The sequence below is a fragment of the Carcharodon carcharias genome, chromosome 1, assembly GCF_017639515.1.
Source record: "Carcharodon carcharias isolate sCarCar2 chromosome 1, sCarCar2.pri, whole genome shotgun sequence".
In the NCBI taxonomy this organism is placed as follows: Eukaryota; Metazoa; Chordata; class Chondrichthyes; order Lamniformes; family Lamnidae; genus Carcharodon; species Carcharodon carcharias.
The window spans coordinates 177,030,078-177,102,166 of NC_054467.1; positions in this window are offsets into that span (position 1 = coordinate 177,030,078).

Below are 72,089 nucleotides of genomic sequence, written 5' to 3' on the forward strand. Positions count from 1 at the left end.
GTGCTTAACCTTGTGTGATCAGCAGTGAACATCCCCACTTCTGACCTTATGATGGAAGGAAGGTCATTGATGAAGCAGCTGAAGATGATTGGGCCTAGGGCACTGCCCTGAGCAACTCTTACACCGCAGTCCTGGGACTAAGATGATCGACCTCCAACAACCACAACTAGGTATGACTCCAACCAGTGAAGGATTTTCCTCCTGATTCCCATTGGGGTGTGGCTAATTCTGGAGCACAAGTCCTCAGTACTACTGCTGGGATGTTGTCAGGCCCCATAGCCTTTTCAATATCCAATGCCTTCACGTGGAGTGAATCGAATTGGCTGAAAACTGGCATCTGTGATACTGGGGACCTCAGGAGGAGGAGGCTGTGATGGATTATCCACTGGGTACTTCTGGCTGAAGAAGATTACAAATGCTTCTTCCTTGCCTTTTGCACTGATGTGCTGGACACTCTCATCATTGAGGATGGGGGTACTTGTGGAGCCTCCTCCTCCAGTGAATTGTTTAACTGTCCACCACTATTCATGACTGGATGGGGCATGTATGCAGAGCTTTGACCTGATCCATTGTTTTTGGGATCGCTAAATTCTTCCTATCGCATGCTGTTTTCGTTTGTTTGGCATGCAAATAGTCCTGTGTTGTAGCTTCACCAGATTGACACCTCATTTTTAAGTATGCCTGGTGCTGTCCCTGGTCTCCTGCACTCTACATTGAACCAGGGTTGATCCCCTGGCTTGGTGGTAATGGTAGAGTGGGGGATATGCTGGGCCATGTGGTTACAGAATATGTTCGAGTACAATTCTGCTGCTACTGATGTCCCACAGTGCCTCATGGATGCCCAGTTTTGAGTTTCTAGATCTATTCTGAAGCTACACCATTGAACACAGTGATAGTGCCACACAACACGATGGAGGGTATCCTCAATGTGAAGACAGGGCTTCATCTTACAAGGACTATGCAGCAACTACTTCTACCAATATTGTCATACACAGGTACATCTCCAGTAGGTAGAGTGGTGAGGACAAGGTTGGGTAGGTTTTCCTCTCTTTTTGGTTCTCTCACCACCTTGTGCAGATCCACTCTAGCAGCTATGGCCTTTAGGACTCAGTCAGCTCAGTCAGGAGTGTTGCTATTGAGCTACTCTTGGTGAAGGATATTGAAGTCCCCCACCCAGAGTGCATTCTGTGCCCTTGCTATCCTCAGTCCTTCTTCCAAGTGGCATTCAACATGGGGGAGTAATGATTCACTAGCTGAGGCCCAGTTAGACACATTTAAACTTGTTATGAGCCCAGTTGACCACAATTTTATGGGGCCTGCTCCATCCTACAGAGGATGAGTAAAACATGGAGAGAGATTCCCAACTGCATTGGTATGCAGCCCCGGTAAAGATAAAAAGGCCTCAAGAAGTTTGACAAGTAAGAGGTTTGATGTACTAGGTGATTGTGCTACTGAAAGTGAGAGTGTTGAGCTGTGATTTTTTTTTCACAACTTTAAGCTATTCAAAAAGTAGAAGAACCAAAAACAGGAGAGTGAGAGGCCAGGAGGCCTAGAAACAAAAATTTCCTTAAGGCTGACCACTCAAACAGGAGTCCAGTGGTGACTGTCCCCATGGGGGTTATACAGACTGGAGAAGGCTCTTCCAGTGAGGAGAAGGTCCGTGTTATGACACAGTAGTTGGTAAAGGCTGAGTTATTTAAAATCCCAGAGGGAAACTTTAAACAGCTGTCATAACTTATATTTTCAGTTGGTATGTTTGAGATGCATCTCTGAATACAGACATAAAAACCACCAATCCTCAATATGTTTTTTATATAAATTAAATTAAACATTTATTAACTTAACAACAAATTTAAATACACACACATGTCTACAAATTACTACCATAATAACTTTTATTAAAATTCCTCAAATTAATCACTCCCAGGTAATCTTCCCCAAGGCAACAGTAATTCATAGACTTAAACAAACACCAGGCAAAGCACATTTTATCTTACGAATACAAAATGAGCTTCCTTTCAATTTGTTCCTTCGCAGACACAATGGTAGGCTTACAGACTGCTTAGATATTACATGCCTCTGACTTACACACACAAACTCTTTTTCTGTATATACCTATCTTTCCCTTTGAATACAAATTCTCATTGTATCACCAGCCCCTTTGAACGCCACCTCTTCGAACAATAAAGCCTCTTTCATAGTACCAATTTTATCAAGCCCAATTTAAATTAATTTGCAATAACATTAAATACATTAATATCTTCATGACAGTCAGGAAAAGGAAGCTGAGGAGGGCAGATTGCTAGGGCCAGGTGGGCTCTGTGGAACAGCTGTGTGATGGACTTGGCCCTACCCAAGGAGCAGAAGGTCACTGAGAATAAAAGCAGCCATTTCCTCGAAGGGGAAGGCAAGATTCAGTGTGTAGAGTCTACAAGCAGAGGATGAACTACCTGCAGCTTTCGGAGTCCAGTGTGCGCGGACTGCATCTCTCCAGGGAAACAGTGACCTTCCCTTTCTGATCTGCTGGCTGGTGAGATCAGCTCTAATGCCTGTAGCTCCGAAGGTCACCATGACTTTAAACTTTTATGCCTAATGATCTTTCCAGGCATCAGCTGGAAATCTTTGTGGCATTTCACAAACTTCTGCACACTATTGCAAAAAGTGGTGATGGACGCCATGTTTAGGCATGCTAAAGACTCCACCACTTTCACTGCAGATGAGCTTTGGCAGTAAGAGATACCCAGAGGGGACGGGATCATTGGTGGATTCCCAAAAGTGCAAGATGCCATAGATTGCATGTGTGTTGCTATTAACATCTAGCTGGTCAGTCAGGCCAACAGTGAAATGTTTCACTTCTTAAATGTCCTACTGGTGTGTGATCAACAACAAAGGATTATTCAGGTCTGCTGCCATTATCCAGGGACTAATCATGATGCGTACATCCTTTGGCACCCCCGGGTGCCACAGCTGTTTGCTTCATCCAGATATTGGAGGGATGGATTCTTGGTGACCAGGGCTATCTGTTGAAGAGATGGCTCATGTCTCCAGTGACCTTGGTGTGCATCCTCTGGTAGTAGTCAGATGCCGAGCTGCGTTACAATGAGAGCCATGCATCCACCAGGGCTATCATTAAGTAGACCACTGGTCTGGTGAAAATGTGATTCAGATGCCTGGACCATTCAAGTGGCATTCTGAAATATAGCCTGGCTCAGGTTTTACTAATGGTTATGGTATGCTACACCCTACATAATCTGATGCTGCAGAGAGGAGAGGCTCAAGCAGAGGAGCATTTACTGGGCCATATCCTTTGACAATGAGTCAGAGGTGCATTCCGCAGTCAAGCAGCAGAATCTGAGGAGCAATAGGCATCGTGTGGCAGAGAGATGTGAGAGTCTCTCATTCTGTGCGCTTCACCTGAGAATGTGGAAGATGTCTGCCAAAAAAAATCATGAATCGCAGACCTCCACGATGTCAGTGCAAGCCATCACCACAACCAGTGCCATTGTGCATATGTCAAATGTGAGACAAACATTGAGGATGGTTACTGGGACGCATATGACTTTTGGTTAACAGTCCCTCAAACCAACATGCGTCCATGAGACCACTCACATTAATGAAAGCAAGAGTACACATCCATACTAACATACAAATATTTGATGAAGGATATCAGCAATACCTCTCACATAGGAACAAAGTAAATTATCAACTGTGTTCTCTCATGTGTGTCTGCTGTGACATCTTAATTCTTTTCTGGGTGCTGTGCCGTGGTGCTCCCCCCTCACTGCCAGCTGTGCTGGAGAAAGACCGTTGACCCAGATGCCTCTTTTATTGGGATGATCTTGGTGTACTCTCTGATCACCTGAGGCCATGAGGGCCCCAGCGTGGTAGGAGTCTAAAGCACAGTGGCAGGAGTCTGCTCTGTTGCCAAAGCACTCTGATGTATTGGTGTCAATGGCAGAGGGATGGAGGAGAGGCTGTCCCCATTAGGAGTGCCCTGAGAGGTGGCTGCTGAAGGTGAACACTCCTGCATTTTTGCCACCCTGAGATCCAATTGGCCCTCCATGATTTCCTGAGAGGTAGAAGGGCCTGGCAGCCGTACCAGGTGCCTCGCACCCCATTCTACCCCCCACCCCACCCCAACTCTGGCAGCTTGTGCTTAGGGACAAGGCGATGGAATGCAGCTCAGAACATGTGTCCTGAAGCTCCTGAATGAGCGGCAATGTCTAGCCTTTCATGAGAGTCACCAGTCTCTTGATGGAGGATGCCACGCATCCCAGTGAGAGAGTAATCACAGCATTCATGGTCTGGTGGACCCTTCCAATGTCTGTGCCTGAGCCTACCCTCTGGAAGCTCTGTCAGTTTTCCACCCACCTCCCGCTGCACACCTTGCAATTGCCATCTAACGGAAGACTCCAGAGTCTACCATCATCTGCCTGCATGGGCCTCAGCATCTAGTCACCGACCAAAAGTCCTCAGTGTCAGAAGCCTCGACTGTCTCAGCATCTGACAGCAAGTCTGGAGGTTGTAATCTGCTTGCACCAGTGTACGCTTCTCTTTTGGCAGATGTGCACAAACCCACTAAGGTGTGGGTACCTGAACTGGTTCTTCATGTGGCAGTAGGATAGGATGTTGCCTCCTCTGAGGTTCCTTCCTTTTCCTCAGAACTCAATGCAGTTGCTCAGAGCTGGTGGCTGCAGGTGCTGATGGTTGACAGTCACTTAAGAGAATGCCACTTCTTGGATGCATACCCTCGCCACAGATATTGTTGAACAGGGTCACAACTTCCCTCCTTCAGAGGAGACACCAACATTTCTCCCCCTGCCAATGCTGCCAGCTCCAAGGACAACACCCGGGTCCTTCTCTCTACCTGCATGCCGCCAAAGGTCCTCTGTATCTCCTTCCTGCTGGGAGCTTGTGCCCCTCTGAATCTCAACCTATGTCCCCCCACTCCACCCCACCCCCACCCCCGGCACCGTGCCACTCACCCCTTCTGCTTGGGCCAAACTCCAGCCTCTATGTGGTCTTCAGTGGCCTCGTTCACCTCCGGGCATTATGGTTCCTCTTCTTCTGCAAAAATAAGGGCAAATTGTTTGGCCTCAACTGTGGAAAATTCAAGCCCCTATGTACAAAGCATGTATGCTACATCATTGCACTGCTTGGCATTGCCCTTCGCAACCTACCAGTCCTTTGCATTCAGACAGCCCACTTTTTCCCCTGGAGCCATGCAGGGTAGCATGGTTGCTTGATGCCACCATCTAGCCATGGCCCAAATCTAACCCAGTTCCCACATTACACCCTCTCACCCTCCCATACGTGTGCACTCACATTGGAGGGAATGTTTGCCCCTTGTGGATCTCAGAAGGTCATTCAGCCTCAGGTGGCACTGCAACCACGTCTCCAGATGACCACACAGCTCCTGACCTCCACTGCCAACTCCAGCCAGGCTTGCTTGGTCTGGTGGGCAGATCACCTCTTGCCATCCTAAAGCAGTAGAGCCTCCTGGTACAGCCTGGAGGTGGACTCACACAGACTTATCATCAAAGTGTGGGGCTGTTCAGACTTTAGGATCCATCATTGTGTCTGGCAGCCGCAGCACAGGGGATGGATCACTTTTCTTGACTATGGGAATGTCCTGTAAGGGAGGCTGATGTCTCATCCTTGGTAATGGGGCTGGCAAAAGACACAGGTGTCACAAGGTTCACCTGCATTGAAATTAATGGTCTGACCTGCTGTTCCAGAAAAAAACACTCTGCCTTCTCAATCCCGTCTTCACTTAACTTAAGGATACTTACACAATCCGATTTCCCCTCAGGCTGCCCACCACCCTCCCAATGACCACAGCTCTTTCAATAGACAACCAGAACCAACTTCTGGACAACAGCTTGACCCTTCTGCAAGATAGCATCTCACCCTGACTGTACAATTCACTGAGGTGCCCGCCAGCTGCATGCTAATTGGCCAGTATTCCCATCAGCCAGCCACTCATTGGCCAGTCAGCATATGATTGCACCTTGATGATCAGCTGCGGCGGGAGCAAGCGGACCATACACTTCCCCTTTTGCCTCGCTGACTCCATTGACCAACATGAAACCCAGCCCATCATCACCATTGCTGATACTAGCTTTCAATTCCAGACTTTTTTATCTATTGAAGTTAAACTCTACCAGCTGCGGTGGCATGATTTGAATGCACGTCCGTAAGACCATAAGACCATAAGACATCGGAGCAGAAGTAGGCCACTCAGCCCATTGAGTCTGCTCCACCATTCAATGAGATCATGGCTGATCTGATAATCCTCAATTCCACTTTCCTGCCTTTTCCCCATAACCCTTGGTTCCATTACTGATTAAACATCTGTCTATCTCAGCCTTGAATATACTTAACAATGTGACCTCGACAGCCCTCTGAGGTAAAGAATTCCACGGATTCACTGCCCTCTGAGAGGAAAAGTTCCTCCTCACCTCTGTCTTAAATGGGTGACCCCTTACTCTGAGATTATGCCCTCTAATCCTCAACTCTCCCACAAGGGGAAGCAACATCTCAGCATCTACCCTGTCAAGCCCATAGAATCTTATATGTTTCAATATGGTCGACTCTCATTCTACTAAAGTCCAACGAGTACAGGTCCAACCTACTCAACCTTTCCTCATAAGAAAATCCCTCCATCACAGGATCAACCTTGTAAACCTTCTCTGGACTGCCTCCCATGCCAGTATGTCATTCCTTAGATAAGGGGTCCAAAACTGTTCATAGTATTCTAGATGTGGACTAACTAGTACCTTGTATAGTTTTAGCAAGACTTCCCTATTCTTATTCCCCATTCCCTTTGAAATAAAGACCAAATAAAGGCCAGTGTCCTCGGCCCAACCATCTTCAGCTGCTTTATCAATGAACTTCCATCCATCATAAGGTCAGAAGTGGGGATGTTTGCTGATGATTGCATGATGTTCAGCACCATTCATGATTCTTCAGATATTGAAGCAGTCCATGTCCAAATGCAGCAAGACCTGGACAATATCTAGGCTTGGGCTGACAAATGGCAAGTAACATTCGCACCACACAAGTGCCAGACAATGACCATCTCCAACAAGAGAGAATCAAACCATTGGCCCTTGATGATCAATGGTATTACCATCAGTGAATCCCCCACTATCAACATCCTGGGGGTTACCTTTGACCAGAAACTGAACTGGTCTAGCCATATCAATACTGTGGCTACAAGAGCAGGTCAAAGGCTAGGAATCGAACGATGAGTAACTTACCTCCTGACTCCCCAAAGCCTGTCCACCATCTACAAGGCACAAGTCAGGAGTGTGATGGAGTATTCCCCACTTGTCTGGATCAGTGCAGCTCCAACAACACTCAGGAAGCTTGACACCATCCAGGACAAAGCAGCCCGCTTGATTGTCACAACATGCACAAACATTCACTCCCTCCACCACTGATGCATAGTAGCAGCAGTGTGTGCCATCTACAAGATGCATTGCAGGAATTCACCAAGGCTCCTTCGACAGCACCTTCTAAACCCATAACCTCGACCACCTAGAAGGACAAGGGCAGCAGATAGATGGAAACACCACCACCTGGAAGTTCCCTTCTAAACCACTCACCATCCTGACTTGGAAATGTATCACCGTTCCTGTACTGTTGTTGAGTCAACATCCTGGAACTCCATTCCTAATAGCACTGTGGGTGTGCCTACACCACATGGACTGCAGTGGTTCAAGAAGGCAACTCACCACCATCTTCTCAAGGGCAACTAGGGAAGGGCAATAAATGCTGACCCAGCCAGCGAAGCCCAAATCCCACAAATAAATGAATAAATAAAAATCCATTTGCCTTCCCTATTACCTGCTGATCTTATATGCTAGCTTTTTGTGATTCATGCACGAGGACCTCCAAATCCCTCTATGCTGCAGCTGTATGCAAGCTTTCTCCATTAAAGTAATATTCAGCTCTATTCTTCCTGCCAAATTGCAAAACCTCACATTTTCCCATATTATATTCCATCTGCCAAGTTTTTTGCCCCCTCACTTAACCTGTCTATATCCTCTGTCGACTCTTTGTGTCTCCTCATCGCTTGCTTTCCCAACTATTTTGTGCCATCCGCAAACTTTGTCATAGTACATTCACTTCCCTCATTCAAGTCATTAATATATATTGTAAATAATTGTGCCCCCAGAACTGATCCCTGTGGCACTCCACTAGTTACAGGTTGCCATCCTGAAAATGCCCCCCTTATCCCAAATCTCTGTCTTCTATTAGTTAGGCAATCCTCTATCCATGCTAATATACTACCCCCAACACCTCTTATCTTATTAAGTAGCCTTATGTGTGGTACCTTATCGAACCCCTTTGGAAAATCTAAATATGTTACACCAACTGGTTCCCCTTTATCTATCCTGCTTGTTACCTCCTCAAAGAATTCTAATAAATTTGTCAGGCATGATTTCCCCTTCATGAAGCATTGCTGACTCTGCTTGATTATATTATGCATTTTGAAATGCTCTGCTAATACATCCTTTATAATCGACTCTAACATTTTCCCAATGACGGATGTTGAGCTAACTGGCCTACAGTTATCTGTTTTTGTCTCCCTCACTTTTTGAAAAGGGTGTTACAGTGGCAGTTTCCAATCCCCTGAGACTTTTCCAGAATCTAAGGATTCTTGGAAGATTATTACCAGTGAATCCATTATCTCTGTAGCTACTTCCATTAATATCCGAGGGTGCAACCCATCAGGTCCAGTGGACTTATCGGGCTTTAGCCCTATTAGTTTTCCTAGTACATTTTCTCTAGTGATAGTTTTTGTATTTATTTCCTCCCCCACACCCCGCCCCCCACACCTGCTTTTGCCCCTTGATTATTTAGTATTTTTAAAATGCTATCAATGACTTCTACTGTGAAGACTGATGCAAAGTATTTTTTCAACTCCTCTGCCATTTCCTTGTTCCCCATTATTATCTCCTCAGCCTCATTCTCTAAGGGGCCTATGTTCACTTTGGCCTCTCTCTTCCTTTTTATATATTTAATGAAGCTCTTACTGTCCATTTTTACATTGCTAGTTTACCCTCAAAGTTTATTTTCTCCCTTTTAATTTTTTTTGGTCATCTTTTGTTGGTTTTTAAAACTTTCCCAAGCCTCAGGTTTACCACTAATCTTTGCCATATTATATGTTTTTTTCTTTCAATTTAGTACTACTCTTAACTTCCTTGGTTAACCATGGTTGTTTTAGTTCCTTCCTAGAATTCTTCTTCCTTACTGGGATATATCTTGTTTGTGAGTCATGAACTATTTTCTTAAACACCTGCCATTGTTGATCAACCGTCTTTTCTGCTAAACTCCTTTCCTAGTCCACTCCAGCCAACTCTGCCCTCATTCCTACATAATTACCTTTATTTAAGTTTAGCACCATTGTTTCTGACCCAAATTTCTCACTTTCAAACTGAATGCTAAATTCTACCATGTTATGGTCACTGTTTCCCAGGGGACATTTTACTCTGAGATCATTTATTAAACCTGACTCATACCACATCACCAGATCCGAAATAGCCTGATCCCTGGTTTGATCCACAACATATTGTTCTAGGAAACTGTCCCGAATACACTCTGTGAATTCTTGCTCGTGGCTACCTCTGCAAATTTGATTTTCCCAATCTACATGAAGATTAATGTCACCCATGATTAATGTACTGCCTTTTTTACATGCCCTCATTATCTCCTGATTTATTCTCTGTCCTTCTCTAGCTCTTGTTAGGGGGCCTATAGACTACTCTCACCAGTGTCTTCATCCCCTTTTTATTTCTTTCTTCTGTCCTTATGGATTCTATATCTTCCGATCCAAGATCATTTCTTGCTATCGGACTTATTCCACCTTGTACTAAAGCTACCCCACCACCTTTTCCTTCCTACCTGTCCTTTCGAAAAGTCACATACCCTGAAAATTTAGTTCCCAGCATTGATCTCCTTGTAACGATATCTCTGTAAAGGCTGTAAGATCATACCTATTAACCTCTTTTTGTGCAGTTAATTCATTTATTTTGTTCTGAATGCTATGTGCATTTAAGTAAAGGGCCATTAATTTTGCTTTTTCACCATTTTTCCCCCTTTGACCCTATTTTTTTTATGTTTGTACACTCTGTTCCTTCCTGTCGTATTCTCGGTATCTCTCTTTAAATATCTGCCCTGCAATGCTGCCATATCCTTTTGCTTTGTAAGCCTGTGTATCCCGTCTCCAGAACCCTCCCCCCTCTATTTAGTTTAAAGCCTTCTCTAGAGCCCTACTTATTCAATTCGCCACATACTGGTCCCAGCACAGTTCAAGTGAAGCCTGTCCCACTGGAACTGCTCCCTTCTACCCCAGAACTGGTGCCAGTGCCCAATGAACTGAAACCCATTCCTCCCACACCAATCTTTGAGCCATGCATTTAACTCCTTGACTTTATTTACCCTATGCTAGTTTGCCCATGGCTCAGGGAGTAATCCTGAGATTATTACCTTGGAGGTTCTGCTTTTAATTTAGCTCCTAACTGTTCAAGTTCTTTCAGCAGAACTTCCTTTCTAGTCCTATCAATGTCATTGGTACCAATGTAGATGATGACAACTGGATCTGTCCCACCCCACTCCAGGTGCCTCAGCCCTGGGATGTCCTTAATCCTGCCAACACAGCCTTCAGGACTCAAGTTCATGGCTGCAGAGAACAGTATTTATCCCCCTAATTATACTGTCCTTTACCACGACAACATTCCTATTGCCTCCCCCCACTTGAATGGCTCCCTGTACCATGGTGCCGTGGTCAGTTTGCTCATCCTCTCTGCAGTCCCTGCTCTTGGCCAGACACCTTGCAAGAACCTCATAACTTTTGGACAATTGCAAGGGCCAAGGCTTGTCTAACACTGTCTCCTGGGCCCCCATACCTGCCTCACCTGCAGTCACACCCTCCTGTCCCTGATCACAGACCAAATTGGAATTACCTAATCTGAGGGGTGTGACCGCCTCCTGGAGCAAAGTGCCCAGGTATCTTTCCCTCTCCCTGATGTGGTGTAATGTCTGCAGCGCAAACTCCAGCTCCTCAACTTGGATCTGAGGTTCCTTGAGCTGCCAACACTTACTACAGGTGTGTTCGCTCTGGATCACCTTGGTTTCCAACAATCCCACGTGCTGCAGCAGCAACACATCACCCGTTCTGCCATTACTATCGTGTTTTAATTAATTAATTACTCTAGTGTCCTTGCTCTTTAAACTCTAAGAATCCCCCCTCTTTACACTTCATTGCAATTAATTAATTTTTTACACCAGTATCGATCTTATGTTTAACAAGCTATTTCCAAGAAAAAGAGAGAAAAAAAGACGAGAGACCTAAACAAAAACTAAAGACATTACTCTTACTTTAAAGACTAGAAATACTCACCAATCCTACTCACCAGTCAATTGCTTTCCCTGCACTCGCGTCACGTTGTGGTTCATGATATCTCTCCGCCGCTGGTCTCACTGAACTCTTCCTGCTCTTTTTAAATGAAGCCTCCCTGCTCTCTGCACTCTTTTTAAAATGAAGTCTCCCCGCTGTCCGTGCTCTTTTTAAAATAAAGTCTCCCTGCTCTTTTTAAAATGAAGTCTCCTCGCTCTTTTTGAATGAAGTCTTCCCCTCTCTGTGCTCTTTTTAAAATGAAGCCTCCCTGCTTTCCACGATCTTTTTAAAATGAAGCCTCTTCACTTATTTTTAGATGAAGTCTCCCCATTCTCTGCGCTCTTTTTAAAATGAAGTTTCCCCGCTCTTTTTAAAATGAAGCTTCCCTGCTTGTTCTTAACTGAAGTCTCCCTGCTCTCTGCGCTCTTTTTAAAACGAATCTCCCTGCTCTCTCCGCTCTTTTTTAAATGAAGCCTCCCCGCTCTTTTTAAAATGAAGTCTCTCTGCTCTTTTTAAAATGAAGTCTCTCTGCTCTTTTTCTAAATGAAGTCTCCTCGCTCTCTGCGCTCTTTTTAAAATGAATCACCCAGCTCTTTTTAAAATGAAGTCTCCTCGCTTGTTCTTAAATGAAGTCTCCTTGCTCTCCACAATCTTCTTAAAATGAATGCTCCTTGCTCTCCGGGCTCTTTTTTAAATGTCCCATGAGTATTAGCCTGGGCTTCTGCATTACTTGTCCAGTGACATTATCACCCTGCCTCCACCTCTCCTTATTATCACAACGCTGTTTGTGGAAGTATTTTGTGCACATATTGGCTGTCATGTTTCCTACATTACAACAGTGACTACACTTCAGAAATGCCTCATTGGCTGTAAAGCATTATGAGACATCTGGTGGTTGTGAAAGGCGCTATATAAATGCATGTCTTTTGTTTTATAACAGCAATAGCTTATATTTTGTTCAATTCACTTAATGATAAGTAAACGAAGAAATGGGACAGGTCCATTTGGTCCATTTTGTCATTTAAGCCAATGTTTATCATTTTTATCTCACTCCAGGTCAGGCAACAAACAACACATCAGGTGGAATTTTAGGGCCCCGTCATGGCAGGGACAGGGCCGTAAAATGCGGCAAGCTGTTCAGAAGTCCATTGATTTCTGCGGGACCCTAAAATCCCACCGGTGTAAAATTCTGCCCATGGTCCTTGTACTTGGAGAAAATGCTTAATTATTGTCTCATACATTCTTTCCAAGGAGAAGTTACCTCGTCAATGACACTGATATGCATTTGGGTGTGTCCATCCCCTCAGCTAATATATCTTAGAGTCAAATGTGTTGCAACTGGCAAAAAAACTGTGTGGTGTAACACAAGATAGGTGTGTTCCAATAAATTACAGAAAGTTGGATTTGACAAAACAAGTATAAACAATTGGACTAAATCATAGTCTGTGGTTTAAAGTTACAGAATTGAATCTGTGTTCAATCTTATGATATAAGAACCAGTTTTTCAAGTTTACATGCCAGGCTTTGTCAGTTTATAACCACATTTTTGAATCGGTGTTAAAGCCTGAATAACAGTATGAGTAGTTGCCCCCGGTTCTACTAGGTAGATAGATATGTTTGATGTTTGAACTCCTTCTTCAATTCCATTACCCATTTTAAATCCCGCTCCTTTGGCACAACCAACTCTGCACCAGTTAACATGAGAAGCTTGGTAAGTTCTGCTGCCTCTGCTTTCTCTGACCCTTCCTCCCCCTAGGCCTCTTCCCAATCAAGCTCCATGTCCTTATTCCTATGTTTTTCCTCCATCACCCCTCTCACAGACATCATTGACTTGAATTAATCCATTAAGACAACCATCTTTCCCCACCATTAACCTCACCTATCCCAATGTCCAGCTACCTAATACCCACTTCTCAGCTCCATTTTGGGAATATCCTTACCTTCTGGGATCGATCAAAGTACTGTCATTAACCCATCTCAAAAATTCTGTTCTCAGCCCTACTATTTTCTACAATAACCGCCCTATTTGCGACATCCCTGTTGTTGCTAAAGTCCTGGAATGATGCATTTCCTGGTATTTGGACTCTCATATCTCTCTGGACATGGCCCTTCAACAAGGTTTTCACCCATCCGGACCACAGAGACTGTCCTAATCAAAGACAAATTATATCCTGTGAGACTGTGAATTTTGGTTATCCTCCTTGACCTTTCTATTGTCTGAAACCATTAACCATACCATCCTCTTCAAATGTCTTTCTCTCCACAACCCACCTCCATGACTGTGCTGTTCCACTCCAACATCATGTTGCCTCCAATGGCTTCCTCCTCCTCCTCCATATAGTCATCTCCAAGGTACCCCAGGGCTCTGTACTTGGGGCCCTCCTCTCCATTACTTATGTGCTACTCCTCAGTGGCAACATTTAGAAGTTCCCACGTACACCAATGGCTTAACCTTTATCCTCCATTGACCCCAAGTCTAGATCATTTTTTGTAATTGGCTGTCAACGTTAAAATCTGAATAATGTGACACTCCCTCCATCGAAGTGTAGGCAAAGCCAGAGCAATCATGTTGACTCTTATACATGCCTACTTGCTATTGGCTTATAACTTGGTCAAGGTTTTTAAAAATTTATTCTTTCATGGAATGTGGGCGTACTGGCTAGGCCAGCATTTGTTGCCCATCCCTAATTGCCCTTGAACTGGGTGCCTTGCTAGGCCATTCCAGAGGGAAGTTAAGAGTAAATCACATTGCTGATCTCTGACTGACACCTGCTTGGTGAAGAACCTTGACATACTGTGGAACCAGAGTTCAGATTTCTCTACCACATCTGATTCAATACTTGTTTTTTTGCCTGCCTCACTTCTAACTCTCCCCTCCTGGTGCCAAGTCCTAACCTACAGCCTTTATCATTTGGATTTCTCCAAATCTCTAAATGCTGGATTGTCTATTACCAGGCCTCCTAAATCATCCTGACTTTTACAACCTATATTCTTATTTACATAAATGCACTCACCCCTGTCCTGCCAAGCTCCACTGCTTTTATGTGTTCTAGAAAACTGTCTTTAAATTCCTTATCTTCAACTTCCAATTATTCCATGGCTTCGCCCTATCATGCGTCAGCACTTCCCTGTAGCCATTTGTCACTTTGCATGACCTTCACTTCATTGACACCATGTTACTCCTCCTTCCCTGCTCTGTTATTGCAATGCTTTATCAGTCACCATGGCCCAAATTTTCAACCTCGAGACAGTATCAGGAGTTGGGAAAATGCACTCTGCCCGTCTGCCTTTGGAAAAAGTGCCCACAAAGGCAGGATCTTTATTGCCAGGAGGCCCTCCAGCCCTCACCCCTCACATCCCCTCACCCTCAACACTCCCCATACCCATTGATGCAACCTCATGTCCACCACCCACTCCCTATGGCACCTCATGGCGCCTATGCCAAACTCTGCCCTTCCACCCACACCTCATGGCCCCTCAGAGGAAGGTCCTGATTCTGGGATGCCCGACCCTATTCTTTGTCAAGCTCTGCCCTTCCACTTCAGCGGTTCAAGAAGGCAGCTCACCACCACCTTCTCAAGGGAAATTAGGGGATGGACAATAAATGCTGGCCAAGCCAGCGATGCCCACATCCCATGAACAAATAAAAAAAACCCCACCCCAATGGCCATTCATGCCCCCATGCCAAGCTCTGACCTTCCACCCACCCCTTATGGCCCCTCATTCCCCCCCATGCCAAGCTATGGCACTTCCATGCCCATTGACTCACATTGGTTCCTGAGTGGAACCACTGAACTTCACCCTATTGTCGTGACAGTAGGATGTGCAAAAAAAACTTTGAAAAAACAATTCATTCATAAATTTCTCCTATGTTGAAAAAATGGTCATTATGTATGCTTGGCTGAGAGCCAAGACAACATTTATTCTTGTGGAATCAGCTGCACCCCAGAAAAAATTGTTTGATTGACAGACAGCTCAGGCTCTGATCACTGCGGTCAATTTCACAATGTTTGTTCACACAACTTAAGTGGGTTCAAATGTTTGTGATTTTTATTATTGATACTTTAAAGGGTCTGGATGATTGAAACTTTTATTAGCTTGTGGTGAAATGAATTTTTTCAACACAGGAGAAAGTTATGAAAGAATGACTTCTTTTCAAAGCTTTTTTTACACATCCTACTGTCACAACAGGGTTCATTGGATCTTGTCAATATATAGTGGGTCAATGGGCATGGAAGTGCCATTGCTTGGCATAAGGAGAATGAGGGGCTATAGGGGGTGGGTGGAAAGGCAGAGCTTGGCATAGGAGGCATAAGGAGGACCTTTTGAACTTACCTTTTAAAAAGACCCTCATGCAGACTAGGATTCACAATTCCTCTGAGGGGCCGTGAATCATGACTCTTTAAAAACCTGGCCTAACTCCATGAAAATTGTGGAGGAGTAGGATATGCCTATCTCTCAACAGAGCCAGCCAGGAGTGCTGGATGTGGGCTTTTAGCAGGAACCAGCCCGCATGCTTTAAAGGGACTTCCAAAAATCAGTCACCCAGGAATAGGGTTGGGCATCCCAGAATCAGGACCCTCCTACCCAGTCATCCCGACTCAGTGAAAATCCAGACCGGTGCCCCTGCCCCAGAATCACAGAATCAGAATTAGAATCACAGTGCAGAAGAGGCCCTTCGGCCCATCGAGTCTGCACCGAAACGTGAGAAACACTTGACCAACCTACCTAATCCCATTTACCAGCACTTGGCCCATAGCCTTGAATGTTATGCCAAGTGCTCATCCAGGTAATTTTTAAAGGATGTGAGGCAACCCCCTCCACCACCTGCCCAGGCAGTACATTCCAGACCATCACCACCCTCTGGGTAAAAAAGTTTTCCTCACATCCCCCCTAAACTTCCTGCCCCTCACATTGAACTTATGTCCCCTTGTGACTGACCCTTCAACTAAGGGGAACAGCTGCTCCCTATCCACCCTGGCCATGCCTCTCATAATCTTGTACACCTCAATCAGGTCGCCCCTCAGCGTTGTCTGCTCCAATGAAAACAACCTAAGTCTATCCAAACTCTCTTCATATCTTGAATGTTTCATCCCAGGCAACATCCTGGTGAATCTCCTCTGCATCCCCTCCAATGTAATCACATCCTTCCTATAATGTGGCAACCAGAACTGCACACAGTACTCCAGCTGTGGCCTCACTCAGGTTCTATACAACTCCAACATGACCTCCCTAGTTTTGTAATCTATGCCTCGATTGATAAAGGCAAATGTCCCATATGCCTTTTTCACCACCCCACTAACATGCTCCTCCGCCTTCAGAGATCTATGGACACACACGCCAAGGTCCCTTTGTTCCTCAGAACTTCCTAGTGTCATGTCTTTCATTGAGTACTTCCTTGTCAAGTTACTCCTTCCAACGTGTATCACCTCACACTTTTCAGGGTTAACTTCCATCTGCTACTTATCTGCCCATTTGACCATCCTGTCTATATTTTCCTGTAGCCCAAGACACTCAACCTCACTGTTAACCACATGGCAATCTTTGTGTCATCCGCAAACTTACTAATGCTAGCCCCCACATAGTCATCAATGTCGTTTATATAAATGACAAATAATAGGGGACCCAGCACAGATCCCTGGACACTGGCTTCCAGTCACTCAAGCATCCTTCTGTCATCACCCTCTGTCTCCTACAAGTAAGCCAATTTTGAATCCACCTTATCAAATTACCCTGTATCCCATGTGCATTTGCCTTCTTTATAAATCTCCCATGTGGGACTTTGTCAAAGGCTTTGCTGAAATCCATATAAACTACATCAACTGCACTACCCTAATCTACACACCTAAGTCACACCCTCAAAAAATTCAATCAAATTTGTTAGGTATGACCTCCCTCAACAAAGCCATGCTGACTATCCCTGATCAAACCTTGCTTCTCCAAATGGAGATAGATACTCTCCTTCAGAACTTTCTCCAATAATTTCCCTGCCACTGACATGAGACTCACTGGCCTGTAGTTCCCTGGCTTATCTCTACAACCCTTCTTAAATAGCGGAACCACATTAGCTGTTCTCCAGTCCTCTGGCACCTCCCCCGTGGCCAGAGAGGAATTAAAAATTTGGGTCAGAACCCCTGCGATCTCCTCCCTTGCCTCCCTCAGCAGTCTGGGACACAAATCATTCGGGCCTGGAGATTTGTCCACTTTTAAGCCTGCCAACACTTCCAATACCTTGTCACTCCCTATATCAATTTGCTTAAGAACCTCGCAGTCTTTCTCCCCGAATTCGATACCTTCATCCTCATTCTCTTGGGTGAAGACGGACGTGAAGTATTCATTCAACACTCTAGTGATGTCCTTTGGCTCCACCCATAGATTGCCCCCTTGGTCCCTTATGGGCCTTACTCTTTCCCTGGTTATCCTCTTCCCATTGATATACTTATAGAATATCTTGGGATTTTCCCTACTTTTACCAGCCAGAGCTTTCTCATATCCCCTCTTTGCTCTCCTAATTGCTTTCTTAAGCTCCACCCTGCACTTTCTGTACCCCACTAATGCCTCTGCTGATTCGCATCCCTTGTACCTGCTAAAAGCCTCTCTTTTCCTTCTCATCGTAACCTGAATATCTCTGGTCATCCAAGGTTCTCTGGGCTTGTTACTCCTTCCTATCGCCCTAGATGGAACATATTGAGCCCGTACCCTCCCCATTTCCTTTTTGAACACCCCCCCACTGCTCCTCTGTAGATTTCCCCACAAGTAGCTGTTCCCAGTCTACTTTGGCCAGATCCTGCCTTATTTTACTAAAATCCACTCTCCCCCAATCCAAAACAGTTTTTTGCAACTTGTTGATTTCTTTGTCCATAACAAGCTTAAATTGTACCATGTTGTGGCCACTATTGCTAAAATGCTCCCCCACCATCACCTCAGCCATCTGTCTGGCTCTATTCCCCAGAATTAGGTCCAGCACTGCGCCCTCCTTTGTTGGGTCCTCTACATATTGACCTAAAAGGTTCTCCTGTACACATTTCAAGAAATCCACTCCAACCAATCCCTTAACACTATGTCTATCCCAATTAATGTGGGGAAAGTTGAAATCACCTAATATAATTACCCTATTGTTATTGTTTTTACACACCTCCAAAAATTGTGCACATATTTGCTCCTCAATTTCCTGCTGACTATCTGCGGGTCTATAATAAACACCCAACAATGTAGCTGCCTCTTTTTTATTCCTAAAGCTCTATACACAAAGCTTCATTCGATGCCCTGTCCAAGATATCATCTCTCATTAATGCAGTAACTGACTCCTTAACTAATATTTCAATGCCTCCTCCTCTTTTACCCCCTCCCCTATCTTGCCTGAAGATTCTATATCCCAGAATATTGAGCTGCCAATCCTCCTAGAACTCCATCACTCAATACCTCTGCCTTGTCACCTCCCACCCTCATTTGTATCCCAAATCCCCCCACGCAACCCCACTATCCCCAACCACTTTTCACTTTCTTTCCTCTGCTAGATGTCTCAAGCCTCTCTCTATACATCAGCAATGCTTTTGAAGCAAAAGTTATTGTTTCAAGATTTACTGCTATTATAACTGTTACTCAGCTTTCAATTGTCCTTCAAGTCTACAGTGATCTTTTAACTGATAACCAATACAAACATTAATGACTATTAATTGTTATGAAAGCTATACTTACCTCGTTGAGAGTGGAGTTCAGGAACTTCAACTCCCAAAGGACCTCAGGGCTTTTGTGCATGTGCAGACCAGGATGGGACTGCAGATGCACATTTGTGCAATTTGCTTGTTACTTTTAGCTGAGGAAGGGCCTGGGGCAGAGAAGAAAAATGGTGCAAAAACCGGGACAAGTGACTGGAAGCGGAGTGCCAGTACTGGCATGTGTCCCAAGCAGTGGACAGGGAGAGGGAACAGAGTGAGTCCCATAAGAAGAGCCCCAGAGATGGGAAACGGACAAGAAAAAGTCCCAGTTCAGTTAAAAAAAAAAGAGGAGCAGAGAAACAGGCTCCAAACAGGAAAAGGGCTGCAGGGAACAGACTTTAAGTGAAGAAGACAGATGAAGGTTGGTGACCCCTTGCTGCTCTGTGCTCCGTTGGGGAAAAGGTATCCTTTTGGAGCAGTAGTATTCTGCTTGGCACTGCTGAAGAGCTGAAGTTGTGCCTGTGAGTTGGTCCTTGAGTACATATTTGGGAATCCAGGAGAACTGAATCTCAGGAGATGAGAATAAAACCCTGTGAGATGGGCTGTTGCTGATGCTGACTGAGTTGGGGTGCCCTTTGGGGTGAATTCCCAGGTTAGATCTTCAAAGGTGAAGACTAGAATCCCTCGTGAGAGAGACAGAGTTTCAGTGAGATTGGTTGACTCAGAGTGTTTACTGACATTTGGGTGGGTTGTTGAGAAATCCATGGATTCTGTTTTGGTCGCATTTATCATTTATTATGCACTGTGGCGCATTTGACCACTGTTTGCCTATTAATTTACATTTACCTTATATTAACCCTGAATGTTTGAATATAAGGAAGATATTGTAAATTGTTTTATCTTTCTGAACTTGTATAGTAAAGTTTATTTTTTGTTTGTTCAAAACCCATGGAATCTTGTCGCTTTATTCACTGAGCAACTGTTTTAAATTACAAGCTTTGTCTGCTTTAAACAAAACGCTATTGACCCCTGACCGAATCTTACCAGAAAACTTGGGGTCTGGTCAGGAATCACAACATAAGTTGGGAGCTCACCTGGGATTTCTAATCCACAGACAATACGAGTTCTGGCATTTGCTGAGGTTAAAGTTGATAAGATATTTATGGTGAATTTTAATATACTGATTAAAAAGCTGAATGGTTTTGTCCCTGAGTGACTTGCAACAATTAACCAAGGCTAGGTTAATTACATTAGCAGAAAAGTTGAATTTAGAGTTAAATGCATGGGCTAAGAAGCCAAACATAATTGAAGTAAGAGCATGGTATTTTGGATTGGAAGAAGGAAAAGTTAACCCAGGTAGCAATTCAATTGAGTTCACTAGAATTTAGTTGCAGATGAAGCAGCTTGAGATAGAAAGAGATTGAGAAATGAAGAAGATTGACATGGAAAAAGAAAAAGAAAGAGCAAAAGAAATGGAAAGGCGAAAGCTTGAGCTTGAACTCCAGAGGGAAGAAGAAATTAAACAGTATAAAATGGCAATAGAAAAGCTTAGGTTACATGGTTTAAGAGAAACTGTTCCAGTCAATGAAAATGATAGTGTAGAGAAGAAAAGGGATGTAAAGAAACTAATATGTTTCATTGCCACAAGACGGGGCACGTTAAAGCAAATTGTTGGAAGCTGAATGGTAAATTGGTGTCAGTAATAAGGAGTATTCAGAAAAGACTGCACCAGAAAAGGAAATGGCTGTTAAGCCAGTGTCAATAGTACAAGTGAAATGTGTTCCCTCGGAACCTGCTAGAATGGGGAATGCAGCTAAGGATAGTCAAGATGATTCTTCCTTAATTACTGCTAATGTGAGGTGTTGATAAAAGGTATAGAGGCTTTGTTTCACAGGGCGTTGTGTTCCCCTACTCCTTTAACAAAACAATTAAACAAATTAATATCTTGAGAGCTACTGGGACATATCAGTCATTGATGTAGCTGATGATACGATTTGTGTTCCAGATGGTTTGATGAAAGAGGAATTATTAATAGGGGGTCTTTATGGAACTTATGAATCTGTTCACTTGTGTAAAGTTAATTTATGAAGTGACTTAGCAAATGGCATTGTTACTGTGGCAATTGTTCCTAGTTTATCTATAGAAGAGGATAGATTTTATCCTGGGTAATGATTTGGCAGGTTTAAAATTCTTACCATCTCTGAGAGTTTCGGGAGAGCCAGTTGAGGTGAGGGAAACAGAGATTTTGCAGGAGGAATATCCTGGACTGTTTCCTGATTACAGAGTGGCTAAAGCTCGAGTTCCTAAGGCTAGACAGGATGCAGTGAAAAAAAAATTAACCTAGGAAAACAGATAAGGAAAATTTGAAGAATCCGATTGAGGATCTAATGAGTGAATTGGAAAAGCCTAAGGAAGAGTCAGTGACCATGGAAGAAAGATTCCGAAATGAACTCATTGCCCAGGTTAAGTTGTTAACCTTGTATAATGGTTCTACAGATAACTCTGAAACAAAGGCAACCAAACTCACTAGAGTAGCTGCTAAGCTAAATGAAAAGGTTAATAAGCTTGAAGAAGAATTAGAAAATAAGCGAACAAATAAATATTTGGATAAAATTGTAAGAAGTGGAAATGAAGGTTCCATTTTTAAAGCGTCAACGGGAAGAATACAAACATGTGCAGAAAACTGTAGCATACCTCTTGGATAAACCAGAAAATGACTTGAGTGGAGAAAAACTCCCTCAGTGCAAGTTTATTCATTTGCTGTTGATCAATACAATGAAAAGAGAAAGTCTGTTATGGAGGAAGCGATTGAGGAATATAATTTTGAATCTGGTTGTCAATCAGACATATACGGTTTCCGTAGCAAACTTAAAAGACCCATTGATGGCATATTTCCATTAATAGGAGAGATGAATAAGAAAAAAACCCATGCTTTTCTATATTAAAGTTGAGAAACCTATGCAAAAGTAGTAATTATGATTTTATTTAGTTTGTAATGTACCTTTAAGAATAATACGTGTTAGGCAAGATCACATGATCTGTAGTAACCAATAGGAGAGTAGCACGGGCTACCTCAGCAGTCAGTGTAGAGGTAGAGTTGGAGTTGAAAGCACACATGTAGTTGCTGCTGAGCATATTGTAAATAAACTTAATGTTTCCACCCAAGAAGCATCTGCTGATCAACTCTGTCACTAATAGGACAACTCGGCCACCTTACAACAAAAAGTAATTGTATCACTTAATATGACTAATATTTGAAGAAGGGAAGACAACCAGAGTGTTGGTTTGCAGTCATACCATCAAGGTTGAAAAACCTAGTACAAAATAGAGATACAAGCTGGTTAAGATGCTTCTAAGGAAAACTTTAGTGTATCTGCACTACCTTTAGTTGACCATGAATCGGGTGGTGGAAATTGGGATTCAGGCTGTGAGCAGCGAGTGTGAGGTGGCGGTGATTTTTCTGATCCTGTCTCCGCCACCGCGATTTACGAAACGTTTTAAGCGAGTGAACCATGACTTCGAAGAACAAGGCTGGCAAAAGATTATGGCCAAAAACCATGTAATTTTTGGTGTCCTATTCAGAGTTTAAAGAAAGGAGAAAACACAGATTCTGAATTATGATAATTATGTGATGAATAAATCCTGCTACCACTACTTTTTACACGTACTGGCTTTTGCTTTGGTTAAATACTTATTACTGTATACTATGAGATACATAATTGTGGAACAAAATGAAAAGCTTATCTGTACAGTGTGCAGTCTAGTATGGATGGCTCTTAAATGCCCTCTGGACAAGGGCAACTAGGGATGGGCAATAAATGCTGGCCTAGCCAGCCATGCCCACATCCCATGGATGAATAATAAAAAAATAAGCTATACGTTAGAGGGTAATGTGATTAAGTACTTGTAAAGAAGTTGTAAAGCCATTGAAGTGGAGCTTTCTTTATTCTGGGAAAAGATGTTATGAAAGCTATACTTACCTCGTTGAGAAAGGAATTCAGGAACTTCAATTTCTGTTGGACCTCAGAGCTTTTGCACATGCGCAGACAGGGAGCAGGCTGCACATGTGCAGTTTTGCATTTTGTACATTCTTTGGTCTGAGGACGATCCCACCGCACTGATGCAGAAAAGAAAAATGGTGCAAAACACCAGGTCAGGTGACCGGGAGCAGAGCGCCATTGCTGGCAAGTGTCCCATGCAGAAGACAGGGAGAGGGGACAGGAAGGGGCGTCAAAGGGAGGGGGGAAAGGGAGAGGGGACAGGGAGACGTCCCAAAAGAAGAGTTCCATGGAGGGGACAGGGACAGGAAAAGGTTCCAGTTAGTTTAAAAAAGAGAGGAGCAGAGAAACAGACTCCAAACAGTAAGGGGGATGCGGGGAGCATACTTTAAATGAAGAACACAGCTGAAAGTTGGTGACTCCATGCTGTGGGCCATTGGGACAAAGATATCCCTTTGGGACAGTAGTGTTCAGCTCAGTGCAGCTGAAGATCTGAACTTGTGCCTGTGAGTTGATGCTTGAGTGAGTATTTGGGAATCCAGGAGAACGGAATCTCAGGAGTCAAGATTGAAACCTGGCGAAGTGGGCAGTCATTGATGCTGTTGGAGTCTGGTAGTTGAAGGGGACTCAGGAGAAGCCCTGAAAATTCAAGAAGGCAGCCAAATGTTGATGACTCCATGCTGGGCCGTTGGGGGCAAAGGTACCCCCTGGAGCAGTAGCATTCTGCTCAGCACAGCCAAAGAGCTGAAGTTGTGCTCGTGAGTTGGTGTTGAGGGTATGCTCAGGAATCCAGGGGAAAGGAGTCTTGGGAGAGAAGACTGAAACCCTGTGAGGTGATGGGTGGTTGATGCTGTCTGAGTTGAAGTGACTTTTTGGAGAGAATTCCCAGGCTAGATCTTTGAAGGTGAAGGATAAAATCCCTCGTGAGAGAGACAGAGGGTGGAATTGTCCCAGATTTGCACTAAGTGCAATAGTGGGTGTGAAAAAGTACGCTTTACCTGCCGGCCGCAATGGCGGCTGTTCACGCCGTTTCATCTCGATCCCACCTCATTGATCATGCATTCCATTTTGCTGGCAGGGTGGCTTCTCATTCACCTGCCACACTGTCACTTTGCCACTTCCTCATGTTGGGCACCATATCTTGGTCATATCTTGCTGGAGTTGCAAAGACAAGCTCAGGAACATCAGGAAAAGATGTCAGCTGCAATCCTCAAATTGCAAGGCATGATGGAGGAGTCCATCCACCTTCAGTCTGAGGTGATAGCACCGGCATGCTAACACACTGAGGTCCACGCTGGTAGAAAGGTGGCCTCCATGGAGACCTTGGCCCAGGACATCGGTCCTACACTGATGACCCCATAGTTGGCCTCTGACAGTGTCAACACAAGAGGGGTGCGGGGTAGCTCGATCTTACTCCAGCTAACTCTTATCTTCAAGAAGTCATCCATGGACACTTGGGCACCCATACAGAGGAGGATCAGCAGGTCCACACCCTGGGGCCATCTACCCAGGTGCCTCTGGGAGTTTCCAGCCTACCCAAATCCCCTCTTCCTGTGACCCCAGCAGCTCCAGCTCCACAGGCTGAGGAGGGTGCTGCTGCCCACACAGCAGGACCCTGAAGCAGGCCGGGGCCCTCCAAGTCTCGGCCCTCCAGAGGACACCTGTCAAGGTCATCACAGACAGGGCGTAGCAGTCAGCAGGCTGCCTCCACCTCCACTGTGGATGCCAGGGCAGCACCAAGGTATAGCAGCAGGGTTAGGAAGGTTAAGAAGATGTAACTCTTTTGAGTCAAACCAAATAAACTAAATTAACAAAATCAGAGACAAATTAAAAAGAAACTGCAAAAACAAAGACTAAATTTAAAGGAAACTTACGAACATCAAAACAAAATGCGATTAAGAGGGCCAATAAAACACCCCAATCCCCTTGGTGCCCACTGAATATGGGGGACCTCGACAGTGCTGGTAGACACCGCGTGCTCCATCCCCAGGGATAGCTGGCCACGAACATAACCGTGGAAGAGGGGCAGATAGTCGGGTCAGAATTAAGAAGATGTAGTTGTGCAGCCTGGGCACAGGTGTTAATCACCTATACATAATGTTCACTTTGTTAATAAGCTCCCAAGAATGCACCCCTGCCTATGTCTCCTTGTTCTGGCGAACAGTGTTCCTGTAGCTCAGATGTGAAACCTTGGTCCCTGCACAAGATAAAGGCAGGCGTCTCAGCCCAGGGCCTCTTCCCTGTACCTTGTACAACCTTTCCAGCAAACTGATGGTGCGCCCTCACTGTCACTGGTCACATCAGTCATCAGCCATGTCTGCACCTCAAAGGGGCTTATCATTGTTACCAGAATGTCCTGGGCCGGCAGCACAGAGTTCCCACATTCTGTCTGTGTGCTCCCAGCACCTTTGAGGTGTGGCTGGACCCCCATCCCATCAGCATCTGTCCTTGGTGACAGTGTGGTCCTGAAAGCTTCAGCTTACGAAAAATGCAATAGGGTCAGGACAAATTAAAGTTTCCCCACTGCATCTCCATGATATGACCCTCTTCACAGAGTGCACACGAGGAGTCAGACATTAACATAGGCTTTGTGAGGACCTCTGGAGTGTCCCCGTTGCATGTTGTCATCATCATTCTCCACAAATATCAGATATGAGGGTCTCCCGAACATACCTGCCTCATCTGACCAATGCGATGGCCTCATTGCCATCATCCTTATCTTCGCTCTGTTGCAGTCTGAGGCCACCAAACCGGTGTCATCAGCCATGTCCTCTGCAAGTAGGCCTTGTCCCCAAGGAGCCAACCCTTCAGCCTCTGTGGACCCTGGAAGATGTCAGGGATCTGAGACCTACTGACAATGTAGGAGTTTGGACGCTCCCTGGGAACCGTGCACAGACCTGTGGGATGCATTTTTGGTGGTTGCACATTCAGCGAGTGGTTGACCTTGCCCTTGCCCTTGTAGTTGACATCTTGTTGCCACAGAGACCTGAGATCCACCTGAGTGCAGCCGATGACACCCTGCACCTTGGAAAACCTGAAATTTGGGCAAATCCCAGTGCTCTTGCTTCCTAGCTTTCCTGATCCTGGACAAAATGCACAAAGTTGTGTGCCTTTGCAAAGATGGCATCCATGACTTCATGGATGCATTTGTGCATGCAGGCTTGCAATAACCCATGGAGGTCAGCTATGGAGCCCTGAAAGGAGCCACTGGCATAAACATTGAGCATCGTGGTCACTTTCATGGCCACTGGCAGTGGATGCCCTGCATGTCCCCATGGTGCCAAATCCTGTAGCAGATAGCAGATGTGAACGACCAGTTCCCTGGATATGCACAGTCTTCAGTGACACTGGTTCTTGGTCATCTGCAGGAATGACATGTGCCGTCTATAGACCCTGTGTGTTGCTAGGTGCAGACCAGTGACAGCTCACTGTAACTCTTCAGCGGCATGCACGGGTTCCCCAGCTGCCCCTTCTTCCAGAGGGTGCTGCTCTTCCCTCTGCCCAGCCAGGCTCCTCCGTCACTCTCTTCTCCTTCGCCTCTGCTATCCCTAAGCCACGAGACATACAGCTAGGCCACCAGGCTCCATGATCCTGATGTACCCCTTCTGCAGGATGGAACAGAGAGATGCATGAGTTAGCATGGGTATAATAAGAACCTCTCTTGGTTAAGTCTGAAGGCCCCTTAATGCATCCCAGAGTGTGCTGGCCACCACTTGGATGGCCAGAGTTTAGTGCGCTGCATGGCTGCCCGAAACCCCACCCCACTCCACCCGACCGATTGGTGGCAGCTTTGTCCGCTATACTCTCAGCTCAGGTGCAGGCATTCTCCTAACCCACATTGCAAGGCTGCACTGTTAGCTTGAACCATGGGGGAGACTGGTCCAAACCGAGATGATGACATTGCAAGGAGCTGTGAGTTCCTCCACCAGTGACTGCTCCATGGCCAGCTTCTGCAAGGAGATTGTACAATGTGCCCAACTGCCCAATTGTTCTCGAGTCCACTAAAAAGCTCATTAGTTTGCTGTCTGAGCCCGAGGGGTGAAATGCTCTGGAGAATTTGATGCCACTTTCAAGCCTCTGCATTGCTTGAGTGGGCAGAAAAGCTAGAGAACCGACTCCAAGCATGTCAATGTGGCCTGAACTGTCTCAGCTGTGGAGAAATGGTCACTTTATACAAGGTTTTACTAATATATGGCTGCTTCGCTAACCCCCCCCATCTCCCACATGTGCGTGTGTAGTACCATCAACCACTATGCAGCCTTTCCCCCCCCAACTCACCTCAACCACAGTGCCACCCTTGGCCTGGCACTGAACTGTCAGCCAGCTGGGAAAATGCAACTTGCCTGTGCCCTCACCTGGATGTTCGGTGCCTCAATCTTGAGGCCCAATAGATGACGCTCACAAGTGCTGCGCAACTTGCTGTGCATCACCTCCGAGTTCCCCTCAAAGTGCTTCTCACCATTGACAGGAAGAGCAGATAATTGCAAACTGGTTTCATGACATCATGAAACTGATTTTTGGCCTTCCCGCCATATTGTCCGCTCCCGCCTGCGATGAGGCCCAACACTAGCGGGCAGGAAAAATTCCGCCCAGAGTTTCAGTGAGATTGGTTGACTCACAGTGTTTACTGATGTCTGGATTGTTGAGAAATCCATGTTTTGGTCACTTCTGGCGTTTATTATGCAGCGTTGTGTGTTCGACCACAGTTTGCCTGTTAATTCATATGTACCTATCAATAAGCTAGATATTGTAAACTGTTTTATCTTTCTGACCCCATATAATAAAGTTTATTTTTTGTTTGTTCAAAACCTGTGGAACCTAGTGGCTTTGCTCACTGAGCAAGTGTCTTACCCCCAAGCTTTGTCTACTTTAAACAAAACATTGTTGGTCCCTGGCTGAATCTTACCAAAAACTTGGGGGTGCTGGTCAAGGATCATAAAATAATGTCAACCAATGCTATTCATCAGTACTTTTATTATTACCCCTTTTCGGTTACATTTTCTCACCTCCTTTCCTGTAGCTAGAGTCTCATGCTGAGATATTATTTCACTGAGATATTAGTCTTCTGGTCTCTCACCCAAGTACTTCTTGGTAGAGAGGCTCGCAAGCTGTTGTAGTCCAATCTGTCCTCAATTGTCAGTCACATCAGCATACTTTCCACTGGATAGCTTTCGTGAGTGGCAATTTTGCTTTCTCTCCTCGGCCTGTTTTAGTTCATTGTGGTTAATTACAATGTTCACAGTGTTTCAACCCCTCCCCCCCATCCCACTCTGTCATCAATATATTCAGCTGATCCTACTCTGTATGGCACAGTTCAGATAGGTATAGTTGACTAAATTCTGTGAAAATCATTTATACAGAAAGGATGAAAACCTAAATATGGTTTACAAAGTAGCTTTTGTTTTTATGGTCCCATCAGCTATACCCACCTTGATTCTTGGAGGTGCAAGCCTGAAACTCAATGGAACAATATAATTTAAAGCAAAGTAAATGCAAAATACAGTGAATGCTAGAAATCTGAAATCAAAACAGCAAGTGCTGGAAGTAATGAGCAGACCTGGAATCATTAATGGAGAGAGAAACAGAGTTAATATTTTGAGTCAAATATGACTTCTTCAGACGTTTCTGGAAAACTCACTTTAGACAGGATTCTTCTTTATCCCAGAATAAGCACAATGACCCTCACAGAATTCAATACCTTTAATTAATGGATGGCAGATAAAAGTGATTTTGTTTTATTAGAACAAAAGCATTTATCGGAATGTTCTATTTTCTACATATTTGTTTTTTATTCCCTTATAACAAACAGAGCTGCCTTATTATTATTGGACAGTCATGAACAGCAATGGAACAAACCTAGTTGCTCTAAGTACCGGGAAACATATACACCAGCTGGGAGAGGCTAAGGGAAGGTTTAATGAACTTTCAAATACCCAGTGATTCAATTGTTAAAACCGAGCAATATTTAAAGTGCCAAGCCATTGCTGTGTTTATATTTTAATGTTGTGTACCCTTCTTTTGTGCAGTTAATTGCTGGTGCAGCAAGTTAAATAAAGAGGGTCTGGTGCACGGTCCGATTAAAAACGTCAGTTCACTTTCGGAACATACCCATCTGAGTACAATAACAGCATTAAAAATGCTTACAGATTTAATCTGAGGAGCCAGGATCAGGCTTTTCCTTTTATTGAGTGAAAACAATAAAATCTTTCCTCAAAGCTGTTTCCTGCCCAAATAAAATGTAGAATCTCAAGTCTCACCGGCCCTTTATCAAAATGGACTTAAAAGACAACATTTTAGTATTTTATGCTATGACACAAATGAGAAACATATTTCTGTATGTTTAATGTACCCTTTCCTCCCCTATGGTTACGGTAGTTAATGATATAGGAGGGGCCTCACAAAGGGAAACATTGCCAATAATAAAGATGAATTTTGGAAGCTGCCTTACCTTTTGGAACATAGAGCAAGCATTTGTGCTCCCAAGGATCTTAGTTTAGCAATGACAGTGTCTTTTTGATAACTAAAAATACAGTTAACGTCAAACTTTTTTATTTCATAATTCATAATTGCAATAAAAAAATTAACAGATAAAAATGCATTTTCTGATTTTCACTATGCAAAAGTCTATTTTGACAAGGCATTTAACAGGACGCCCCAGTAGCTTTGTTTCTACAGGAAACAGCCAGTTCAGTTCAAAGGGTGGGGTCCTTTTGGGTTCTATAAACAGTTTTTGGGAAAAAAAATTCCAGATGCTAAGGGACCATATTAACCCTGTGAATTCATAAATCATAAATTCTGTACTAGGTAGCTATAGTGATAGGGTGAGGATTTACCCATACAGATACAAGCACAATGCTCATACCCACAATTTGTCACACAAGCATATGCCAAATGCTGATTTGTACCACACACACAGGCAAGTAAACAGTCCACATTTGCACCCTTGTCACACTCAGATGTACACATTCCACATGCTCAAGCATACAGACCTTATACACATTCACCATGCACATCAAATGTTACAAGCACAAACCACAAACTAGTATATGCCACACACAAACATGTACACACGCCACTCATGAAAACTTGCACACATTACATATGTTATGGGGAAGTTACTGGAATCTATTATTAATGTCAGAGTGACTGAGGACTTACAGAAATTTGAGCTAACTAGAAAGAGCCAACATGGATTTTAAAGGACACCAAAAACAGAAAATGCTGGAAAAACTCAGCAGGTCTGACAACATTTGTGGAGAGAAAAACAGAGGTAACATTTCGAGTCTGTATGACTCTTCTTCAGAGCTAAAGAGAAGTAAAAATGTGATTAAATATAAACTGTTTAAGGAGGGATGAGCAGGTGAAGCTGGATAGAAGGCCAGCGATAGGTGGGGGCAAAGGAGATATTGACAAAAATGCCACAAACAAAAGGACAAAGGGGCTGTTAATGGTAATGGTAAGGGCTAGAGGTGGTGCTGATAGTGCATTAAGGTAAGAAAGCAGAATGTGATAATAGCAGGACAAGGGTAAGCACTCTTACAAAGGTAAGACAGAATTTACGGTTGTCTCTTTTGCCCTGTTCACCTTCATTGCTTTCTATTTCTCTCCTGGTGTTTGACAAAGTGTTTACCAAAACTGACTCTCACAGCCATATTTCCTTCCTCAGTGATTGTCTCCATCTCCAACTTACCCCACATGGATTCCAACTGAAATTCCATCCCTCATGTTTTAAATCCACCCAGGATTACAGGCATCTCCGGGACATACATCCTCAGACTGCTGTTCTTGTCACATCATGAGATCCATGCACCGCCATATGAACACACTGGAACTCTCCCTCCAGCAGCATCCACTCACCCTATCTCAAAGCTGTCCTTGTCCCCAGTTTCACTTTATTCTTCGTCTCATCCAACGCCTTAATAAGAAACTTTGTCTCTTCCTTTCAGGTGCTAAAGAACGCAAGCTCCAACAACTCATTGATACCAATGACCATCCACAACCCTCCACTCCTTCCTGTCCCTCTAACCCCATCCCGTCTTCTAATCCCAGCCCCTGCCATGTATTCGTCATACCCCCTGACTTTCCCCTCTTTGATGCTGAACGCTCAGTGCTCAGCAAAGGACACAGTTTCATACCCTTCCACCCTCACCTCAATGAGTTCTGGGCTCAGCACGATGCTGAACTCTTCTTCCGCCGCCTTCGTCTCCATGCTCACTTCTTTGGGCAGGAGTCCTCCCCACTGTTCAATGGATCCTTTCACCCGCCTCCAGTATTCTCCCTCCACCTGGACCCCTCCCTCTGGCCTCTTACCTGCGTTTGATCTTTTCATTCAGAACTGTCGGCATGACATCAGCCATATCAATTTCTCTGCTCCTCTCACCCACTCTAACCTGTCTCCTTCTGAACTTGCCGCACTCCGTTCTCTCAGGTCCAACCCTGACTTTGTTATCAAACCTGCTGACATGGGTAGTGCTGTTGTTGCCTGGCGTACTGACCTCTACCTCGCAGAAGCTGTCTGCCAACTCCCAGACACTTCCTTCTTCCTCCCCCTGGACCATGAACTCACCACCGAACATTATGCCATTATTTCCAGGACTGTCACTGACCTAATCTCCTCTGGAGATCTTCCCTCCATAGCTTCCAACCTCTTAGTCACCCAGCCTCAGACAGCCCACTTCTACCTCCTCCCCAAAATGCACAAAAAGGATTGTCTTGGTAGACTGATCGTGTCAGCCCGTAACTGCCCCACTGAGTTCATTTCTTCCTATCTTGACTCCGTTCTCTCTCCCCTTGTCCAGTCTCTTCCCACTTACATTTGTGATTCCTCTGATGCCCAAATCATATCAACAATTTCCAGTTTCCTGGCCCTAAACGCCTCCTCTTCACCATGGATGTCCAATCCCTCTACACCCCCATCCCCCAGCAGGATGGTCTGAGGTCTCTCCACTTCTTCCTTCAACAGAGGCCCGAAAATCCCCATCCACCACTACTCACCGCCATCTGGCTGAAATTGTTCTCTCACTGAATAATTTCTCCTTAAACGTCTCACTTCCTCCAAATAAAAGGTGTGGCTATGGGTACCCGCATGGGCCCCAGTTATGCTTGTCTTTTTTGGGGTATGTGGAACATTCTTTGTTCCAGTCCTACTCAGGGCCCCTCCCACAACTCTTTTTCCGATACATCGATGACTATTTTGGCGCCGCTTCATACTCTCGTCTGGACCTGGAAAAATTGATCAATTTTGCTTTCAATTTCCACCCCTCCAGCACCTTCACACGGTCCATCTCCGACACTTCCCTTCCCTTCCTTGACCTCTCTGTCTCAATTTCTTGTGATAGACTAACCACCAATATGCATTACAAACTCATCAATTCCCACAGCTACCTCAACTACAACTCCTCACACCCTGGCCCCTGTAAGGACTCCATCCTATTCTCTCAGTTCCTTCATCTCTGTCGCATCTGTTCCGATGATGCCACTTTCCAAAACGGCGCTTCTGACATGTCTTCCTTCTCCCTTAACCAAGGTTTCCCACCCACTGTTGTTGACAGGGCCCTCAACCATGTCTGACCCATCTCCCGCGCCTCTGTCCTCACACCTGCCTCTCCCTCCCAATACCACGATAGGGTCACCCTTGTCCTCACTTTTCACCCCACCAGTCTCCACGTTCAAAGGATCATCCTCCGCTATTTCTGCCAACTCCAGCATGATGCCACCGCCAAATACATCTCCCCCTCACCCCCTCTGTCGGCATTCCGTCAGGACCGTTCCTTCCACTCCTCTATCACCCCCAACAACTTATCCCCCTCCCACTGCACCACAGTGCAGTCACAGAAGGTGCAACACCTGCCCCTTTACCTCCTCTCTCCTCACCATCTGAGGGCCCAAACTCTCCTTTCAAATGAAGCAGCACTTCACTTGCACCTCCTTCAATTTGATCTACTGCATTCACTGCTCCCAATGTGGTTTCCTCTACATTGGAGAGACAAAACGCAGACTGGATGACCGCTTTGTGGAACACCTTTGGTCTGTTCACAAGCTGGATCCTTCCTGTCACTTGCCATTTCAACACACCACCCTGCTCTCATGCCCACATGTCCATCCTTGGCCTGCTGCAATGTTCCAGTGAAGTTCAATGCAAACTGGAGGAACAGCACCTCATCTTCTGATTAGGCACTTTACAGTCTTCCAGACTTAACATTGAGTTCAATAACTTCAGACCATGAACTTGCTCCTCTATCCTCACCCCATTTTTTGCCCCCTTTTTTCAATATTCACTTTAATTTTAATTTTTTATTTTTTAATCCACTTATTTTTATTTTTATTTATTTTCACTTTTATTCATTGTTTTCTCTCCACCTTTTATCCTATTTTCAATCTGTTTTCCCCACCACCACCCCCCTCCCCCATCCCACCCCCGCAAGTGCCTTCTGTCACTTATTCATGTTGTTCTTTCTAGAGTGCTTATCCTTGTCCTGCTATTATCACATTCTGCTTTCTTACCTAATTGCCACTATCAGCACCACCTTTAGCCCTTACCACTACCACTAACAGCCGCTTTGTCCTTTTGTCCATGACACCTTTGTCAATACCTCCTTTGGTCCTACCTATCGCTGGCCTTCTGTCCAGCTTCACCTGCTCCACCCCTCCTTAAACAGTATAAATTTAATCACATTTTTACTTCTCTTTAGCAAAATCTCGGTGAGTCGAATCCTAGGAAATCCGCACACAAATTCATATTAAGCAGAGCTTTATGATAGTTGAGGAGGCCCCATTCCAACATGATTGCATCTCTATGTAACTTGATATGCCTACAAAGGGGGTCTATGTAAAAACTAACAGATTCAAATGTCAAATGAAAACACAGTAAATCAGCAAATGTGTGAAAGTCTTTATTTAATTTGTTCACAACTTACAATGGCCTAGCCTTGTAAAAGGCTGGAGCTTTGCATTGAAAAATGTAGGGAGTTAACTCTGGAAAACCTCTGTAATCTTTTTCTGCTTAGCGTGCTGTCTTTGGACATGCATGATACAGTCCACTAGGTCATCACTGCAGTCAAACATGTTTTCATGCTGCAGTTGAAATCCCAGGGCATCTCTACAGCCTTTGCAGCATCGGCCAGGCAAACAGGCAGGTGAACAGGCGAGCATTCATCGGACTCTTCAGAGTCATCAGCTTCCTCAGGCTGCTCAGTTGAGTAATGCACTGCATCTGTGATGGCATAGGGTTCCATCGAGCAGCATACAGCATCATTCACCTGCTTGAACCACGTTGGCAGAGCTTCTTCAACATCAGGATAGGCAGCCGTTCTCATCCTCTTCTTTGCTGGAGAGAATGCCTGCTTGTCGAACTGTTCCAAGATGTTCACCTTGGTGGACAAACCTGATGCTGGAATCTCTCACTCCTTCATAATGTCCGCTTTCCTCTTCCCACTATGGTTTTCTACTTGTTCTTCAGTCTTCATCTTCCCTCCAATCAACAACACTTGTAACTTTTTCACAGATTTGGCCATACTCGCTGGCTTTGCCCGTCCTTTCACAGGGAGGTCTTGATGTCAAATTATTGTTCTCCCAGTGCACCATGATTTTGTGCTCTTGTGTGGTTAAAATCCACTCTGATTGACCAGTGCAGACATATGACAAGCTGAGACAAGTTTGGCTAATCCAGAGTTACCAGTGTGGGAATCTGGCTTATCACAGACATTGTTCTATGAAGTTTGCTATTCTGCTGATGGGTTTGGTTGACAACTTCGATTATCTGAGTTTGAATCATTGTGATTTCACTGTAGGACATCTGCTGCCACAGATCATTGGTGGTGGAGGGGATAGATGTTTAAGGTGGTGGATGGGGTGCCAAAAAAGCAGGCTGCTTTGTATTGGATGTTGGCAAGCTTCATGAGTGTTGGAGCTGCACTCATCCGGGTAAGTGGAGAATGTTCCGCTACGCTACTGAATTGTGTCTTATAGATGATGGACAGGCTTTGGGAAATCAGGAGGTGAGTTAATTGCTGAGAATTCCCAGCATCTCACCTGCTCTTGTAGCCAAAGTATTTATATGGCTAGTCCAGTTAAGCCCCTGGTCAATGGTAGCTCCCATGTTGATGGTGGGGATTCAGTGATTATAATGCCATTGAATATCAAGGAGAGATGGTTAGATTCTCTCTTGTTGAAGATGGTCATTGCCTGACATTTATGTGGTGCGAATGTTACTTTCCATTTACCAGCCCAAGCCTGAATGTTGTCCAGATCTTGTTGCATATTGCCATCGGCTGATTCAGTATCTGAGGAGCTACTAATGGGACTGAACACTGTGCAATCATCGCCAAACACCCCCACTTCTGACTTTATGTTGTAGGGAAAGTTATTTAAACAGCCAAAAATGGTTTGGCCAAAACATTACCCTGAGAAACTCCTGTAGCGATATATTGGAGCTGAGATGATTCGCCTCCAACAACCACAGCCATTTTCCTTTGTGCTAGGTATGACTCCAGCCAGTGGAGAGTTTTCCCCCTGATTCCTATTGACTTAATTTTGTTAGAGCTCCTAGATGCCACACTCAGTCAAATGCTGCCTTGACGTCAAGGACAATCACTCTCACCTCACCTCACCTCTTGAGTTTAGCTCTTTTGTCCATGTCCATATCTGGCATCGAGTGGTCTTGGTGAAGCCAAAATGAGCATCAGTGAGCAGATTGTTGCTGAGGAAGTGCTGCTTGATAGCACTGTCGATGACATCTCCCGTCACTTTTCTAATGCTTGAGAGTAGACTGATGGTGTGGTAATTGGCTAACACAGCAAAACAACTCCCACCCTCCCCTCCATCAGTTAAGATCAACGTTGAAATTCTGGAAAATATGGACCATTTTCCGTAACTTGGGAGCCTCCTCTCGCTAAAGGCAGACATAGACAACAAAGTTCATCATCACCTACAATGTGCCAGCTCAGCCTTTGGTCAACCAAGGAAAAGAATATTTAAGGACCAGGATCTCAAACCTGAGACTAAGGTCATGGTTTACTGGGCAGCAGTGATCTCCGTGGATCTATATGCTTCGGAGACTTGCTTGGCCTACAGCAGGTACCTCAAAGCACTGGAGAAGCCAGCAGTACCTTTGCAAGATCCTCCAAATCCAATGGCAAGAAAGGTGGTTCAAAAGCAGCATCCTCTCCCAAGCCAATATGCCCACATTGGGCGTTAATCACTCAAAGCCCGGCTCTGCTGGGTGGGACATGTTATTTGGACACCTGACACCTGATTTCTGCAGCAACTACTCTACTTGGAAATCTGTCACAGCAGGAGACTCCCAAGACAACAGTGGAAACGCTTTACAGATGTCCTCAAAGCATCCCTGAAGAGGCCAAACATGCCTGCTGACTCATTGGAGTCCCTGGCTTGTGACCGACCAAAATGGAGAATGTTCATTCAGGAAGACACGGAACACCTTGAGAGACTTTGTTGGGAATCTGCAAAGGTGAAGTTGTGGTGTCAGAGGGAGTGAACAAACCTCCAAACAACCCATTTATCCAACTCTCAAGCACCACTTGCCCCTCATGCGGCAGAGTCTGGATCGCGCATTGAATTTTTCAGCCACCTCAGAACCCATCAAGCCAGAGTGAAAGCACATCATCCTTGACCCCGAGGGATTGCCTAAGAAGAAGAATATTGCAGATACAATGCAATTGGTTTATAGCTTTTGCTGTCATTGATAAATACCACATTCTCAGGTAGCACATGGTCCTAAGCCAATTGTTCTTGTGATTTTGTTAGCAGTGCTTTGGCAATATTGAAAACCAACATTTCTTCTGTTTTTCATCACAAGAAAAATGTCAAGCCTGAAGTTACTTCTTTAAGTTGGAGTGTTTCTTTGTTTTAGCTTTGCACTGATTTGCTTTTGTTGTAAACTATGAAAGAAAGTTGGATAGTCAATGAAAAATTGTGTGAAGCTACATGAAAGAGTAGGAAGTAAATGTTCTCTTTCATTACTAAATAGCACCAAACTGAATACAAAGAATCCAAATCTGTGCAGACATCATGTGTTGTGCATCATCTACAGTATTTATGTGTGACTGTTTATCACTGCGTCAACATAGGGAAAAAAATCTCTGGTGAAGATAATATCTTTTGAATTGGGCTTTTATGTAGCAAGAACTTCTCAGAGAAAATTGTCAATTTTTTAATAAAACAAGAACATCTGTCATGGGATCTGACAGGCATGTGATAAATTTAAGTTAAAGGAATTGAAGTGAATGGAAACTTAAAAATAATCTGATATATAATCTGATATCTCAAATTTTCAAAGTTGTATGAGATTCAATCTTGGGTTGAGAGCTGAGACTTATGAGATAAAGACATCGTGCATTGTGGGATTTAGTCATGTAGACAACGAATATCTCAAGTTCAACTGGGGTGGTGTGTGACTGCAAAATTGTTGTATTTACTTTTCACTTGTGGGTTGGGACATAATTGACAGTGAACATCGGTTTGAACAAGAGATTCCCAGCCTGCATAATTGATTTTCCACTGGGTGTCTGATATTACCTTGGGGATTCGCGGCCTTGTCTCCAGGGAGGAGCACCGGAGCGTTGAGTATAATTCTAGCTAACCTCGGGGATTCGCGGCCTTGTCTCTAGGGAGCAGACTCAGAGGGAGAAGCACCGGAGCGGTGACCTCGGGGCTCAGAGTAACTGAAGCCAAAACTGAAAAAAGTTACATCACAGGAAAGCTGTGACCTGATTGGTTGGTAGCAAATCTGCACCAAATTTGAAAAAAAAACCGCAAAGCTAATTAATAAATTAATTATCTAAGTAGAGATGGCTGGGCAGTTGGTGTGCTGTAGCTGTATGATGTAGGAGCTGGTAGATCCCATTGTGAGCTGCAGTGACCACATCTGCAGCAAGTGTTGGTTGCTGGAGGAACTCTGGCTCAGAACTGATGAGCTGGAGTCCGAGCTCCGGACAATGAGGCACATCTGGGAGGGGAAGAGTTACTAGGAAGCTTTGTATCAGGAGGCGGTCACACCTGGTAGATTAAGTACCTCAAGTCCGGTCAGTGGTCAGGGTCAGCAGGGTGTGACTACAAGTGAGGCAGGTAGAGGGATCCTGTGTTCAGGAACAGAGGAGCCGCAGCTCTTGACCTTGTCCAACAGGTGCGAGGTACTTGCTCCCTCTGTGGATGAAGAAGAGGGCTGTAGGGAGGATGAGCCAGCTGATCACGGCACCGTGGCACAGGAGGCCATTCAAGAGGAGGGAGCAAAAAGACAAGTGGTAGTTGTAGGGGATTCTATAATTAGGGGAATTGATAGCTTCCTTTGTAAGCAGGATCGAGAGTCCCGCATTGTATGTTGCCTGCCCGGTGCCAGGGTGAGGGACATCTCTGACCGGCTTGAAAGGATATTGGAGAGGGAGGGGGAGGATCCAGTTGTTGTGGTCCACGTCGGGACAAATAACATAGGTAAGTCTAGGAAAGAGGACCTGTTTGGGGCTTATCAGGAACTAGGAACTAAATTAAAGAACAGGTCCTCAAGGGTTGTAATCTCCGGATTACTACCCGAGCCATGTGCAAATTGGTATAGGGACGTGAGAATAAGGGAAGTAAACACGTGGCTAAAGGAGTGGTGCGGGGAAGAGGGGTTCCATTTCGTGGGGCACTGGCATCAGAATTGGAACAGGAGGGATCTGTACCGTTGGGACGGTCTCCACCTGAACCGATCTGGGAGAAATATTCTAGTGAAAAGGGTAAATAGGGTGGTCAACAGGACTTTAAACTAGAAAGTTGGGGGGGAGGGAAGGGTAAAACTCCAAGAAGCATTTGGGGAGGGGGTGAATTCAACTTAATGGAAAATTATGAAAAAACTAAAAAAGAAAGGAGAACCCAGGAGAGGCTATTAAAGTCTCCAGAACACAAAATAGGACAGAGTGTTTGGAAAGGACTAGGAATCTAACTTCAAGCACATCAGATAAAGGGATGACAATGTGAAAGGGGACGGGAAATACAGGACTGAAGGTGTTGTATCTAAATGCACGCAGTATACGAAATAAGGTAAATGAGCTTGTGGTGCAGATTGAAATTGGCAGGTATGATGTGGTGGACATCACGGAGACATTTCTGCAAGGGTATCAGGATTGGGAGCTAAATATCCAAGGATATGCATCCTATCGAAAAGATAGGCAGGTTGGCAGAGGGGGTGGGTTTGCTTTGTTAGTAAGAAATGAAATTAAATCGATAGCAAGAAATGATGTAGGGTCAGTTGATGTAGAATCTGTGTGGGTAGAGTTGAGGAACCGCAAAGGTAAAAAAACCATAATGGGAGTTATGTACAGGCCTCCGAACAGTAGTCAGGATATGGGGCACAAGATACACCAGGAGATAGAAAAGGTGTGTAAGAAAGGCAAGGTTACAGTGATCATGGGGGATTTCAATATGCAGGTAGACTGGGAAAATCAGGTTGGTAGTTGATCCCAAGAAAAGGAATTTGTAGAATGTCTACGAGATAGCTTTTTGGAGCAGCTTGTGGTGGAGCCCACTAGGGAACAGGCAATTCTAGATTTAGTGATGTGTAATGAGGCAGATTTGATAAGGGAGCTTAAGGTGAAGGAACCCTTAGGAGGAGGTGACCATAATATGATAGAATTTACCCTGCAATTTGAGAAGAAAAAGCTGGAATCAGTTGAATAAAGACAACCACAGAAGCATGAGGGAGGAGCTGGCCACAATTGACTGGGAGATGAGCCTAGCAGGAAAGACAGTGGAACAGCAATGGGAGGAGTTTCTGGGAGTAATTTGGGAGACACAGCAAAAATTCATCCCTAGGAAGAAGAAGCATACTAAAGGGAGGATGAGGCAATCATGGCTGGCAAGGGAAGTCAGGGACAGCATAAAAGCTAAAGAGAAAGCATACAATGCGGCGAAGAGCAGTGAGAAACCAGGGGATTGGGAAGCCTACAAAGATCAACAGAGGACAACTAAAAAAAGAAATAAGGATGGAGAAGATTAAATATGAGGGTAAACTATCCAGTAATATAAAGAAGATTGGAAGAGTTTCTAATGGGTGAGAGAGAGGCAAAAGTGGACATTGGGCCGCTGGAAAATGATGCTGGAGAGATAGTAGTGGGGAACAAAGAAATGGCGGAGGAACTGAATAGGTACTTTGCGTCAATCTTCACAGTGGAAGACACGAGTGACATTCCCAAAGTTCAAGAGAGTTGGGGGGGCAGAGGTGAGTATGGTGGCTATTACCAAGGAGAAGGTACTAGGAAAACTGAAAAGTCTGAAGGTGGATAAATCACCTGGACAAGATGGATTACATCCCAGAGTTCTGAAGGAGATAGTTGAAGAGATAGTGGAGGCATTAGTGGTGATCGTTCAGGAATCACTGGAGTCAGGGAGGGTCCCAGAGGACCGGAAAATCGCTAATGTAACCCCCCTGTTAAGAAGGGAGTGAGGCAAAAGACGGGAAATTACAGGCCAAGTAGCCTGACATCGGTTGTTGGTAAGATTTTAGAGTCCATTATTAAGGATGAGATTTCAGGATACTTAGAAGTGCATGGTAAAATCGAGCAAAGTCCTTGAGGAGGTAACAAGTAGGTTAGACAAAGGAGAGCCAATGGAAGTTATCTACTTGGACTTTCAGAAGGCCTTTGACAAGGTGCCACACAGGAGGCTGCTCAGTAAGATAAGAGCCCATGGTGTTAGAGGCAAGGTACTAGCATGGATAGAAAATTGGCTGTCTGGCAGGAGGCAGAGAGTGGGGATAAGGGGGTCCTTCTCTGGATGGCGGCTGGTGACTAGTGGAGTTCCGCAGGGGTCAGTGTTGGGACCACAACTTTTCTCTTTATACATTAATGATCTAGATGAAGGAACTGAGGGCATCCTGGCTAAGTTTGCAGGTGTTACAAAGATAGGTGGAGGGACAGGTAGTACTGAGGAAGCGGGGAGGCTGCAGAAGGATTTGGACAGGTTAGGAGAATGGGCAAAGAGGTGGCAGATAGAATACAACATGGGGAAGTGTGAGGTCATGCACTTTGATAGGAAGAATAGAGGCATGGACTATTTTCTAAATGGGGAGAGAATTCAGAAATCTGGAATGCAAAGGGACTTGGGAGTCCGAATCCAGGATTCTCTTAAAGCTAACTTGCAGGTTGAGTCGGTAGTTAGGAAGGCAAATGGAATGTTGGCATTTATTTTGAGAGGACTAGAATATAAAAGCAGGGATGCACTGCTAAGGCTTTATAAGGCTCTGGTCAGACCACATTTAGAATATTGTGAGCAATTTTGGGCCCCATATCTCAGGAAGGATGTGCTGGCCCTGGAGAGGGTCAAGAGGAGGTTCACGAGAATGATCCCAGGAATGAAATGCGTAACATATGAGGAACGTTTGAGGACTCTGGGTCTATACTCGATGGAATTTAGAAGGATGAGGGGGGATCTGATTGAAACTTACAGAATACTGAAAGGCCTGGATAGAGTGGACGTGGGGAAGATGTTTCCATTGGTAGGAGAGACTAGGACCCGAGGACACAGCCTCAGAGTAAAGGGAAGAACTTTTAGAACAGAGATGAGGAGAAACTTCTTTAGCCAAAGAGTGGTGAATCTAGGGAATTCAATGCCGCAGAAGGCTGTGGAGGCCAGGTCATTGAGTGTATTTAAGACTGAGATAGATAGTTCTTGATTGGTAAGGGGATCAAAGGTTACTGGGAGAAGGCAGGAGAATGGGGTTGAGAAACTAATCAGCCATGATTGAATGGCGGAGCAGATTAGATGGGCCGATTGGCCTAATTTCTGCTCCTATGTCTTATGGTCTTATGGTCTCTTGCAGTACGTGATTTGGGAACAAAAGTGAGGCATATGCAACTTTGTTTTAATACTTAAGTAACATGTTAAATCTCTCATGAACAACAACGCTTTGCATGCAATTAATGATCAGTTGGTATCTGACACAGAAAATTTGTTTTTGCACATGAGTGATCATTATCCAGGAAGAAGCCACAATGTTTTTGTTGCCAAGCAGTTCACATAGTATTTTAAGGAATTTAAAGAATGGGTAGATGGCTATTAGGAAACATGGCTACCCTCTGCATCCCTGGGAAAGCTCTAAGTAGCAGAACAGCACCTTGGCCTGGACACATCAGTATTAGTTTGTTGTTCCTTGACTAATACCTCCACCTTCACCTTCAAGAAAAATGTGCCATTCAGCATGGGCACAATGAAAGAATGTGTGCAAACTACAAACTACTCCTACAAACTACTTCAAATCATAGGGTGTACTTAGATTTGTGCTACAGTTTGGTATGCCCAACAAGAAATATTACAGGAGCAATTATCTTGTTCCTAATACCAGCAAATTTCTTCCTCATTGGCAGCCAAATGCAAGGAAAGTAGCTGACTGTTTTGACCATAGTGGTGAACTCTGATCTCCCTGGCTTGGTAAACAGTTCTTAAAGTCCTGCTGGCTGTATATTCCAGAGGAATTTGATTAATCCATGTCTGCTGCCGTCATTGTTTTTAGAACAGGTAATTTCATTTTGATGTTTCATGTCAGAAACACTTGAAAAGTTTCAGGATAGTGTAAATGCCAACAGAAGTGTTCTTTTATGCTTCCCAATGGGTTTGAGTATTTGTTCCTTTTCATCCCACTTAGGTGGAATGAAAGTTTGCATATTGTAGCTGGTTGGAAGTCCTCCATTATCTTAATAGGATTATAATTTATTGTTTTTTTTTAATCTTGGGCAGAAAAGAAAAAGAATTAGAAATTGTGCTTTTTTTAAAAAAATGGATACATCCTCATAACACTTCTGCACCATACGGAATGAAATGCGATTCACTCTTATTTCATTACAAGACAGGGATAAAGCACGAATAATAATAAAAATAAATAAACAGAACCCATACACATACATTCATCCACACCCTCACATCTTCCATTTCACTCTGTTGGGTCCGTTCTGTTGAGGTTTGAGTTGTTGTCTATGTAGTTTTAAACTCTGGACAGAGCATCCACAATCATGTTACTTTTTCCTGCAATGTGGGTAATTTTTAAGTGATAAGGTTGGAGGAACAAACTCCAATGATATAGTCTTGCATTTTTGGTTTGAATTTTTCCACAAAGGTTAAGGGATCGTGGTCTGTATAGACTGTGGTCTCTGCAACGTTATTTCAAACATATATCTCAAAATGTTTGAGAGTTAGTAATAATCCTAAGGTTCCTTTCTCCACAGTGGAATAATGTTTTTGGTGTTTGTTCAATTTTTTGGAGAAATACCTGGTTGGTCTCTCTGTGCCTGATTCATTCTCCTGGAGTAACACAGCCCCTACCCTGAGTTTACTAGCATCAATGGCTACTTTTAATGCTTTGTTGAAGTCTGTAGCTGCTATCACTCATTTGCTAGAATGGCTTTCAGATTCTCAAAAAGCTGTTTGGCATTTCCCTGCCCACACTACCTTTGCTTTTTTCTGTAATAGGTCTGTAAGTGGGGCAGCTATACTGAAGTTGGGACAAACTTGTGGTAGAAACCACACATCCTTAGGAATCTCATTATTTCCTGTTTTGTTGTGGAGATGGAAAATTTGCTACTGCCTGTACCTTCGCAACTCTGGGCAGTAATTGTCCACGACACACCACATGTCCCAGCTAGGTCACCTGACATAGCAAACCTTTTTGCATGGTTGACCACTAGGTCAGCTGACTCTAACCTTTGGAAGAGGGCTTCCACTTGTTCTTCGTGGCTTTCCCAGGTGTCACTGTATACCAGTAGGTTGTCTGGGTATACTACATAGTTGGGTAGGCCCGTCACTACCTGGCTCATCAGCATTTGGATGGTGCCTGGGGCATTTCTGAGTCCAAGCGGCATGCCCTGACATTGGACTAACCCATCTGGAGTTACAAGGGCAGAGATCCTCTTCGTTCAGGTGGTCAATGCCACTTTGCGAGTATCCCTTTAATAATCAAGTGGTAGAGGTGTCAGTGGGGGAGCACTTTGCAGTTAGTGATCATATCTCCTTTAGATTCAAGGTCGTTATGCAAAAGGACAAGGATGACAAATCAGAGTTCTAACTCTGGGGAAGGCTGATTTTAATAAGATCAGATATGATTTGGCAAGAGAGGACTGGGAGCAGCTACTTTTAGGTAAATCTGCATCAGAGCAGTGGGACTCATTCAAGAAGGAAATAGGGAGAGTACAGAGTCAACATATTCCAGTAAAGACAAAGGGTGTGACCAACAAATCCAGGGAACCCTGGATGCTGAGGGATATACAGGGTTGGATAAAGAGAAAAAAGAAGGCTTATGGCAGATGCCGAGGGTTCAAAACAGCGGAACCCTAGAGGAGTAGAGAATGTGTAGGGGGGAACTTAAAAAGGAAATTAGGAGAGCAAAAAGGGGGCATGAAGAAACATTGGCAGGTAAAATAAAGGAAAAAGTTATTTTACAAGTACATTAAGAGCAAGAGGATAGCTAGGGAAAGAGTCGGGCCCACTAAGGACCACAGTGGTAATTTGTGTGACGATGTAGGTAGAGTTCTAAATGAATACTTTGTGTCAGTGTTCACAAGTGAGAGAGACGACATGGGTATAGAAATCAGGCAGAAGGACTGTGATATAATTAAAGAAATTAGCATAGAAAGGGAGAAGGTTCTAAGTGGTTTCGCAGGCTTAAAAGTAGATAAATTTCCAGGCCTGGATGAAATGTATCCCAGGCTGTTGAGTGAGGCAAGGGAGGAGATAGCAGGGGTGCTGGCAATAATTTTCAATGCCTCTCTGGCCACAGGAGAGATGCCAGAGGACTGGAGGACAGCCAATGTGGTACCGTTATTCAAGAAGGGAGGAAGGAATAAACAAGGGAACTACAGGCCAGTCAGTCTAACCTCAGTGGTGGAGAAACTATTGGAAGCAATTCTGAGAGACAGAATTAATCTACACTTGGAGAGGCAGAGATTAATCAAGGACAGTCAGCATGGTTTTGTAAAGGGGAGGTCTAGTCTGACCAATTTGATTGAATTTTTCGAAGAGGTGACCTGGTGTATAGATGAGGGCAATGCATTTGACATAGTTTACTTGGACTTCAGCAAGGCTTTTGATAAGGTCCTGCATGGGAAACTGATAACGAAGGTAAGAGTCCATGGGATCCAAGGCAATTTGGCAAATTGGATCCAGAATTGGCTGAGTGGCAGGAAGCCGAGGGTGAAGTTGAGGAGTGTTTTTGTGATTGGATGCCTGTGCCCAGTGGGGTTCCACATGGATCGGTGTTGGGTCCCTTGCTGTTTGTGGTATATATAAACGATTTAGTCTTGAATGTAGGAGGGTTGATCAGTAAGTTTGCAGTTGACACGAAAATTGGTGGGGTGGTAAATGGTGAGGAGGATAGCCTTAGATTACAGGAGGATATAGATGGGCTGGTCAGATGGGCTGATCAGTGGCAAATGGAATTTAATCTGGATATGTATGAGGTGATACACTTGGACAGGACAAACAAGGCACAGGAATACAGGATGAATGGAAGGACCTGGGAAGTATCAAGGATCAGAGAGACTTAGGTGTGTATGTCCACCGTTCCCTTAAGGTAGTGGGACAGGTAGATAAGGTGGTTAAGAAGACATATGGGGTACTTGTCTTTATTAGCTGAGGCATAGAATATAAGAGCAGGGAGGTTATGCTGGAACTGTATAAAACACTGGTTAGGCCACAGCTAGAGTTTTGCATGCTGTTCTGGAATCTGTATTATTGGAAGGATTTGATTGCACTAGAGAGAGTGCAGAGGAGATTTACCAGGATGTTGCCTGGGCTGCAGAGTTTTAGTTATGAGGAGAGATTGGATAGACTGGGGTTATTTTCCCTGGAGCAGAGGAGATTGAGGGGAAACATGATTGAGGTGTATAAAATTATGAGGGGCATTGATAGGGTCGACAGGAAGGAACTTTTCCTCAGGAGGTTTAGAGGGGATGTGAGGAAGAATTTTTTTCACCCAGAGGGTGGTGGGAATCTGGAACTCACTGCCTGAAATGTTGGTAGAGGCAGATATCCTCATAACATTTAAGAAGCATTTGGATGTGCACTTGCAATGCCATGGAGTACAAGGCTAAGGGCCTAGAGCTGGTAAATGGGATTAGAATAGTTAGGTACTTGTTTGACTGGCACAGATTCAATGGGTCGAAGGGCCTTTTTCTGTGCTGTAGACCTCTATGATTCTATAATTGTGACTCTATAAGTCTTAGTGATGGAGGCTGTGTTACCTACTCTGTCTATGCAATCTTCCAGGCGGGGGTTTGGGTAGGAGTTGGCTGTGGTTATTGCATTCATCTTTCAGTAATCAATGCAAAGCCTTAAGGAGCCATCCAGCTTGAGGGCGAATGCAACTGGGAAACTCCAGCTGCTGTTACTGTGGCTCAAATAGTTTGAATTCCAGCACATATTTGATCTCCTCCTGGTCCTGTGTCAGTTTCTCTGGACCTAGACGGTAGGGATTCTGTTTAAAAGGAGGGGTTTCTCCCACATCCTCATTGTGTCGAGCTAAAGTGGTCCAGCCTGGCTTGTCTTTATAGGTGCTGTTAAATGCCGTGAGCAGCCTTGCCAGGTCACTTCCTTGTTCTACATTTTAATGGGTGAATACGATGTCTGATTTCTCTAAAATGTCCTTGTTTGCTAACCGGACAGCACGAGGGACAATCTGGGCCTCACACAGGCCTCCCTCTAATTCATCCTCACTGTCCCTTTCATCTTCCAGTTATTTTGCTATCTGACAGACTGTTACCAGCTTGTCCCCTTCTCGGTTGTGGTACTGCTTTATCATGACACAACCACTATTTTTCTTACAGTCTGGGATGTTGATTAAGTAGTTTATCTCCTCTTTGCTATCCTGTACTGGCCACTGAACCAGGCTTTCAGGGGTTCATCCCGTATTGGTAAGAGTACTTGCACGTAGTCTCCTGGCTGAAAGGTTCGGGCCTTGGCATGTTTGTCTGTCTGCTTCTTCATAGCTGTTTGGGAGGTATCTAAGTGATCCTGAGCCACATCACAGGCTTGCGTGAGCTGAAACACAGCTATTTAGCCTGACATGGAGTCTCCTTTCTTCTGTTCAGAAAATCTCTCCTCAATTAGTTTCAGGGGACCTCTCACTTGGTGTCCGTAAGCAAATTCAAAAGAGGTAAACAAGGTGGATTCATTCAGTGAGTCCCCCATGGTGAACAGAAGAACACCCAGTCCTTTATCCCAGTCTTGGGGGTATTTGTGACAGTATGTCCTGATCATTATTTTTAGGGCCGGGTGGTACCGTGTTAAAGCTCCTTGTGACTGTGGGTGGTACGCTGAGGACTTTAGCTGGGTTACACCCAGGTTACCCATGACTTCCCAGAATATTCTGGACATGAAATTTGAGCCTGATCTGACTGAATTTTAGTGGACAGCCCTTATCGGGTATGGAATTGTGTTATCCCTCCACCACTGCCTTAGCAGAGATAGCTCTCAGGGATATGGCCTCTGGGAATCGGGTAGCCACATCCCTAATAGTAAGAATATACTGATAACCCCCTTTTGTTTTTAGTGGGTGTCCCACACAATCCACAAGCACCTTGCTGAAGGTTCCCCAAAGGTGGATAGGGGAATCATAGGTGCAGGTTTAATTGCAGGCTGAAATTTCCCATCAGCTGACAGGTAAGGCAGGTTTGGCAGAACCTCAGCACATCTTTGTGGATGTGAGGCCAGTAAAAAAGCTGGCTTATGTGGGCTTGGGTGTTTTGTACACCGATATGTCCAATCATCGAGATTTTGTAGGCTAACCTCAATATTACCCCTCAGTACTTCGGTGGCATCACTGTCCACTCCTCGTCTGCAGGTCTGTGAGGAGGTGTCCACTGTCATAATGATATTAGTAACAAAATGTCTCTGTTAAGGAAGTCTTTGTGGTCTTCTGTATGTTAACAGTAAGTCCTTATTAACTATATACATATACAGTAAACGAAACAGGCATGGAGCTAACTCCATGTCTAGATCTTAACACAGCTCTGGCAAAGACCACACTGACCCTAGCTCTGGGCCATTTGTCATCTTACATCACTGTGTGGGTGGTACTGTACTTAGTCCCACATTAACCCTGTATATAACAGACCCTTATACTACGCCTCGCCCCAAGTCTTTAACCCATGGATATAGAGTTACATTATTTACTTCAAATCTTACATTGTTATAAGTCCTATGCATTTACTTTATTGTTACAACTTTAATGCTATTCTAACATTATTGCTATTACAGTATTAGCAGTATTAGCATTACAGTATTAGCATTAACAACATTCTCACAACCTCATCTCCGTCCTTCAATTATTTGATGCTAGATGTTCAGGTGATCTGGAGGCCTTATAACCTTCCACATCTCATTCACTGCTCTGTTGGAAGAGTGGCAGATTATGTTGGTTCTTGTTATTGCCTGGAGATTGGACTGGCGTTTGGGTATGATCTCATTCTTTTCTTCCATTGCTTTATGTTGACCCACGCCAGGTCAGTTTGGCTGTTGCATTTATCCATGGCTGCTGTTACTCTTGATCAATTCTTGTGGGGGTGGATGAACATGGAATTTGGCTCCATGGTGCTGCTTTTTCTTCTTCTTTCTCCGCGTGGGCCATCTTGAGGCCCTCTGATGCTGAGGAAGAGTGTTCCTGTGGTGAGAAGAAGGTTTAGTGAAATGTTCACCTCTGTGTTTTGTTGTTGATGGTGAGAGATTGGTACCAGGTTCCAGCATCCTTTGTGGGTGAAGCATGCTGGCTGGAAGTTGCAGTGTGGTCATAGTGGTTGCTGTGCCAACCAACTGTGCCATCATTGTAGTTGGAGATACAGGCTTCTCAGACTGCTGATCATTCTCTGGTACTGCTTCCACCAGAGGTGTGATTGTAATTCCGTGGGCGGTAGGTTGGTCAGACCACTGGGGCTTTCTAGAACCTGGAATGATAATGGACAAATCTACTCTACAAAGAGAGAAGAGAGATCAAAGGTGAAATTCGAGCCTGAAAACTCTTTAGTACTCAGGATGGTGCTGTTCTGGCTGGCTAGTGACAGTGGCAGTCTTGACATCCTCCACTGGAAGAGATCCAGGATGACGCAGGCATCCCTGCTCAGTAGACAGAAAGGCTGGTTACAGATGCGCACATGAGTTCAAAGATTTGTTTGCTGCCACACCTCAGTGGCTCCAGGACCATGTTGATGACCGGGAGTTGGACTTTCTGAGGATTGGACTTTCCAATCTCTCCTCATAACTAAAACCGTAAAGTGGATGGTCCGTTGTTTGAAGCCAGAGGTCTTTGAGCCATGGTTCCTTCTCTGACAGGACTGTCACACTGGCACCTAAATCTCATTTAAAACTTGTTAGATGAGCATTTGCCAAGATGTCAGCATTCCAAAATGAAGAATCACAATCTTTAACCTCACCCAAGAAGTATGGCTGTGTGTCATCTGGGTTTTTGGTTCTGACCTTATGGATTTCCTTTGCACTATCTGTGCAGTGCTGGGGTTTTGACTTGCTTGGTTTGCCAGTGTCACTCTCTGTTGCAGTGGAAGCGGTGGGTTATACTTGCAGGACACTGGTCTTTCCTATGAGGGCGCTTCACACCGCAACGCTGGCAAGGTTACTCTGCTGGGTGGTTCAGAAATTGCTTTCCCTGACTTGAATTGTTCCTGAGTCTTTGTGACCTGGTAAGCTGGACTGAGGGTTGGCTTCTTCTCCATGTTGTATGCTCTCCCCTTAGGATTGTCTGGTATTGCTCACGTAGCTCTGACAATCTAACTAGCTGGATTGCCTTGTTTAGGATAAGATCACCTTCAGCTTGTAGGAGGTCAGAGAGTGAAAGGTCTGCAACACCCACCATGGGCAGAATTTTGCCTTGATGGGCGGGTGGGCCCCACCGGCTTGGCGGCGAGCGGGCAGCTGATCACTGCCGCTGAAACAGGCCCTGCTGCTATTTTAAGTGGGCGGGCCAATTAAGGCCCGCCCAGCAGGCTATCCGACGGGAAGCACTTCCTGTGCAGTGGGGGGGGGTGGTGGGGAGGGATTCCCCAACTGTCAGAGTGCTGCAAAATGCTGCCTCAGGGAGATTGCTGAAAGGCACTGAAACATTAAAAATAGAAAATTACAAAAATCATTAACACATCCCCCTCATGTGAACATGTCATACGAGATGGGACATGTTAATGAAATACACAAAAAATTTATTACAATTTTATAATTCCGATATCAAACCTCATCCCGCCACTGGATGAGGTTTGTAAAAAAATCACTTACCCGCCTGCCCATTGGGCCATTGCGCCGAGCTGAAGTTCGCACGGGCCCCTCAAAATCCTGGTCAATTGGAGAGTTAACGGCCTTAACAAGGCCTTTAATTAATGGTGGGCAAGAATCCCACTGCATAGCGCGCCCGCTGACTGAAACATTGCGATGCTGCACGCTGACGTCAGGGTGCTTGCCCACATTTTAAGCGCTGGTGTGCGGACTCCACCACCTGCACACAAGCCAGAAGATTCAGCCCCATGATTCTGTCACAGATGAGCTCAGATTTTAAATCTCTATATTTACATCCCTCTGCAAGCTTGTAGAGGTCATTTATGAAGGAATCGACAGGTTCCCCAGGCAGTTGGACTCTCTTATTGAATTTAGCTCTTTCCAATATTTTGTTGGCTCTCAAGTTGAAATAAATGTCAAAGGATTTTAAAACCTCCTCAAATTTTGCGGATGACTCGTGAATATCCTGTTGTGCAATGATATCATCTACAGTTGGCCCTGTTGAGTAAAAAAGCATGTTTACTTGTTCCGCTTCTGATTTTTTAATTTATACCTGAAGCAATGCTGTATCTTAAAAATCTTTTCCTCCAAAGACTCCAATTTTGTGAGTGGTCTGGGCCATGGGTGAGTCCCAGTAGAGTTGGAAGTGTGGAATTGTGATTCATATTGAAGATCTTTAAAGTGTGGTTATAGCTTTAAGAGCTTACAGACTTCCAAGATGGCATCGCCGTTCACTGAAAAACAATGGATTTCTTGCATTTTCTGGTTTTGGTGGGTTTTGCAAAATGGCTGCAGTGCGCTTCTGGAAGAAGGATGTTTAAAAATGGCTACATGAGCCGGCTGCCTGCCAACTAGATTTATTCAGCAAGGCAGGATTGTGAGTAGCGAGGTATTTAAATTAACTGGAGGCTTGCTGTTTAAGAATTTGGATGGTCGTGAGGTTCCCAAGAGTTGAGTAAGTTAGTTACTAATCTTTTTTTCTTTATTTTACAACTCAGAGGTCATGTGTTCAGGCTTGGAGTTGGGAATCAGGATTAGTGACGGGTTTCGTTCAAACAGCACTGGTTGATTGAATTAGTAAAAGGGGCTTCTCAGGACTGGCTGCAGCCTAGAACTTAAAAAGATTTAGCGCACTCTTGCAGGCTATGGACATTATATGCTGAAGCTGGACTTCCAAGGGAGATTCAATGGAGTCTTCTGCTGCAGTATGACTTCTGCCTTTAGCTTCCAGCTTTTCTATCTGGAGCATTTTCTGGCAAATTTTCTCTGTGTCTGTAGCTTTAGTTGAGAACCTCTTTCAGTTCAGAATCCATTGATGATTTTCTTTTGCTTAGTTTTTCAGCATTCTTGTGAGGTTTTTGATCCTCAGCTGCCACCTTGTTGTAATGGTGTTAGTTACAGAACATGTCTGTCAAGGAAGTCTTCGTAGTATTCCATATGTTAGCAAAAGACTTTATTAACTACTTGTAACTATATACAGGAAAAGGAACAGGCAAGAAGCTATCTCCATGTCTAGATCTTAACTCGTCTCTGGCCAAAAGCACACATCGCTGTGTGGGCAGGACTGTACTTAGTCCACATTAACCCTGTATATATCAGATACTTATGCTACACCTCCTCTCAAGTCTTGTTCCCTTGGATATAGAGTTACATTAATTTACTTCATCCACAACTTCCACTTCCTCTTCAGCACCTCAGTTTTGAAATAAAACTACTCTGTGACTCCCTTTGCTTCAGCTTCAATTTGGGCAGTCTGTGCTATCTTTTTTAGCACCGGTCAGCTTGTTGAGCTACAGCTAAGGAAGACCTCCTCATTACATCCTTAGGATCTTCTAAACTTCCGAAAAGGTTTTGCATAATCAGATAGCAGGGTCATCTGTCTGCAATGCTGGCTTGGCCTCTCTGACAGGGCTTGTTTGGCCATAGACTGAGTTACCACACAGTGAGGAAAAATGCCAGGGACTTTATTCTATCTCTCTGATTTCGCTCCACTTCTCTAAAAGCACTGAGGATGCCATCACCTTTGATCCTGCCAGGTCATTGTTGAGGAGCAGGTCAATCCCGTCTACAAGTAAGCTAGGGATAACTCCCACGGTCACTGATTCTGAGATAAGGTTGCACTCCAGGTGCACCCCCTATAAAGGTATGGGCATGTACTCTTCTTTGATACCCTCTACCAGCACTTTGGTCTGTACTGCACTCTTCGGTCATGCCTTCTCCCAACGGAAGAGATTGGCTAGCCCCAGTATCCCTCAGTATGATTGCTGGCTTACTCACCTCGCCTTGGGGAAATAGAGACACCTTTCCCCTGACTCAAACTCTGTGTACATCTCAGGGACTTTGCTAGTCTCACCCACACACACAGGGGTGCGCTTACAGGAATTTGCTGTTGAGGTTGGAGCCATAGCATGGTCTGCTATTTTCTCTGCCTGACTCCCTTTTTCTGCATAGGGCCTATGTGCCCCAATAAATTCTATGGGCTTTCCTCTAAACCCCAACAATCAGCACCAAGTTGTCTGGCCTTGTGGCAGTAAAAAAGCACAGGATTCTGAGCCTCACTCCTTTTCTCAGCACCTGGGCGTTTCTCGTTTCTGGGCGCTCGGCTTCCTATAACTCTGCCACCTTCTATCCTTCTGAGGTTCTTGGGGGTGAGGAGTGAAGGGTTTCCTTTGGGATGAGGGCTTGTGGATAAGTTCATAATATCAGCCAGAGTTGCTGCCTGCCTGACCCTTTTAACTCCTTCAGGTCCTATCCTGACACCTTTTACTTCTAGTGGCCGGCTCTGGCCTTGTTAAATTCAAGGAGCTCTTCCCGGGCCACTTCAACCCTCACTGGTTCTATCGTCCCCCGCAGGACTTCTGAACCTCTCTTGGTTCCCAGCACGTGAGCAGATCTCTGCTGGCTTTATAGCCTCTCTGGACTGTCCTTGACTTTTTGGGGGTATTATCCTCCAGCCTGCCTTGGCTGTCTCTACCTCCCTACACTGTTAATATAGTCTTATCTCCCTTTCTTGCTGTCTTGTTTGGAAAGCTTCCTCTCTCTCCCTTTCCATTTTTCTTCCTTCCCTCTCTCTTTCCAATGTTTGGAATTCTAGCTCTAGTTGTCTCTGTTCTAGATGTCCTTTTGCTAAAGCTATTTTTTCTTTTTTAGCTTTTTTTTTAGGTTCACAATCCAATTCTCTGGCCACCAGTTTTAACATTTGAAATTTCCTGACTTTTGGGTGAAACTCTAACTCCAACTCCTCAGTTACACTTTTCAACTCCTCAAGGGACTGAACCTTTAAACTATCAAAGTAATTTCCATCTGTTCTAGAAAGGCACTGGCTTTGAATGTGGAAATTTTTGCACTTTAGTATTGTAAATTCTTTAGTATTGAAAACATGTAGCAGTTTTTTTAATTGCTTCTAGGGAACAACTTACTTTCCCATTCCCATTCTCTCATTTTCTGTGGGATCTATCTCAATGTTAGCCCCCAAATTTCTGTTAAAACCACGTGAGGAGGAGTTAAAATGAATCTCCTATTCTACCACTCAAGGTCTGACAGTAACAGGGTTTTTTTGTGAATTTAGAGAGGATGTACTTTGCCATGAGTCCTAGTATTTACACTTTCAGATTGTAAAGAATTAGTCAGCCAGGCTTTCTGAGTTTAAATAAAGAACAAGATAAGTTTATTGAAACTATTGTCTGAATTTAAAAAAAAGTAAATTGCAGCCACAATTCATACACATTCCCTGGGCCCGCACACACAGATGGTGGAATAAGAGGATAGGCTTAAAGATTTCAATAAGTTTGTGAATAAGAAAACACAATGGAGTATATGGTTAGCTGTCCTTTGTTCTCAATGCAGTGATTCCACGTTGCAGCTCTTTATTCAGTTGCCTTACTGGGTGTAGCTGAGTGGAGCAGATTTCTATGTTTTATTCCCAAAAGCTCTCGGTTTGCAGTAGATTTCTCTTCTCAGGATGGTTACTTCGCAATTCCAGGCAGCGAGAGAGAGAGAGAGAAAGGAAACAGCTTCTTTGCAGCCTTTTGGTACAACATTCTGATCTCTGATCTCTCTGGTAAACAGTTCTTAAAGTCCTGCTGGCTGTATATTCCAGAGGAATTTAATTAATCCGTGTCTACTGCTGTCATTGTTTTAGAACAGGTGATGTGTTTTGATATCTCATCTCAGAAACCTGTGAAAAGTTTCAGGATAGTGTAAAGGCCAACAGGAAATGGGGTACTCACATTCCCCAGGGGGTTTGAGTGCCTGTTCCTTTTCAACCCACTTGGATGGAATGCAAGTTTGTATATTGTAGCTGGCTGGTCACCCTCCATTCTCTTAATAGGATTACAGTTTATTGTTTTCTAAAATCCATCCAGCAAATGAAGAATTAGAAATTGTATCCCTTTTTCTTTAAAACAGAAGAGCCCATCCTCATAACACTATGGTTGATCATTTCTCCACTTGGCAAACCTTTAAACATTCCTTGTCCATCAGCTGCTGACACACTTCAATCAGTACTGAATGTTTTTATGTGAAATGAACTAACGCTGATAGCTTTAGCCCAAGAACTAAACACTAATACATTGAAAAATATGCTATACAATACAGCAAGAAGTAGAGGACTTCAGTATAGTCTCTGCTAAAAATGGGGTAGCAAAGAAATTGGTTTCAAAGTTATTAACAGTTGACTGCTATCTATAATTATATTCAATACCTCACCAGAATATTATTGTTCTGCTCAAAGTTACAGCAAGTGAACATATTTAGTGTTTTTTTACATTTACTGTCATTGTTCTATGAACGGAAAGATCCCACCCAGCTATTAAATGACTGTTTGTTAGAAAAGATAGTGTTATGCAGCTAACACAACATGCAACACGCCAAAATCATCTGAGTCTCATTTCTCTTGTCAAGAGGAACTACTTCATAGATGAACCAATAACTCAGACTATGTTTATTAGATTTTCTGTCTCATGTAGTTTAGTTTAGTTATTACTTTTTAAGTTATCAGCCAAACCATAAGTGCTGAAAACTCCTGCTAAGAATGCCTGTAGCCCCTGAAAAATTATAAGATTATAATAAATTTGTGCTATTTTCATGACTGCACATGTCAAATTGCTTACTTTGTACATTTCTAATACTGTACAGCTGCCATGGTTTTTAAAGAATTAGAGAAAAAGCTGTACCAATGTATCTGTGGTAGAAATACTATACCATGATCCAGAACTTACTGCGCAAACAAAAACATATGTCATTTACAAAAATCACACAGATAACTACAGCTGAAGGATTCATTTGGCTCACCTAGTTCATCCTTCCATAGAAACTACATCCCTATCATCACACCAGTGGCCGCTCGAATGATCCAGAGTTTTTGGACTGGAATACTCTTTGTGATCCTGCCTGAAATTTGGGAGGTGGGGCTCCCACCACCTCATCGTCCAATCTGCAAACGCTTGCTCCTGGCTATCAGTATTGCTGCTGGCCACTCCTTCCCCAGTTACCTAAGTAGTGGGGCTGGTAATGAGCCCGAGAACTCTCGAGGACTTTCTTCAAGCTTATACAGTGTTAGCACCACGTCCTGGGGTGTCACCAAATGAAAGATGGTGGAGATTCCTGGAAGCAGCAGATTGGCTTGAGGATTACCCACCGCAAAACCTTCCATAGAGAGGAAGGGTCTTGCAGAGTCCTCCTTTCTTTCATTTTCCTGTTGTAATGATTTAAATGTCAGTGTTCACCATTATTAACTTGTGAATCTGACAGCAACTTCTGGTGTCAGGAAAGGCATGGTTAAACATGGAAATCCAGAAGCTGCTGTCAATGATTCCCCACTCCTCCATAAGGTGTGCTGTTGAAGTCCTCGCAGATGGAAATCCATTAGGAATTACCAAATATCTACTTTTTCTTTTATTATTCTCAATGTAAAAAACCTTGAAAAGTTATGTCTTGTTCAATGAGGTCTAAATGTATTAATAAAAATGTACTAAGTCATCATTACTTCTGACCAACCTCTCTGGTGCTGAAAAGCTAATCTTATATTTGTGGAATGTCAAATGTCTTCATTCCATGATAAATATTGCATAGATTTTTAAAGAAATAAGTTATTTTAGATTGCTTATGATATGTTAGCTTCTACCTTCATCCCAACTGTTTCAATTCATATTTCACTTTCTATAAAATTATAAAAAGTTAAAATATATAATTTTTAAAATTTATAAAATTATAAAAAAATAAAAAGGATAGCTTATTACTTCCTGCTTTGCAATCTCTGAGAATTCTTCAATTTAATTGGCTGCTTAACTTGCTTGATGACATCATTGTTGTCTGAATGCCTAAATCTCCATAGCTGGCACCAGAATGAAATTAACATTGGGAAAGACTAAATCAATGCAAAGAGCTCACTAAATCTTTGTGAACAGTTTGCTTCAAGGTCAGCGTCGAGCACCGTCACTTCACAGCTGACCAGAATTTTTTTTTTCCTCAGGTTACAGCCTCATTACCTCTTTGGTATAAATAATGCATTAAAATAAAATATCATTTGTCTGTTCTGGTGGTTCAGGTGGATATTCAAGATTCTATGCCACTATTGAAGAAGAGAAAGAAATCCTTCAATTGACAGCGCTGCATATCAGCATGGGTCGTTCTTTGATGTTTATAGGATGTTGGTGCCTTAGAATGACTGCCACACTTCCCTAAATAACAACATTCACTTCAGTTCAGAAGTAATCTATTAAATAATTAGAAACTTTTTGACATATTGATGTATTGTATAAATGTATTGGTTATTATTATACAAATATATACAACTTTTAATAACTATCCCTGGATACCAGCAAAATCAATATTTAATAAAAGTGATATTTTCAACAACGTATTATTGTAAGAACACTGGAATCTTTAAGCTAATGAACCTGGTAAAGAATATTAATCAAAGGACAAAAGATGAATCCTTAACCTTTTCACATGAACTCTTCATCTAGCAGCATCCACACACACACACACACATATATATATATATATATATATATATATCCTTCGGGGGTTTCCAGATAAGATTGGGAATACTGGTTGGTTTCCCAGCTGAGATTAGCAAACTCAACATTTATCAGGGATTTCACCTGGAATCTGGTCTCAACTGCTCATGTGTAAACTCATATTTTAAGATGTTGTTACATAGCTACAGTTGTACTCATATCTGGATCATAAGATTTCAGCAAACAAGGAGAAGAGTTGTGAACGGGAGAACTCTCAAGGTACAGAATGTATTTTTATGAATAGCTCCATTGTTTTTCGTTCTAAAACTTACCAACCATGCATCCTTACCTCCTGTGGCACTCCTTTAAAAAAATTACCTTACAGCATTTTATTCCTTTATTATCTCATGCAATTGAAAATGTAAGCAGTATCATTATTCATTCACATTAACCTCTCTAAGTCAAACTAACTAGACAGTGAACATTCAAAGAATTGAAGAAAACTCAAATAGATGACCTCCAGATAGTAGAATCTTCCTCTGTGTCTCAAGTCCTTAAAGTTTCCATTTCACTAGCTCTTTATTGTTTCCTGCTAGTGAAAGCTACACTTTTCTTCCTTTTCTACAGCAATGGGGTCACTGTTAGAAACTTGTTAGAAACCTTTCTTCAGAGGCACTTACAAGTAAAAAGACCTAGGCAACTATTCACACTAAATCACTGACAATGGTCAGACTTCTCACCACTCTTTTGTCTCTTAAAAAGTAAGTAAACTTCAAGAGACTATCATTAAGTTATTGGACATCATTAGGTTGGATTCCACTGATTTGCTTAGCTACAGGTATTTGGAAGCCTTGCAGAAAAGAGATGAGACTAAAAAGTCCTAATAATCTGTATTTGTTCGTACAATCCAATTGAAACCTAAAGAGTGCTCAGTCACCCATATCAGAAGTAAAATTTTACCTTGTTCCAAGAAATGCACAAACACAGACCCTATTGCACTTCACCTGCATATTAAGATTAAGTTGGAAATAAATGTTTCTGCCAGTTCTACCTTAATGAATGATAACATTTTCTGATCTTTTTATTATTCTTCAGGAAGAATTCACTATTGTTAATCTGCTTGGCAAGAACATCATACACCTGATTTGGATCAAAGCAAACCTCCAGAAATCTTTCAAATACTGACTGATTCAATGACTTCCTGTACAAAATGTCCAGCTCATTTGGAATTGTCCCAGGGTCCTGAAACAAGATCTGAGGCTTTTAGTTTTTACACTATGGAAGATACCCTTCATTTACTTCCTCTCAAGGTTGTTTCAGCTGTTGTCTGTAATATCAAAGAGGTCGGAAGGGGGTGGGGGTGTTCATTCCGTATTCAGTCTTAAATCCATGAGCCCGTTCATCAAATAAAAGCTTAAGTGGACATTTGAAGGATTTTTCTAGCTAGCTTAAGACCAACATGAACAGTATCTTCTTTAATGTGCTCAACCACTCAGACTTCAAAGAATTCTTTGGTTTCATTGACAAAGTTTTATTTATCAATAGCTTGACATGAATTTTGAACTGTCAATAGTCTTTTACATATTTACAATGCATTGAAATCCACTAGTGGCATTATTTCACTGTTTGGGAATTTGTCTCCAGATATTTTTAGGCCACATGTAGTTGTCGCAATTGCCTCTCAGGTCATTGCTGTTGTTTTTGAATGCTCTGGGTTTTGAAAACAACACATTGGACGAATAGAATAAAGGTTTGCACTTGAAATGCTTAATATGTTAAGTTCCTATCATAAACTGAGTCATCTGGGAAAGATACTGAATCAGTTATTTCTTCAGAGAGGGAGGAAATACCTTTGGATGTCACTTCATAGCATTAGAAGTGCACCAATGATAGAGGCTTGGGAACAAGCTTCTTGACCTTACTGTCAGCTGGGTTATGTATGTGGCATAATTAATGTTCTTATTATGGAATTATTTTAAGCTTCTTTGTAATCCAGAATTGAAGGGAAAAGAAATAACTTAATCAAGGTTTAAAACAACATTATATATATAGCAGCTCAGGTTATAACAACTAAATTCAAACCCCTGGTTGGAACAGGCTGAATGAAATTCATGCTCCAAATGACTGGTAGCTACACTTCCAGTTTACCTGATTCCATTACACTTGATCCCAGTGCAATGGCCAGGGTCCTCCAGTGTCTAAACCTCCTGTAGTTAACAAATCAGTGGGAGGATGTTTCATTTCATGAGGCTGGGTGGTGTGTGTGCCATTATGGGTGAATGATTGGTGCTCCCATTGCTTTCGAGACTAGGTTGCCCATGTTCTACTGAGAGCCTATATAGCATTCATTTGGGTCCCTATGTAAGGAAGTCAATCCTGATTTTTTTTTTAATTGATCACTTTGCAGGGATTCAAGATGCTTTTTGGCTTTTCTCTCTCCATCACTCCTCGGGATTACTTCTGCTTACTTGTATGCGCCAGCTCATTGTGCATCAAGCCCCAGTCCTACACTGGATTCTGACTGAGGAATAGCACTTCAGCTTTCGATTGGATACTTGTTATGTCCATAAGACATGAAAGACATCATAAACCGTTAAATCAAACCTTACCTTTTTGCTTATTTAAAAATGTGGACATTGCTGAGCCAAAAGATGGTTGCTACAGGTCAGAAGATCCACAAGTTGGCTACAGTTTCTGGAAATTTCCAACAGCAGCTATAGGACAAAAGCTCAACCCTCATCTTTGTGGAATCTCATACCTCTCATTGTGAGGATGCATTACAATCAACGAACCAGAGACCAGCAGACGATCTGTCTGACTAGCCTGGACTATAAGAAAGGGGAAGCCATCGAAACTTGTCATACTTGCAAAGGTGCTAAAAGCCACCATTTATCTCCTAAGGTGGACATTGGATTTTGACCAGAGGCATAGAAACTGCTTATTAGCCTGAAACTGACAGTAATGGCCAACATCAGCTTCAGGCTGACCTAAGCTTCAGGCCTTTGGAAAGTTTTACTATTACATTTCCAGACTCACAACTCACTCTGCTGTTTAAAGTCCAGCCTGCACGCATCAAAGCTGGACTCCAAGCTAACAGTCTGCATCAAGTCTAAGCCTCCTCAAACTCTATTGCCCTGGAAGATTCCTGCCACAGCCTGCCAAGCAGACCAAGCCTCTATATACCAACCTCATTGCATTGCGTCACCATCAATTTTAAAGGAATTCTGCAAAATCCTGCTTTAGCTAGCTGAACTGTCGCTCCTCTGTAGAAGGAACTGTAGGAACCCTCACTGGACCCTGGCTTTCTGGACTCTGGCAATCATGTGAACTGATATCCACACCTGTGGTGCTTTTTCATTTAAATTATGCATAGTTGTAAAAACTCCACTTCCCCATCTTCTTATTGTACACTTGAATGTATGTATGAAATTGTGACCATTCCGTGTTTGAATGTGTACATAAATTTACTTCTGATTAAAACCTAAAAATGAGTATGCTGTGAGTCACTTTAAAAGTTCATCTCACAAACAGAGGGTTTGGGAAAACACACTACAGCCTGTTTCAAAAATTTAAATACCCCTGCTTATGGACAGACAGTGAGAAAAATAAAGGAGTTCAGTTTTGCCTCCCTCCCCTGTCCGTAACATACTTTACAGTTTTCTCGATTCAACATTGTGTTCAATAATTTCAGGCTATAAACTCTGTTCCCCCATTCTGTTTCTTTTCCTTTACATGTTTTTGTTTTTCAATTATTTTTGCTTTCTGACAGCAGCGCACCTGCCCTAGGTATATCTTTTGTTTCATTTTTTCCAGCCCCCATCCCTATTCACTTTGGCCCTGTAATATGAACTCTTCTGTTACAGAATCACAGAATCTTTACAGTGCAGAAGGTCATTTGGCCCATAGAATCAGCACTAGCTCTTTGAAAGAGCATTATACCTAGTACCACTCTCCTGTCTTATCCCCATAACCTTGCACATTCTTTCTTTTCAGATAGCAATCCAATTCCCTTTTGAGTACCTCAGTCGAACCTGCCTCCACCACCCTATTCGGAAGTTCGTTCCAGTCTCCAAACACCCTCTTGGTGAGAAAAAATGTCCTCACATCGCTTTTACTCCATTTGCCAATTATTTTGAATCTGAGCTCTCTAGTTCTTGATGTTCTCTTGAGTGGGAACAGTTTCTCACTATTTACCCTGTTCATACCCCTCAGGATCTTGAATACCTCTATCATGTCTCCTCTCAGCCTTCTCTTCTCTAGGGAAAACAGTCCCAACCTCTCCAATCTATTCTCATAGCTACAGTTCTTTATCCCTGGAATCATTCTTGTGAATCTCCTCTGTACTCTCTCCAATGCCTTCACATCCTTCCTCAGGTATGGTGTCCAGAACTGGATGCAGTACTCCAGATGAGGCCTAACTAGTGTCTTATACATGTTTAACATGACCTCCTCACTCTTGTACTCAATGCCCCTATTAATAAAGCCTAAGATACTATATGTTTTATTAACAGTTCTCTCAATATGCCCTGCTATCTTCAATGACTAGTGCCCATTTACACCGAGGTCCCTCTGTTATTGCACTTCCTTTAGAGTTTCTCTCTTTATTTTATTCTGTCTCTCCACATTCTTCCTTCCAAAATGAATCACCTCACACTTCTCTGTGTTGAACTTCTGTCATTCAATCTCTCCTGTCTTCCGTTCTATCACAGATCTTCCCTTTCTCCATGTCCCACCCACTTCTTGCTCAAAACCTTTAACATATTTAACTTTTCCCAGTTCTGATGGAAGGTCATCAAGCTGAATTGTTAACTCTGTTTCCCTCTCCACAGATGCTGCCTGATCTGCAGAGCATTTACAACACCTTTTGTTTTTATTTCAGATTCCCAGCATCTGTATCATTCCACTTGTCGATGTGTTCACCACTACTCTCTGTTTCCTGTCACTTAACCAACTTCATATCCATGCTGCAACTTTCCCTTTTATTCCTTAGGCTTCAGCTTTGCTGGCAAGTCTATTACATGGTGCTTCATCAAACATCTTTTGGAAGTCCCCATATACCAAATCAACTGTATTACTCTCGTCAACCATCTCTGTACCATCAAAAAACTCAATCAAGTAATTAAACACCATTTGTCTTTAATAAATCCATCCTGACTTTCTGTAATCAATCAGTTCTTGTCCAAGTGTCGGTCGCTTTTTATCCCAGATTATTTTCTGTAAAAGCTTTTCCAACACTAAGGTTAAATCAGCTGGTCTATATTTGAACAAGGGTAGCATTTGCAACTCTCCAGTCCCCTGGCATTACCCCTAGCATCTAAGAAGGATTTGAAGGTCAGTACATCCTTAATTTCCACCCTTAATTCCCTCAGCATCCTCAGATGCATCCCATCCAGTCCTGGTTACTTATCAAAGTTAGCCTTTCTAATATCTCCTCCTCGTTAACGTTTAGTCCATCTAGTATCTCAACTACCTCTTGTTTCACTATGGCCTTGGCAGCATCTTCTTTCTTGGAAAAGACTGATGCAAATGATTCATTTTTTAAAAATTCTTTCGCAGTTTGTGGTTGTGCTGGCTATGCCAGCATTTATTGCCCATGCCTAATTGCCCTTGAGAAGGTGTTGGTCAGCTGCCCTACTGCTCCATTTCCTATTTATAACATTTTTTGTTTACTGAAGACCTTTAGATTCCCTTTTAGGTTGGCTGCCAATATATTCTCATACTGTCCCTTTGCCTCTCTGAATTCCACTTTCACTTCCACTCAGAATTTCTATGATTAGCCTGGTTCTCACTTGCATTAATTACCTGACAGCTGTCATGCACACAGTTTTTCTGCTTCATCTTACTCTCCCTCTCTTCTGTCATCTAGCGAACTCTGGCTTTTGCAGCCCTACCCGTCGTGGAAATGTCCCTTGGCTCTACCCGAACTCTCTTCTCTTTAAAGACTATGGTCCAGTTCATGGCAATTTTTGATTCCAATTTACTCGGGCTCACCTGTACTTACTTCACTGAGATCGTCCCTCCTTCAATCTAGCATTTTAATCTAGATTGTTCCTTATCCTTTTCCATGGCTGTCAGGCATCTGTACATGCTTGTAAACTGTCATACCATGCCTTCTTAAGTGATGATCTCGTAGCCATTTTTACCAGTTGGAATACAGGACACTTGAATGGTTGAGTGCAATCACAAAGCAGAAATGTAAAACCATTGAAAGTATTCAAAAAAGGACTTGCAAAGCCATTCTTGGCCCTAATTACCATAGTTACTCAGATGCCTTACATGATTGCAGTCTGGAGATACTTGAGAACAGATACCATCAACCCTGCCCTTCTTTCACAAGATTGCTCCTGAGCTCTAAACTTCAGTTCTTGTTACCTGCAGATAGATATCACAGTGACTAACAGTTACAGAACTCAGAAAAACTAACTGAATTAAGATGTAAAATGACAAGAATAGTCTATAACACACGCGCACAATGAACAAACTCTGATGACTGTTGCAGTAATTATGGTTTTATTTAGTGTGCAACGTACCTTTAAGAATGATACCTGTTAAGGAAGATCACATGGTCTGCAGTAATCAATAGAGTAGCACGGGCTACCTCAGCAGTCAGTATAGAGTTAGAGTTGGAGTTGGAGTTGAAAGTACACATATAGTTGCTGTTGAGTATATTGTAAATAAACTTTATGTTTCCACCAAAGAAGTGTCTGCAGATCAACTCTATTATTAATACTGCAATTCGGCCATGCTACAACAAACTGGTGATGAGGATAAAACAAGATTGAACAGAAGAAATCAAGTTAAAAGAAATCGGCACTGTACCTCACCCAGTGATTGTAAGTAACAAGCTCTGTTGAAAAAGTTATCCCCTCTCAAAATGCCACAATTTGGGAGAATTGATCCTTTTGAACCAGCCACAGACAATTGGTCTCAATACATAGAACGCCTCCCACTCTTTTTTCAAGCGAACAAGATTACTGAGGGATAGAAGAGAAGAGCAATCCCCCAGAGTACTTGTGCGGGCAAAACCTATGGTTTGATTCAAAGTTTGATGGCACCCAGTGCCCAAATTCAAAAAACTTCAATGAATTGATGGACCTCGTGAAGGGTTACTTTCAAGCCAAGGCCTCAGTCACAATGCAGAGGTTCAGGTTTAATTTACGAAATAGAGCCCCGGGTGAGACGATTGCATGCTACATGGCAAACTTGAAGATGTTAATGGAACATTGTGAGTTCAGTGCAACTCTGAACGACATACTCAGTGATCGTTTAGTGTGTGGCATGAGAGTGGACATTATTCAGAAAAGATTATTGGCTGAAGTGAATCTGGATTTCAAGAAGGTGCTAGAGATAGCACTGGCCATGGAAAGCATAATGTGAGATTCAAAAGCAAAACAGGGTGCACAAAATAGCACCATCCTCCACATCAGGCATGAAACCTCAGCTGAAAAAAAAGTGTGAAAAAAGCAAGAAGCGGGAAACAGCCGCCGCTAGCTGAAGAATGAAGAACAATAACTTAGTGGCGAAATTGAAAGATAATTTTAATAGAGGCAGAAACAAACAGTCTTTTAGTGATTGGCAGTTTAAAAAAATCAAATGCTACTGTTGTTATAGAAATGGACATTGATGAGGCAATGCAAGGAAAGATTCAAGCAGGCTTGTAAGCAAAAGAAGAAGCCCTGTGAAATCTACAATGTAGAAGAGCCTGAAACAACAAATTGTTTAATCTGAAAGTTGGAAAGACAGAACCAACATTTGACATGGTGAAAGTAAATGGCAAATCTGTTAGAATGGAAGTAGACAAGAGAGTTTTCACTACTGTAATTGGAGAATACACCTTCAGATATTTGAACATCATCATGAATAAGGTGAACATCAATTAAGTTTAGAAGAAACAGCCATCAAGCTAAGGGACCACTGTTCTTTTTTTGCTATGTATAAATGACTTGGATACTGGGATACAGAGTAAAGTTTCAAAATTTGCCAACGATACTAAATTTGGAGGATGATATGAATCGCCTGCTGCAGGACATGGATAGGCTAGCAGAATGGGCAGACAAGTGGTAGATGGAATTTAATACAGAGAAGTGTGAGGTGATGCATTTTGGCAGAAGGGATAGGGAGGGATAATATAGATTTAATGATGCAATTCTAAAAAGTGCGGAGGAACAGAGGGACTTGGGAGTGCATGTGTATCAATCTTTGAAGGTGGCAGGACATATTGAGAGAGTGGTTAGCAAGGCATATGGGACAAAAACAAAAAGTGCTGGAAAAACTCAGCAGGTGTGATAGCATCTGTGGAGAGAAAGACAGAGTTAACGTTTTGTGTCCGTGTGACACTTCTTCAGGGTTTTGGGATTTGTGAATAGAAGTATTGAGTGCATTATGCTGAACTTTTATAAAGCTTGGATTAGACCCCAACTAGAGCATTGTGAGCAGTTTTGGTGACCACACTTTAGGAAAATGTGAGGAGGGTCCTTGAAATGTTGCAGACAAGAGTTACTAGGTTATATTGGAAAAGCTGGTATTGTTCTTCTTGGAACAAAGGAGATTTGATAGAGGTGTACAAGATTGTGGTGGTTAAGTAAAAACTCCTCCCATTAGCTGACAGTACAAGGACTGGGGGACAAAGATTTAAGGTTTTGGGAAAGAGATGCAGGGGGAATGTTCGTATGTAATATGAGGAAGAACCTTTTTACACAGTGAGTGGTAATGACCTAGGATCCGCTGCCCAAGCAGATAGTGGAAATGGAAACAATCAATGATTTCAAAAGGAAATTGGATGGACACTTGAAGGAAATAAACTTTCAGGGTTATGGAGATCGAGTGGGGAAGTGGGGCTCACCTGATTCCTCTGTGGGGAGTCGACATGGGCTCGATGGGCCGAATAACCTCTTTCTATGTCATAGATTGCTCCATGATTCTATGACTATCGGTATAATTGAAGTTCCCCATTATCATTTAGAATCATAGTTTCTCTGCAAATTTGTTACTCTATATTTTTCCCACTAATTGAATTACAATCACTATAGAATACATCCAGTAGTGTAATGATAATGTTTCTTAACTTGAACCAAATAGATTCTGCCTTTGACATCTACAGGACATCTCTTCTCTCTTTCTCCAGCAGTGTATTATTCTCCTTAATCATTACAACCCATCCTCCTCCTTTCTTTCCTTCCCTATCTTTCCTGAACACCATGCATCCAGCAATATTTAGTGCTCAGTCCTGCCCTTTTCTGTGCATGATCACTGTAATCATATTCCCACTTGGCTTTCTGCACCAGAGCCCACCAATCTTTGTGTGTTTATATAAATGTACTGTAAGGCTAACTTAGATTTTACTGAATTCCATCCTACTCAGAACATACCTAATATCTTACTATTTCTTACTGTCATTCTATCTATCTATTTGCCTGTCTGTCTGTCTATCTATCTCAATCCTTCATGCACCTTGTTTACCCTTCCTAGTTCTAAATCCTGGTTCCCATTCCATTGCAAAGTTTGTTTAAACCTTCCCCAACAGTATTAAGGAATTGCCCTACAAAGATATTGGTGCCGGCTCTGTTGAGGTGCAACCTGTTCAATTCTCACCTTCCCCAGAACAGGCCCTGGTAGTCCAAGAATTTAAAACCTTCCCTCCTGAAACATCTTGGCAGTCATGCTCGATCTTCCCTAGCACGTGGCAGCAAGAACAACCCAGAAATTACTATCTTTGAGGTTCTGCTTGCTCGTCTCTTTCCCAACTCCCTAAAATCTCATTGCAGGACCTCATCCCTCTTTCTACCCTTGTCATTGTATTGGTGTGGACTACGACCACAGGCTGTTTATAACCCCGCTCAGCATGCTCTGCAGCTGCGCACTGACATCCTTGATTCTGACACCAGGGAGGCAACATACCATGCTGAATTCACATCTGTGGCTGCAGAAATGCCTGTCTGCACTCCTCCAGCATATGACACTTACTGCACATGTGATTGTCCAGGACATGAGAAGTGTTCTGGAGTTCCCACATGGAACAGAATGTGCACACCAAGTGACTGAGGTGCCATGCCATGCCTCTATTTATTAGACTAATTAAACTTAACAGAAATAAACTAGAGACTTGTTAAAGACTTATATATAAAAGTCACCAGCTACTCTACAACCAGCATATTCCCTTATGCTGATGCCACTTTTCATTTTCTTAACCTTGCTCCCTAATGCTTGTGCTCTCTCTGCTCTCCTGCTTCACCCCTGAACTCCTCCAGGTCCACTTTCCTGACCAAGAGGTCAGAGTTTGCAGGTTCTATAAAATCTACTTTGCAATACAGATGGAAGTTTTCTGTAACATAGAAAAGCAGCATAAGAGAAATTGTGCAACAGAGGACAGACACCTCCAGGACACATTCTTTTCATATTGTAATAATTTTGCATAAATAGAGAAAGAAGAACCGAATTGTGTGGAGAGGATGGAATGGAATGACAACATTCGTGGAGAGTGACTGTGAGGGAATGGTAGTGAGATTGCAAATAGGATGAGATGAGTGTCAGTGACAGCTGTTCAGATGGGGATGTGAGGTGGTACCTTAGGAAACAGGAATGTTGATTTTTTGTGGTGTATTGGTCTGAGGAGTGCTATCCAGGAAAAGGATGGAAAAGTAGAAAGATTTTGGCATGCCACTTACATTTCCAGTCCTGATAAGGCCATTGACCTCTTGCACCACCGTATCCATGAACGAGGGACCACACTCCTCCTACTCACCATCTCAGCCACTTCCAGCCACCCTGCTCTGTTACAGTGGCAGGCTTCCTCCTCCCACCTGCTGGGGACAATAATTCTCTGTTGGCCTTATAGCCTATAGCATGATCTCCGCACATGCCTCAGAGAACCCTGTGACAACCTTCTTCCCTCATCGAGACTTCATTACGCGAGTTGCTATAGAATTCTTCTATTTTGTCTCTTGCCAGGGTCCCTTTAAACACTGAAGCTTTTACAGTCAGATGCAAGTCTTGATCATCCCCACCAGCTCTGATTGGTCAGGAAACCAAGAAGCAAGATGCTAGTGCTATGGTTCAGTTAAAGAGCCATGGAAAAATCTGTTCCACCAGCAATCACTGACTCCCCCACTATCAACATCCAGAAACTGAACTGGACCAGCCATATAAATACAGTGGTTAAAAGAGCAGGTCAGAGGCTGGGAATTCTGTGGTGAGTAACTTACCTCCTGACTCCCCAAAGCCTGTCCACCACCTAAAAGGCACAAGTCAGGAGTGTGATGGAATACTCTCCACTTGCCTGGATGAGTGCACCTCCAACAAAACTCAAGAAGCTCAACACCATCCAGGACAAAGCAATCACTTGATTGGCACCACATCCACCACCATAAACATTTGTTTGCTCCACCACCAACACACAGTGGCAGCAGTATCTACCATCTACAAGATGCACTGCAGCAACTTGTCAAACCTCCTTTGACAGTACCTTCCAAACCAGTGACCTCTACCGTCTGGAAGGACAAGGGCTGAAGATGCATGGAAACACCATCACCTGCAGGTTCCCCTCCAAGCCACTCACCATCATGACTTTGTCCACTGTCACTGGGTCAAAATCTTGGAACTCCCTAGCAGCACTGTGGGTGTACCTTTATCACATGGATTACAGCTGTTCAGGAAGGTGGCTCACCATCAACTTCTCAATGACAGTTTGGGATGGGCAACAAATGCTGGCCCAGCCAGCAACACCCACATCCCGTGAAAGAATAAAAAAAGTCAGTAAATTTATCCAAAGAGTGGCTGAGGCAATTAAATAATTAACAGGCTTAATGCCCAATTAAATGATCTCAGCTGAATAATAGATTGACTTCAGTGAGGAAGAGGATAATGAACCTCAGTTCTCTCCTCCTGATGGTTATGCAGAAGTCTTGTTAGATATGTGAATGTCTGGATCTGTGCTTTCAAAAGAAAATCAGAACCTCACTACCCTGTATTTTTTTAAATCCTGCAATGTTTTTTAAATAAATAATGCTAATCAAGGGGGAAGAGTTGCCTTGGTTGTTATGGATAGTGACATCATAAACTTAAACTTTGCAGTCCACAACAAGAATTACTTCCCCCAATAGGCACAATTTGTTGTGCCACATCACCCACCAAACCAAAATACTGCTACCCATTCAGGATAGAAAATTGACCACTATTATTTTTGCTAATATTAAGAAAAGTATATTTAACAGCTTTCAATAGTTATATCATGCTGATTATATTCATGTTGTAATATTGAATGGTGTCAAATGAAGCAGTGACTTAACGCTCAGTACATGGAAGAAAGGGGTGAGGAAACTAGGTGCAATTTAAGAGGCAGTGGAGTTTTGGATGAGCTCAAATTTAGAAAGGGTGTAAATTAGAAAGCTGGCCAGGAAAGCATTGGAATAGCTGAGACTAAAGATAGAGGCATGGATGAAGGCTTCAGTAGCGGAAGAGCTGATGGAGGGATGGTGATGGACGATGTTACAGAGGTGGGAGTAGGCTGTCTTGAAGATGAAGTGGTTATGGGGTCGGAATCACATCTCAAGTTATATCAATGCTTCCAATAATGACCAGGAAGTGGGATGGAGTGGTAGCTAGGGAATGAAGGCTGTGGCAGGGACCAAAGGGAGTGGGTTTAGTCTTCCGGATACTAAGTTGGAGGAAATCTTTGCTCATGCAGTGTTAGACAAGTAACGTGACAAATCAGAGGTAGTGAGGTGTTTGAGAGAGGTAGTGTTGCGATAGAGCTAGGTATCATCAGCGTCAATGTGGAAATTGTCGTTACCTGACAATATCGCTGAAGGGCAGCATGTAGACAAAAGGAGGAGGGGGGAGAAGATTAGATCCTTCAGGTGTTCCAGAGGTAATGTTGTGGGAGTGGGAAAAGAAGCCATTCCAGGTGATTCTGTGGCTAAATGGGAATGGAACCAGGCAACGTGGTCCCATTCAGCTTGGCACCTGAGCAGAGGCATTGGAGGAGCATGGTGTGGTCAGCTGTGCTAAGGCCTACAGAGAGGTTGAGAAAATCGAGGGGGACTGGTTTACCATGGTCACAGTCACATAGTATGTCACTTTAATAAGGACCATTTTAGTTCTTTGGCAGGTTTGGAACTTTGATCAGAAGGGTTCAAATATTGAGCTGCAGGAAAGATGAGCACGGATTTGGGACTTAAGATTTTTATAGACTTTGGCGATAAAGAGTGACTGGGGATGGGGCAGTAGTTTGCAAAGGCAGGATCAGCAGTGATTTATTTTGAGGAGGGTGATGATGGCAGCTTTGATGGATAAAGGGTTAGGACATGAGAAAGAGGAACTATTACTAATTTTTCTTTATTCATTCACAGGTTGTGGACTTTGCTGGCTGTGCCAGCATTTATTGCCCATCCCTAGCAGCCCTTGAGATGGTGATGGTGAGCTGCCTTTTTGAACCGCTGCAGTCCATATGATGTAGGTATATCCACAGTGCTGTTAAGGACCGAGTTCCAGGATTTTGACCCAGCGACAGTGAAGGAACGGCGATATATTTCCAAGTCAGGATGGTGAGTGACTTGGAGGGGAACTTCCAGGTGGTGGTGCTCCCATCTATCTGCTGCCCTTGTCCTTCTGGATGGTGGTGGTTGTGGGTTTGGAAGATGCTGTCTAAAGAGCCTTGTTGAATTCCTACAGTGCATCTTGTAGATGGTATACACTGCTGCCACTGTGTGACAGTGGTGGAGGGAGTGAAATGTTTGGGGATGTGGTGCCAGTCAAGCAGGTTGCTTTGTCCTGGACAGCGTTAAACTTCTTCCGTATCATTGGAACTGGACTCATCCAGGCAAGTGGAGAGTATTCCTTCACACTCCTGACTTGCGTTTTGTAGATGGTGGACAGATTTTGGGGAGTCAGGAGGTGAGTTACTTGTTGTAGGATTCCTAGCCTATGACCTGCTCTGGTAGCCATAGTATTTATATAGCTGGTCCAGTTCAGTTTCTGGTCAATGGTAATTCCCAGGATGTTGATAGTGGGGGATTCAGTGATGGTAATGCCATTGAACATCAAGGGGTGATGGTTAGATTCTCTCTTGTTGGAGATGGTTATTGCCTGGCACTTGTGTGGCGTGAATGTTACTTGCTACTTGTCAGCCTAAGCCTGGATATTGAGGGAGCAGGAGGTGGATCTCAAGGACAAGATGTGTTCTGTGAGGGGAAGTATGAGAAACTAGAGAAAGATGTGAGTTCAGGGCTAGGGCACGAGGGAACCTTAGAAGACTACTGACAGTAGACAGTAATTGTTAAATAAATTGTAGGTGAAAGATGTCAATGAATAAAGTAATATTGATAGATATTTTGCTGTCAGGAAAATAAATCATTTTAATAGCATAAGCATGTGAAAAATGAGAAGTCTCTAATTTTAATAGTGTATTTTTTGTTCTGGATTTGTCTATGAGCAGAAATAGTTTCTTTGAATCTATTCCATCAAATCTCTTCATTATTTTAAGCACTTAGATTAGATCAGCCCCTCAATTTTCTAAACTGAAGGGAATACAATCTAGTTCACAGATGGCATGAAGAACAGTGGCATACTAGCACAATGAGGACCTATTTGCATACAGATCATTTAAAAGTTATTGGCATTTGCCTCTCCTGATGTTTATTTACATTAAAATGTTTGAGGGAATTCTTAGAGTCCATATTAGGCACTTCTGCCACAACATCAAAAGTAATTTCTCGAGCTGTACAGAATTTTAAACACTCAAGAAACTTAATCTGATAAATGCTAAGCTTCCAAATGTGACAAAAGCCATCTCTGCATTCACGTATGGGATGGGGACAGT